This window comes from Enhydra lutris, unplaced genomic scaffold (genome assembly GCF_002288905.1).
Source record: "Enhydra lutris kenyoni isolate GAN:26980312 unplaced genomic scaffold, ASM228890v2 scaffoldscaffold12, whole genome shotgun sequence".
In the NCBI taxonomy this organism is placed as follows: domain Eukaryota; kingdom Metazoa; phylum Chordata; class Mammalia; order Carnivora; family Mustelidae; genus Enhydra; species Enhydra lutris.
In genome coordinates this window covers 60,334,114-60,406,202 of record NW_019154096.1, presented here as the reverse complement: position 1 = coordinate 60,406,202, position 72,089 = coordinate 60,334,114, and positions in this window count along the sequence as shown.

Sequence of the window (72,089 nt, the reverse complement as noted above, 5' to 3'; positions counted from 1 at the left end):
AAACACACTTCTTACATTAGAAACTGATTGTCTTGTTTATGTTGAGTATTTTTCTTACTATATCTTGGCTCTCCAGGAAGTCCTCATGTAATAAACACTCTCATAATGACCAATTTTGTTAGTCTACATCCTTAATATTTTTCAAATTGTGCAATCAACAGATTTTCTGAAAGTATTTGTTATTAGTGGAGAAATGCTTAAATGTTATGATGGAGAGAGTATGGAAACATATTTAGACCAAACATTTGGGAAAGAGTTACAGAGGGTTTCTTGTTTTAGAAGAATTTTGATAAGTCATTTATATGATAAAGGCAGAAACTAAAATTAATTCATAGATGTGAAGGACATGTAAAGAGAATGATTAAAAATTGTGTTTTACTTCCAAACAAAAATATTTTGTGGATTATATTGATCAGAAATGAAATGCATGCAATTAAGGGAGAAAGAAGTTGGTAACTAGAAATAAAGCAATTTGTGTTAGTAAATTTAGGGAAAAAGCTATATAAGGGGAGGGGAAAATGGATGGGAAGAAATCAGAGAAGACAAACAATCAATGAGGGTTGTGAAGGGGGTGGGTAGGGGCATGGGGTAAGTGGGTGATGGACATTAAGGAGGGCACATGATGTGATAAGCACTGGGTGTTATATGCAACTAATGAATTATTGAACACTACACCAAAAACTAATGATGTACCACATATTGGCTAATTGAATTTAAATTTAAAAAGTATATAAAAAGGTAAACTGTATAGTGATCATATAAGGAAGTGACAATATAAGAAAATGACAAAATAAGAAGATTTCATTCTTAACCCTTCTTTGTATCATAAGAGTGGAACAAAACAGAGCTCAGTTGGAACCCATCCAAATAATCTGAAGACCTGATTTGTGGTAAACTATAGATGTCTCACTCTTCTACTCTCACTGACCTTCACATGCAAATATGCAAAGCAGTTGCAAATATCAAAAACATTACTTGAGCTAGTATAAGTCTTGGTCTAGCTAACTCTGCACTGGGAGATGTCTAGAAAGAAATTTGGAAGAGGTGGTTTTTTGAAAAGAACCAGCATAATTGACAAACTTTTACCTAAATAAACCAAAAAAAAAAAAAAAAGAAAAAAAAAAAAAAAAGAAAAGAAAAACCACCAGAACACAAAAAATAAGTCAGTAATAAAGGAGGAGATGTCATTACCAATCCTACAAAAATTAAAAGGTCTAAAAGAAAATTTTATAAACAGACTTCTACCAAAAATGAGACAACTTAAATGAAATGGGCAACTATAAGCAGACACAAATTAAGAAAACAAGAAAAAAAAAAAAAAGATCTGAGTTGACTTACAAGTGAGAAAAGGAATTAGTAACTATAAATCTTTCTACAAAGCAAAACCCCAGTCAGAGGACTTCACTGATTGAACTCTATCAAATATTTAAAGAAAGAATAATATGAATACTTTATAAACTCAGTCAGAAAAAAAAGAGAGAACATGTTTAAATTTATTCTATGAAGTCATTATACCCTGATACTAAAGCCTGATAAAAATATTATAGGAATCAAAAAATTATGGAATGATAATCCTTTTGAACATGAATGTAAAAATCCTAAGCCAAGTAAGTATTAGCAAATCAGGTCCAGTAAAATACAAAAAGACTAATACACTCTGATTAAGTGGAATTTATATCAAGAATATAAGGGAAGGTATGTGCTATGTGAGTGCTGTGTAGTGTGTAAACCTGGCGATTCACAGACCTGTAACCCTGGGGCTAATAATACATTATATGTTAATACAAAATTTAAAAAGAATGCAAGGTTGGCTTAACATTAGAATGTCAGTTTATACAATATACCATATTAATAGAGTGAACAACAGGGGCACCTGGGTGGCTCAGTGGGTTAAGTTTCTGCCTTCAGCTCAGGTCATGATCTCAGGGTTCTGGGATTGAGCCCTGCATTTGGCTCTCTGCTCAGCAGGGAGCCTTCTTCCCCCTCTCTCTCTCTGCCTGCCTCTCTGCCTACTTGTGATCTCTGTCAAATAAATAAATAAATAAAATCTTAAAAAAAAATAGAGTGAACAACAAAAAAATCCTGATTAGTTCAATAAATGTGGGGTAGGCATGAAATGAAAATAAAAACAGGGGCGCCTGGGTAGCTTAGTTGGTTAAGTGTCTGCCTTTGGCTCAGGTCATGATCCTGGGGTCCTGGGATTGAGCCCCAAATCAGGCTCCTTACTCAGCAGGGAATCTGTTTCTTCCTCTCCCTCTCCCCCTCTGCCCCTTGTACACGTGCTCTCTCTCAGATGAATAAACAAAATCTTTAAAAAACAAAAACAGGGGCGCCTAGGTGGCTCAGTGGGTTAAAGCCTCTGCCTTTGGCTCAGGTCATGATCTCAGGGTCCTGGGATCGAGCCCTACATGGGGCTCTCTGCTCAGCAGGGAGACTGCTTCCTCCTCTCTCTTTGCCTGCCTCTCTGCCTACTTGTGATGTCTCTCTGTCAAATAAATAAAATCTTAAAAAAAAATAAAAATAAAAAAATTAAAAAACAAAAACATATTAATGGTGAAATGTCTCAACAAACTAGGTATAAAAGAAAGTTCCTCAATCTGTTAAAAGGTTTATGTTATAAATTCACAGTTAATATACTTAATTATGTTTGACTGAATATTTTCTTCCTAAAATTGAGAATAAGGCGAGAATACCCACTCTTGGTATATATGCTCAACATTTTATTGGAAGAGCTAGCCAGAACAATAAGGCACATAAATGAAAAGATAGATAGATAGATATATCCAGTTGGCAAAGAAAAAAAAAAACTATTTATTTGCAGATGACATGATCCTTTATGTAGAATATTCTACTGAGTCTATCAAAATAAAATCCCTGAAATTCTACTGTCATAACAAAGGAGTCCAAAAAATTTTTAGATACAAGATCAGCATGCACTATTAATCATATTTCTGTATATTAACAATGAACAATTTAAAATGAAATTAAAATAGCAAAATGAGGGTAAGACTAGTACCTTAAATACTACAAAATTTCACATAAAGAGATTCAAGAACACATAAATAAGAGACATTTTATTTTTTATTATTATTTTTAAAAATTTTAAAAGATTTTATTTATTTATTTATTTGTGTGAGAGAGAAAGTACAGAGGGAGAGTGAGAGGGAGAAGCAGTCTCCCTGCTGAGCAGAGAGCTTAACAGAGGGCTTGATCCTAGGACCCTTGGATCATGACCTGAACCAAAGGCAGATGCTTAACCAACTGAACCACCCAAGTGCCCCAAATGAGAGACATTTTATGTTCATACATTAGAAGATTGTCCTTCCCCATATGTATCTGTAGAATATTAGAATTTAGGCCTCTTGATTCTTAATCTAGTGCTTTTCTCCTATACAATTTTGCTATTTTTGACAAAGGCTAAATATGCCAAAGGGATTGTGAAAGTTCAAAATATTTATAACCTTAGTGTAGATTTTAATGTCAAAACAAACAGAATTTCTTAGTATAAGCTTTCATATATCATGTGTAAAGTAATGAAGTATTATCAACCCAATAAAAATCATAATACAGTTTTATTTACTGATCTGTAAAGATGTTCGTGGGTAATTGTTGCTTGACAAATATGATAGAAAAAGTAACATTAAAAAAAAGAAAAAATAACATATATATAAGGTAACATATATACTTCTAAGTACAGAGAAAGTCTAAGGAAATTCAAATTAATTGTAATTATCACTGAGTGGCAGGATTAACTTTGATATTAAGTATGTTTCTTTGAATTCTAGAAGGGTGGTTTGAATTCCTTAAAATGAGTATATATTATTGTAAAAAAAAAAAACCAAAACAGACAATCTGCCTCCAGAGATATACATTCTGATTCTGTGTGTCTTCTTTGACTGTACAAACTATTTTTTATAGAATACTCCATCTGGCCTTTTTCTCTTTCCCTCCATATGTAGTTTCGAACAATTCTGGCCTGGGATTCTTTTCCCTCATTTGTTAGTTCTGCATCTTGTCTTGGTTTCTGAGTAAGTGGAACCCTGGAGTTTTCTTATCTATTACTGCAGTTAATGAACATAAGGTTAGAGGACATTGTCTTAATTTTATAGCACACCAGTTATACAACAGGGACTCAAATTTGGCAGTTTCCTCTCTCTTCAGATAAATTTAAATTTTATGTTCTTGACTGAGCTGCTTTCTGATTTAATGACACCGATTGCCTGTTTAAATTTATGAATGACTGGGGAGTCGTCATGCTTCTCAAGAAACAACCACAGTTGACAGGCTACACGACAAGGGGAATAAGGTCTTACTATGAATGGTAATTTCCATTGTGTATATATTTGGGAATAAAATGTCAACATTAGGAATCATAAAGATGTTTTTAAATTTTAATTTTAGAATAATTTTAGATTTAGAAAAAAATTGCAAAGATAATACAGACTTCTCATAGACTCTATACCTGGTTTCCCCTATTACTCAAATATTAGTATGTTATAACTCACCAGTGCTTTTACAGTATTAGTCACTAAGTTCCATACTTTATAGTTGCTTAGTTTTTTTTTAAAGATTTATTTATTTATTTATTTATTTATTTGAGAGCGCCAGAGCATGCTTGAGCCAGGGGAGGAGTGGCAGGACAGGAACAAAAGACTCCATGCTGAGTGTGGGATCCAGAGGTGGGTCTCACTTGAGATCACAACCTGAGCCGAAACCAGGAGTCTACTGCTTAGTCCGCTGAGCCATCAAGGCACCCTGAGTGCCTTAGTTTTTAATTAATGTTCTTATTGTGTTTCAGGATCCCATCTGGAAAACCACATTACATTTAGTCGTTATGTGTCCTGAGGTTCCTCATGGCTATGACAGTTCCTTTTCTTTATGACAGAAAGCTTTGAGAACGTGTTATTTTAGAGAATGTCCCTCATTGGAGGGTTGTCTGATGTTTTTCTTATGATTAGTTTATGGATATAGATTTTGAGAGGAAGCTACACAGGTAAAATGCCATTCTCATCATATCATATCAAGGATATTCTACAATAGGTCTTAACAGTATCTTATTTTGCATTTCTTTCAGCTGTAGTTCACTGATGTTATTGTTGGTGTGATGATAAGGTATTCAGGAAGGGTACATTCTATAGCCTTGGATTAAAATTCTCATCCTTTTAGTGGATAATGTCCCAGAAAATACTTACCAGTTCAAGTCTCTTTGTCCTTTTAGTTTACCAGTGCCATTCTTAATCATTATTTCATTATTCCATGAACTGTATGTGATTGCTTATCATTTGTTAATCACCATGCTGGGTGTTGAGAAGATAAAAAATATAATTAAAACAAGTTTCCTTGTCCTTAAAGAATGCACATCATATTAAACATACAGAATTATAGAACTTGAGGACCGTTAACCATTTTAGATAACTTTTGGCTTATGTTTTACATACCAGGAAATAAGTTATTACCAGAAATGCCCATGTGGGCACAAAATGGAATTGAGGGGTAAATTATGTATATTTTTTGAATAATGAAATTTGAATCAAAGTAGTTGGCTTAGAAGAAAAGAACACAAAACTCATATAAATGGGATGGTGATAAGTAGAGAAGATAAAACTATTTTAATTTTGGAAAACTTTAGTAATTAATCCATGGCATTTCAGAACAGGAAACAAGTAGAGGAAACAATTTTATGCATTTTGTCACATATACAGGGTTGACAAACTTGAGTCAACTGCGATGGACCTTCGTTTCTTTTTATTCAAATAATACCAACAACCCAGAGCGATTTTACTCCAATTTTGAGCAAACCATCATCTACTTTTGAGCAGAACAAGTATCTCCCTGGGTTGTAAATAATCTTATCCAGGTAGGATCTAACATTTTTCATTTGGCTGAAAATTCTTCACATTTCCTTGGAAACAAAATTACGAATAGCCAGCAGGACCAAAATTTCCATTTTATTCAGGAAATTCCTCCTTTATACCTGTTTGAACCCAATATCGTGTCCAATTAGCATCCTCTTTCTCTTTAAGAAGAATTTCAGTGTGGATGAATTATAGTACCCATCAGCAGATCTTTTTTTCTACATTCTGCAATAATTCGAAAAAGCCTAAATGATCATTGTTCTCCAGCACATTCTAGGAAGAGATTTGGAGTCATAATAGAAAGTATCTCTTTTCCTGCATGCTGTGGTTAGACTTCCCTGCCAAAATAGACATTTTCATATACTCAGAAGCCTACTAAATATGATATTTGCCTTATTGCTTTTCAGTGTAGGGTGTGTTGATGGGACAGGCAGAAATAAAAATAAAGCTCAATTGCATATTTAAATGGATTCCCACTTCTGGCACAGAAAGACTTTAAGTGATCATGGTAGCTGAGCATTATGTAGCTATAGAGATCAAAGTGGCTGAATGCAATACAGTGGACCATTCACACTTTCTAGGTTGCTAAGTGTAGCCACCTCTCCCTGGGTTGGAAACCCTTTCTCCCCACAAGATAATTCCAATAAGGAAGCAGGGTCTACAGATGTTTCTTAGGAGGATAGCCGAGTTCTCAAGAGAAAGGGCTCTGAAATTATGCAGATCTGGGTTTGTGTCCTGTGCCTAGAAATAATTTCTGGGTAATGGTTTGCACCTCTGTTTCCTAATCTGTGTGAAGTAGATTCATTGCTCATAGAGTTGTTTTGAGATAATGAACATAGAATGTCAAATGTCTCTGACATGTAGCAGGAAGTTAATGAGTTGTGCATTTAGGACCATTCTTACGTTTGGGACTACAACCCTCTGTCACTTCTGGCCTTTTTCTTTACTTTTCCCTTTCCTTTTGGTTTGATTCATGTCTGGGCCATCCATAGACTTTCTTTGCTGCGGGTAGCTTCAAAGACTATATGGAGCTCTTTGGAAAAGCTTGTTTACACTGTGTCAGGGTGGCCACCCTGCTTTCTTTTTTATGTGGTGTCTCATTTTAACTGCTTAGCAGAACTTATTGGGTGTTTTCAACTTTCTTGATTTATGTCAGGGTGTGTATGTGTACTTTCACCCAGCAATCATTATTCAAATATTTGTCTTATGCTGATAAGTGGAATGGCAGTATTAGATCTCTCCAGCTCTTCGGTTCATCTGCTCTTTGCTTCTCATCGGAAAAATGCCTCGGACCTTCTTCTTAACCCTCTTTTTGTTTGGAATTCAAGCAGGCTTACATCTGTGATCATCACTATAACTACCAAACTGAGTTTTAGAATAATTTTTTTTTTTTCTGTTTTGGGAAGTACTGGGAGGCTGAATTTAGACATCAGAAGTGAATCTTCTCGGGTAGAAATGAGGGAGCTGTGAGCTTTTTTCTGGAACCTGACTTTATCTCAGAGCATCTCTGTACCTGGAAGCTGTCAATAAAGGGAGAAATGAGGAAACAGAATAATGGACCAGGCCAGTGAGGGGACGCATCTGGGTAAAGGCATTAAATATTGATGGTTCCTGAAAAAGGACGATGAAGGATTGAAATGAGAAGAGCTCTCTGAATCACTAACCCCCCCCCCCCCCCAAAAAAAAAACAAAAACCAAAGAGAAAGAAAGTGCTAAAGGGCAAGAGGGATTATTTAGTGAGAATAACCAGGAGGAAACTGAAAATACTGTGGCTGGTTAGGGGATAGGTGATATATTGGAGTCTTGCAATTAGACAACCTATTTTGGAGTAAAATATAACTGTGTTAGCATATTAGTGTATGGAACCCAGTGTAGATATGTGTTTGCATTTTCTAACTTCTAGACTCAGGAAGGCTGGAGCTGATAGCCTCGCTTTGCTGCTTTCTGCCTGTGTAATCAGCAGAGAAGTTAATCCCAGTGAATCTTGTTTGTTTCATCTGTGAAATGGGGATTATAATAGTTTCTACTTACAGGATTGTGATAAAAGGAAAGAATGCATGGAAATCACTTGGCTTTAGAGTTATAGAGAATTCTTAATTAACTATAGTTATTATCATTATTAATATGTTAATGACCTTTTCTTCCAAATGCTATGGCAGTGATTTACATACATTATTTTATTTAATTCCCATAAAGTAGGTATTATTACCAACTCCCTCCATTTTGTAGAATGGAAAATGCAAGACTTGAAGAAGTTCAGTAATTTGTTTAAGACCAGGCACCTAGTAAACCGCAAAATTGAAACTACATCCCTGGTCTGCATGCCTCCAAATCCTGTTTTTTTTGTTTTGTTTTGTTTTGTTTTGTTTTGTATTATGTCATACTGCATTCAATACAAGTAAATAAGTTTATATTATACTCATAATAACTCCAATTTTTTCAAAATAGAATATGGCATCAACATAAGTGAAGAAGTTAAAAATGTGAGAAAACAATACAGCATTGTAAGGGCTGGACATACTTGAATAGATTAACTGTAATGACAGATCTTTACATGTAGCTATGCCAATGCACAGAGGTATACTCTTCAAAAGTCGTGATCGTTGAAGTATCCGAAATCCACTTCTTTTTCCATTGCCCTTTCCCTTAGGTCAGAACAGTGGAAGGATCCTGAAAACGCTCTGTTGGAATTTTTATATATTTATCTATTCTCATAATATTCATCCCTTGTTTCAACAAATATTTATTAAATGCACAACCTGTTCTAAGTTCTGCAGATAGAAGAGTGATTTAAAAAAAAAAAAAAAGAAAACAAATACAAAAATCCCTCTGCCCTCCTATAGCTTATATTCCAGTGGCAGGAGACAAATAACGAATGGTGAGAACTCAGTAAATATGGGCATGATGTAATGCGTTAGAAGATACTTGAAATGGGAAAAATAAGAGGGATCAGAAACCCTGGGCAGTTGTGCTCAGGATGAGCTCAATTTCTGTAACCTTTTCTCGCCCATTGCTTTCCCTTACATCTTTTTTATATTTAGTGGAACCATCTACAATCAGGCAGTTCTTTCGAATCTTAAATGACACAAAGTCTGGACTGAAGGTTCTCGGGAGTAGGGATTGTCTTCTGTATTCTTCAGTTTTCAGTGTTTAACACAATATTTATGATACGGAAGGCACTAAATATTTGTTTAATAGGAGCTGAATGGGTGACTGGGCTTTTCTGCTCTTACAGGAGTCTTGATGCTCAAGATGATGGCTTATTCTTGCTTTTTTCCTTAATTTTCAATATCCCCCTCAGACACTGGGTGATATGAAAGATTTCTTACTCTCTTTTCTCTAATGTTTACTAATTAATGCAGAGAATTAATTAAATATCTCCAACCTGACATTTCTAATATTTATTGACTACTTATAGATTTCTGTTCCACATGTCTAAACTTTCTTCCTGATCTCTCTTTCCTTTCATTTTAACATACTTTCTTTTAATGTGTATTTTATATCAATATAATTTATTACCAAACTTTGCTCTTCTGTTTTGCTGACTTAAGACTGGAGACTCCTTGAGTCCTTTCCCTCCTTCTTCCCTCCCTTGTTCCTCCCTCTTCCTTCCTCCCTCCCTTCTCTTCCCTTGCCCTTCCTCCCTTCCCTCACTCCTTTCCTGTCTTCCTTCCTCCCTCCCTTCTTTCCTTCATTCCTTCCTTCTTTAGAATAGAACTGAATGACATTGGAGTGACTTTGATGAGATGAGAACCTATGAACAATAACAATGCAACCAAAAGTATGATTTTTTTTGGATTTTGTCAGATCATTAGAATATATATCCTGAAAAGCCATCTGCTCTTTCCTTCAAAAAAGAGTCTTTTCTGATTCCACATCTTGGAGAAGTCTTTCCTGTATGTGAAATAATATTAGAGAAATAAAAGTTAAGATTACTTTGCAATCTTTCTTCCCTTTTTTGGTGCCAAATAAATTTTCTATAATCTTATATTAAAAATGCAGTTTTCAATCTAATACTCTCCTCCCTCCATCATTTCATCCCCATCTATATTACAATTCTCTAACAACATTTATTTTCTAAACCCTTGCTGACTGTCCTCCCAGACACACATTGGTGGGTATGAATGAGATTTACATGGATATGGAAATGACTTTGAGAAGATGTTTTAACATTAAAGTTTTCTTTAAAATATTTTATCTCAGAAAGCGTAGTTACTAAAGATATTTGGAGATTCTCCTTTGGTTTTTATTATGATAGCAATTAGAATAGAATAAGCTGAATATAATGATACACATGATATAATGACTTTAAAGTCCATGAAGATGAACAGTTTTTTAAAGAAAAGTTGTTTTGAATTAATATTAAGCCTTGGGGTTGGGGTAAGAATATCAGTGCTATCCATGTGTAAATATAATTTTCAAATGGAGTGGCATGTGCAAAATTAAGGTCACAATCATAATGAATGCTCACTGTTAGGAAGAACAGAGATAATAAATGATGTTCTTATATCTGCTCTGCTATTGGACATCTGTCTGTTTTAGGGCCCAATCCAACAGAATTTTCTTATTTGACATTCTTTTTTGTATGTCCTTGGCATATGCTTTAGGTGTACTGAACCCTGATGATTGCAGTAACATCTCAGGAATACTGATACGCTGGCTATTGTAAACATGCTATCTGAGGCTTCTTTTACTTTGTCCCTCCAGAGACTGGTAAATCATTTCTAGTGTGAAATGACTAGGTTTGCAGGCACTGAGATAATAGCCATATCTGATTTTACTATCACTGTCTAACACCTCCTCTGTTCTGCTAAGTCTCTAATTATGTGACTCTATTCAATATTTTCATGAGGGACTTCAGCTGACATGGCATTAGTGATCATACTTGCTTTCAAGAAGAGGTTCTTATTTTTTAATAAAAAAAGAAGAAATATTTTGGTAAGCCCAGCGCTAAAGCCTTAGAATTTTGGAGAAGATAAAAATCCTGATTTCCTGTGTTAAAGCCTTACAAATTACTGTGTTTCTGTGTGTGCGTGTATGTAGGTTAATCTTCTTGCCTTCAGTGAAAGTGAGACCACGAATTTCTATCAAATGATCATTAAAAAATCCTTTCAGTTAAATGGGATAAAACAGTACATGGAATAAAAGAATGCAATCAAATAAAACAGAAAATGCAAGAACTTAATGTCTTGAGGCCTTTCCCCCCCTCTGCTTTAAACTGTCTGGTGTATTTCTACATTGAGTATGGACCTCACATTCAAAAAACAGTTAAAAAGGGAGTTTAAGAATGCAGACCCTGGTTCCAGATGGCCTGGGTTTAGATTCTAGCTCTACCCTTTGGTTGCTCTATGACCTTGAATACATCATTTACTTCTCTGTGCTTTTGTTGTTTTAGTTGTAAAAAATGGATAATAATATTATTTTCCTCATAATGTGATAAATTTTGAAAGTAAAATGAGTCAAAATATGAAAAGTTTCTGGAACAGTGCTTGAAACAGAGTGAGTACTCTGTGTTAACTCTAATTATAAGGAATGTTAAGTATAATTATTATAATACCATATTCATCTGCAATTGATATCTGTTTATGAAAACCAAGCATCACCTTCTCATTACTTGGGAATGAGCTCTTAAATTTTCTGTAGGAACTATGACTTTCACAGTGTGTATAGTCTTGTTTGGACTCTGAAGCATGGTGGCTGGACTACCTATAGCTCAGGCAAGAAGGATCCTGGGAGTTTAGACCCATGCCTCAGGATCCCCTAAACTTTGGAGTTCTGTATGGTGCTTAGGACCAATAAATATGGCAGTGTCATTCAGGCATGGTGCCCAGAGATCTACATGGTCTCTGGTCTTTCTTATTTGGAAGCACACTCCAATGATCCATCCCATACAAATTGTTGACTACATGCCCCAAAGAGCTCTGGGACTGCAACTGTGAGATTGTCCCAGGGGTTCATAGTAAGGGTCTGACTCAGGAAAGCAACTTGGTAAGTGGAATGCTCCTGCTGACCATCACAATATTTATTTCACAAGATTTCATGAGATTTGTTTCCAGAATAGTGCTAACACTCTGATTTAGGGTGACACTTACTCATGTAGAACATAAGATGAATTCCAGACTCTGGTTTGTAGATAGTCTACAACTAATCACTGGGCATGAACCACTAGTGCTCTTGCTTGTCTGTGCTATGGTACTGTCTCTGATCAATGTGATCAGAGTATGGCATTGGTGGAAACAAGAGTCCTTTACCCTGTCTGTCCTCCATAATTGCCATCCTGGGTGTTCCACAATATTCCTCTCAGGTTCTGTAGCACAAATTATACAATCTTTTGAGGGTAGCCACAACCATGTGTCTGAGTGCTTTTGAGACTGTTGCTTCTCAATGCCAACAGGTCAATCCAATTGAATTCTTGTTTCTTTCCTTTAATCTTTCAAGTGTAAGATAGAAACCTACTCCAATTGTACTCAAAATAGAATTGGAAGTCTTAGCCTGTGTAATAAGACAAGAAAAATAAATAAAACATAGACAAATTAGAAAGCAAGAAATAAAATGATCCCTGATTGTAGGTAACATAAATTTACAAGAAACCTATTTTTCTAAAGTCTAGAATTAGTAAGTGAGTTTAGTGTAGTCACAGGATAAAGTACAAAAGTCAGTTGGATGTTTTTACATTAGCAATGTACATTTGGAGACCAAAATTAAGTTTGCACTATTTACAATAAACTAAAAGATAATGAAATATTTAGGTTTAAATATAACAAAAAGCACACTGGATCTGTATGTTGAAAACTATGAGACACTGATAAAAATATTCAAAAGAGCTTTCCTAAATAAATGTAAACACAGATGATATTCATGGCTTAGCAAATCATCATAGGAAAAATGTCAAATATTCCAAAAATTATTTATAGATCTAACTTTATACCAATAAAATTTTAGTAGGATTTTACTTTGGTAGATGTAGATGAGCTGTTTCTAAATTTTATGTATGAGGCAAAAGAACTAGGATAGTTAAACAGTTTTGAGAAAGAGTAATGTTACTCAATTTTAAGACTTTCCATAAAGCTATAGCAATCAAGATTGTAGTATTAGCAAAGAGAGACATATAGCTAAAACAAAACAAACTAGAATAAACTAGAATAGAATCCAGAAATAGATCCACATGAATACAGATAATTTTTGACCAAGTTACAAAAACAATTCAATAAATAGGCTTTTCAACAAATGATGCTGGGTCATTTAGATATACATAGATAGTAAACAAAACCAAGAAAAAAAAATCTTGATTTAAACCTTACATGTTCAAAAATAATTTCAAATGGATCCTTGGTTTAAAGATAAAGTGTAGATGGAAAGGAGAAGTGAGTTGGGGGGAGTTGGAGGGGGAGACAAACCATGAGAGACTGTGGACTCTGAGAAACAAACTGAGGATTTTGGAGGGGAGGAGGGGTGGGGAGTTAGGTGAGCCTGGTGGTAGGTAATAAGGAGGGCACATATTGCATGGAGCACTGGCTGTGGTGCATAAACAGTGAATTCTGGAACACTGAAAAGAAATTTTAAAAAATAACAGTAAAAAAAAATAAAAATAAAGCACATGGGGGAAAAAAAAGATGTGCACCTGGGATGAGCACCTGGTGTTGTATGGAAGCGTTGAGTCACCACATTATACAACTGAAACTAATATTACACTGTATGTTATCTAACTGGAGTTAAAATCTTTAAAAAAATAAAGGTAAAATGTAAAACTGTAAAACTTTTAGAAGAAACACAGGAGAACAATGTATATGACTTTGGTGCTGAATTTGTATACATGACTGAATGAATAAAAGAAAATCTGGTAAGTGGGACTCCACTAAAATTTGAAATATTAATTTTGTAAAAAGATACAATTAAGGGAATGATAAAATAGACTATAAACTACGGACAAAAAGAAATATTTTCAAGCCATATATTTTACAATAGATTTTAACTAGAATTTATAAATAACTTTCAAAACTGAAAAATAAGAATACTACTAGCACAAAAATAAACACATATGTCAATGGGACAGAATAGAGACCCCAGAAATAAATCTACATTTATATGACAAAGGAGGAAAGAATATACAATGAGAAAAAGATCATCTTTTCAATAAATAGTACTGGGAAAATTAGATGACTACATGCAAAAGAATGAAACTGGTCTACTTCTAACACCATACACAAAAAATAAATTCAAAATGGATTAAAGATGGGGGTATAGCTCAGGGGTAGAGCATTTGACTGCAAAATGGATTAAAGACCTATATGCGAGACCTGAAACCATAAAAATCCTAGAAGACAGCACAGGCAGTAATTTCTCTGACATCAGCTATAGCAACATTTTTCTAGATATGTATTCTAAGTCAAGGGAAATGAAAGCCAAAGTAAACTATTGGGACTACATCAATATAAAAAGCTTCTGCATAGCAAAGGAAACATTCAACAAAACTAAAAGACAATATACTAAATGGAAGAACATTTGCAAATGATATATCCAATAAAGGGTTAATATCCAAAATATATAAAGAACTATACACCTCAACACCAAATAACTCCAGACAATCCAATTAAAAAAAAAAAGGCGGAGGACATGAATAGACATTTTTCTAAGGAAGTCATACAGATGGCCAACAGACACATGAAAAGATGCTGAACATCACACTTCATCAGGGAATTGCAAATCAAAATCAAAATGAGATGTCACCTCACACCTGTTTAAATGACTAAAATCAAGAAGACAAGAAACAATAAGCGTTGCCTAGGATGTGAAGAAAAAGGAAAACTTGTGTATGGTCAGTGGGAATGTAAACTGGTACAGCCACTATGGAAACCAATATGGAGGTTCCTCAAGAAATTAAAAATAGGAATACCATATGATCCATTAATTCCACTATTGGATATTTACCCAAGAAAATGAAAACACTACCTTGAAAAGATACATGCACCACTATACTTAGTGCAGCAGTATTTACAATAGCCAAATTATGGAAGCAGCCTAAGTGTACATCAGTAGGTGAATGGATAGGGAAAACGTGTGTGAGTGTGTGTGTGTGTGTGTGTGTGTGTGTGTGTGTGTGTAACTAAGTCAAATCACTAAGTTGTGTACCTGAAACTAATGTAACACTGTGTGTCAACTATACTCAGGAAAAAAGAAAAAGCATCAGTTTGAAAAAGTGCTAATGACATGATCATACGCTTCCCCCAAAAGGATATGAAGATGACAAATATGCACATGAAAAGGTATTTAAGGTCATTATGTATCACAAATTAAAATCATGATGAGATACTACCACGTGTCTGATAGAAAGGCTAAATAAAATATTTTGTCCCAAGATCTGACAAGGAAGGCATAGCCACTAGAATTCCTCATGGACTGCTGGTGGGAATAAACATTGGTACGGTCACAATGGAAAGTGGTTTGGCAGTTTCTTATAAAGTTAACCATACTGTACTGTGGGCCCAGCAATCACACTCTTGGGACTATATCTTAAAAAAATCAAAATATATGTTCATATAAAAATCTCTACATGGATATTTATAGCAGCTCTATTAATAACTGACACAAACTGGAAACAGACCAAAGGTCTGATAGGTGAAGGGATAAGCTAACTAAGGTACATCTGTACAATGGAATGCAACTCAGACTCAGCAGTAGAATGGGACAGAACTGCTGTACACACCATTTGCATGAGTGTCAAAGGTACTGTAGCAAGTGAAAGAATGTAGTCTCCAAATGTTACTACTGTATGATAACATGTATATAATATTCCCCAAAATATAAAACTGTAGATTTGGAAAATGTATCAATGGTGTATAAAGTTTGTTTTATTTTCATTTTTATTTTTTATTGTTTTTTGGTGATTGAGTTTTCTGTGCACTGATTATTCTATTATTGTGTTCTTAACATGAACCTTTATGCTGTTGAAATTCATAGAACTGTACTACCAACAAATCAACTTACTTTGTCTAAATTTTAAAAATAAAGTGAAGCCATTGTTAAGTAAATTAAAGACAAGAGGAAACAAAACATTTTTAAGACACATGTTTAATAAAGGACATGTGTCTACAATACGTGAAGACCTCTCAAACTTCTCTAATATGAAAACATTCAATCTAATTTAAAAATAAGATTGAACAATGTTTCATCAAAGAGTACAAATATGCAAAGAAAGAGTACTCAGCATCATTCGTCATTAGGAAAAGGCAAATTTAACCACAATAAGAAACCCTACTCATGTTTTTGAGTGACTTGGGAAAAAAAAAAAAAAAAAGCTAACAATACTACATACTTGTGAGGATAGGGGGAATCTAGACCTCTCATACATTGCTGGTGGGATGTAAAATATTATAGCCACTCTGGAAAACAGGTGTGCAGTTTTATATAAAGTCAAATATTTACTAACCAATATGACCCAGTACTTCTGTTCCTAGGTTTTTATATAAAAAATAAAAACTTATGTTCATACAAAACTTGGACATCAATGTTTATTGCAGCTATATTCATAATCACCCCAAATTTCAATGGGTGAATGGATAAATGAACTCTGGCACACTCTTACAATTGGATACCAGTCAGCTATAAAAAGGAACATGCTACTGGTAGAGTAATGATATGGATGAATCTCAAATGCATTATGCTAAATTGCAGAAACCAGATTTAAAGGGTTGCATTCTGTATGATTGCCTTTCTATAACATTCTGGAAAAAGCAAAAATATAGGGAAAAACATACCAGTGCTTGCCAGGGACAAGGATGTGGAGGGAATGCTTGATTATAAAATGGCACAAGGGAACCTTATAGTATGTTGGAAGGCTCTGTATCATGACTGTCTGCGTGGTTATACTGTGGTGCATACACGCAATCATTAAGTCTCAGAACTATACACTAAAAAGGATATTTTTTTCTAGATATAAATGATGCCTAGATATAAACGGAATTAAAATATAAAGCTGCAGGGGCATCTGGGTGGCACAGTTGGTTAAATGTGTGACTCTTGGTGTCAGCTTGGATCATGGGCTCAGGGTCCTGGGATTGAGCTCTGCCTTGGGCTCTGCACTCAGTGCGGAGTCTGCTTAAGATTCTCTCTCTCCCTCTTCCTCTGCCCCTCCCCTGCTCATGTGTGCTCTCTCTCTCTAAAATAAATAAAATAAATCTTTTTAAAAATATAAGGTTGCAGAGGTTGTATATCAGTGAAACTGGGTGATGAGTGTTTGGGAGTTTGTTATCCTATTTTCTCTATTTTGTATTTTGGGAAAAGTAAAAAGGAAACAAAAATTAAGAAGGCTAACACTTATTGCTGACAGGAATTTGGGTAAAAGGATACTCACACATTACTGATGAACGTGTAGATTGCTACAGAATGTTTTTTGAAAGCAATCTTGTAACAGCTGTTAAAACTTGAAACTACATAAACCTTTTGTCCCAAAAGGCCCACTATTTGAATCTTTCCCATAAAAATAAGAGTTGCCGATTTTTAAAGGTATATGTACAAGGATGTTTATAACTGCATTGTATTATTGGCAAGCAAGTTAGTACAAAGTGAGTGTCTGTAAATGGAGAACTCCAGAAATACTCCCTTGTGATACCTGCGTTATAGCCACCTACTTATCCCAATGGTACAGTGGCTTGCTTAATTATAGGACAGCTGTACTTTGGAATATTATGCAGATACTAAAAAATAACGAATCAGAGTATTAATTTACAAATCAAATGTATGACAGTGTTTCATACCAAGCTCTGAATGACTCCAGCATCTGCATATTTAATCTCTATGTGCTAGTTTGTGTTTTATTTTCCCTCTTTAAAGTTTTTTTTTTCACTTTATGTTCTTCCTGGCCTTCAACTTATCTCTTTTAGGGTCATAAGAGTTAATGAGCTGAATTTAGGGTTTGGGATTAGAATAACTTACTACTGAGGGGCGCCTGGGTGGCTCAGTGGGTTAAGCTGCTGCCTTCGGCTCGGGTCATGATCTCAGGGTCCTGGGATTGAGTCCCGCATTGGGCTCTTTGCTCAGCAGGGAGCCTGCTTCCCTCTCTCCCTCTCCGCCTGCCTCTTTGTCTACTTGTGATCTCTCTCTGTCAAATAAATAAATAAAATCTTTTAAAAAAAAAAAAGAATAACTTACTACTGAGATAGCAGGGCCTTTTTCTGGGAAGAAGTCATTCTCTTTGTTCATTTGGGCAGCACAAGCTCACTGGCACATTGCAACGAGATTTGGGAACAAAGACTTAGGTGGTGCTTCTGCACCCACCTTTGTCCCTGATATCTCCCTAGGTGCCTTCTACCTGTCAACCCAGCCACACAGAAGTTCTGATGCTTAGCCATCTCTCTCTCTCTCTCCATGTACTCTGTGCCATGAGAAACCACTGATTTTAGTATGGAGGATGAAGCCAAGTCCATTGTGAGGAGAGTTGTGCCTCGGGAGAGATCTCTACCGGTAACCCATTCAACTATAGTCTCCTGATTCCATTTCTGTAAAGGAGCAACTAATCTGTGCTGTTGGAAGCCATTGTGCTGGTAACTCTAATAGGCTATCGCTTTGGGAGGGCTTTTTGGGAAGCAGATAATATTATTTTTCTTGATGTTAGGGCTCACTGCATGGATGTATTTAGTTTGTGACAATTCACTAAAGTGTACACTGATTTTGGTGTTTTTTGGTATGTATATACAATACATATGTATGTTATACTTCATATTAAAACAAAACATACTGAAGTGTACTATACTTCAATAAAAGATAAAATATAAATAAAAACAAATAGAGTTATAAATATTAGTTATTTTACAAATGATCATGGAATCTCAATGACTTAATATAATAACATTTTATTTCTTACTCATATTTCTGAGACTGTTGCTTTCAGGGAATACTCTTCAGTAGCTCTTCTCCAAGCACTGACTCAAGGATCCAGGCTTCTTCTATCTTTGGACATGGCTATCCTCAGCATATGGTTCTCTGAGGGAAAGGGACATAGATGAAAGTCATAAATGGGTGGATTTTTAGGGATTGGGCTTTAGAATAGTGTCACATCCTCTAACATTTTATTGGATAAAAATGATCAAATGACATCAACTAGAGGCAGAAAATTTAGTCTTTCATTTTTCCATTAGGGAAATAATACAGTTTGATGACCATATAATATTACTTTGTTTTGCATAGACTCTGTTTTAAAATATATACATATAATACAATCTGTTTGGAAGGAACAAGATTTCCATTTGAAACATAAATGAACATCAAATGATTGAATCATTTGAGGAGACTTCTCAATCTTCAAGCAATACTTGAGAAAGTATTACTTTCTCAATGGAGAAAGCAACACTTTAGTTGTGCCCCAGCAGACAAAGGCAATATTGGACAGGTAGAGGTACAGGAGAAATATTGGTCCTGGGGACCTTTCTTATTATTGACATACCAACACAAAAAGTAGAACAGGAACATCACTACTATGTAGAAATTGTTATAAGTATCCCCCATTTTCTAAAGGACACTTTAGAGTGAAAATTAAATTTAGAAGTTCAGTTGAAAGTTGGAGTTGCTCTACTATACCTAGGGGCCAGCTTAATCATTTTTCCCATCGGGAATCTAATTATCTTTTATTTGACATTGCTTCAGACAAGAGAGTTTACTGATCTTTTATGAGCATTTTGTCATGTATCTCCCTCCATCCAAGATATTTTCTGACAACTTCAGCATGTCCTGTGTTTTTCCAATTTATTTTACATATATTATAGTCTTGCCTTTTTTTACTAGACTCTTCTCTCTGAAAATAGATTGTTTTGTCCCTCAACACTAAGTACAGTGTGGAAGGTATAACTGTAAAAAACTAAGACCTTTTGGTTGTTTGATTCATTGGGTCTTGGAGAATATTTGCCATTATAGTTTTTTTCCCTTACTCTCTCTTCCCAGATTTTTACACAAGAACAACAAAACAGCAGTATCATCAATTTAAATCTTCACATCCTTTTCCTCTTTGGAGCTAATCAGTAAGGGAGCAAGAGGCTAGGTTGCAACAGTCTAGCTGCTGAAGTTTTGTTGTTTCCTCATCTTGTGAGGCAAGATGCAGAGCTGAATTTTATGAAATGATGGATGCCTCCCATCCTGCCTTTTCATACAGCCACAAGTAATCCACAGAATGTTGAATATTTTATGTTCCAATACATTATTCATTTAATGCTCTACCATATTTACAGAACGGGGCTGTATGTGCTCGTATGTATATTCAAGATTGGCTTCAAGCTCTAGTGTTATCACTTTTAAGATAATTTGGTGCAACTGTGCTTATTTCCTGACATCTCCTTTGCCAACTTGGAATCTTAGATGAGCAAAGGAATAGCAGTAAAATGTCACATAACATCCAATACATTTCCAATTGGTGTGCCTCCAAGAAGCATCTCTCAACAAAGAATCCTTAGTCTATGTTAAACTGGCATCTTAAGTTAACTGATGATTCTGTTATAGATCAACTGAATGGGAGAAAAATAGACCAAACTCTTTTTTTAATTTTCTAATATGAAACATAATCTCTCTAAGAAAGTGAGTAATTTGGTTTTCATTTCTGTTTATCTTCAAGTTACTGTTTCATTAGCCATCTTGACAAAAACAGTAACAAATGGGCAATGTTTTCCCTGCTGAGCCACTCCAATACCTTGCTGGAGTCCTTGTCTTGAGTGCTGGGGCCAGGTTCTGAGAATCTATCGTGTTTATCAGGTATTTCTGTAGTTAAGGGCATAATATTCATAATTCATAACTCACAACCCCTTCCATGGTTAGAGCCAAGGACCAGAAAATCCAAGAAAGGGTTTAAGGTGATACATGGGAACATACTTGACTCTCCAAACAAGAAAAAGGTGGGGTGTCCTAACCCAAGTGGGTGGAACCAATGACAAACCTGACAAGTCTTGTGGGAACCTTAAAAGTCAAAGTTCTCTCAGCTTCTGGTTTTCTAACTATTGGAAGTGCCCAGGAAGATTTTCCCTTGAAAACGTACTGTTTTCCTCATCTCTCCTTAAATTAATTTACAAGCTAAGGCCCTTGAAAGGATGCCTCAGATGTTATGAGGCTCTCCAAGACCCTCAGCAGTGCTGAGCCTCAAGGGTTTCAGGTTGCAGGAGTTTTAAGATGCCTCCTCATACCAGCATTGTCCTTGCCAGAAGTCTGTCACTTTTGCTTTCTGGCAGGTTTTCCAAGTTGATGGCAATAATTCCATTAATTTCAGGACATGGATAACTGACAATATTCATTTGTTTTGGATCCATGGCCCTCTCTGGACCAGCCCAGTGTTGGCTAAAGAGTGAGTTGGTTGGCTCCAAAGTCAAGGTCAAGAGTAACACAGACATGAGTGTTAGACAGATGTGGAAGAGAAGGATGAAGACGAGGAGAGCTAAAGTATTTCTGGAGGTTGAAAAACTGAGTTGGAGAATTACATATTTTAGGATCAGGAAAAAAAAACAACAAAAAACAATAAGACAGCTTGGAATTCAGGCTCTTGAGGGATATCAAAATATTGAAATTTACTAAAAAATGTTCTGTCACTAGCAATGGTGAGGATGGTGAGGAGGATGGTGATGCTATATTAACATTTAATGAGTGGTTATCATGCAGAAGACAGTGTTTGGTTTATATGTATTTTCTAATTTAGTCCTATAAACATAGGGCAGGTGTTACTATCATATGCATTTTACATATGAGGAAAACAAAGATCAAGGAGATGTAGTGTCTTGCCTAATGTGATATAGGCAGTTAAGTGCTCAGAGAAAAGTTAAACTCAGTTCTTCTTGATAATAGAGTAAGTGCTTTCATCGTTCCTCATTTGTTTTAAATATTATAGAAGATATTGTTGATGTCCCCCAGATCTCCTATACCAGTTCTGTGGGTAAGTCCTATGTTCCTGTGTTTCTGTGAGCTTCTCCTAAGGGTTGGTAACTGCAAATTGTTTAGAGGTCTATCATCTGTCTTTTGGAACTGCTCTGACTAGGCAAACCAAAAGCCAGAAATGCCTGGCAGTTTTATTCCAGCTGGAGACTTGTGGGGCACTCCTGAAGGAATATGAAAGCCCAGTTTTCCTGCCCTGAGATGGGACGAACTCTGCGATGTAATTGTGCTGCAGAACCCCAGCCTCCATCAGGCTGAAGACTAGTATGATGCTTAAAATTGAATGCTGCTTGGCTTCTTTCCCTTTTCCGCCCTGCTTCTTTCACTCCCCTCCTGGTTTCTCTTGGGAGTACCCCTTTAAGAAATCACATGCAAATCCCATCTTCCGGTCTGCTGCCTGGGAGTGGGAGGCTCAGGTCTGAACTAAGACAATCATGCTTTTGTCCTATTCTAAACTTGACCCCAGAAATAGAGCCAACTTTTATTTATTTTTTTTTTTTTTAAGATTTTTACGGATTTGAGAGACAGCATGAGAGGAGAGAGGTCAGTGGGAGAAGCAGACTCCCCACTGAGCAGGGAGCCTGATGTAGGACTCGATCCACGACCAGAACATGATCCAGGATCATGACCTGAGCCGAAGGCAGTCGCTTAACCAACTGAGCCACCCAGGTGCCCATTATAGAGCCAATTTTAATGAAAGGAAATATAATAATTGAACATAGGTAAGGAAGAAACTTTAAAGATTGTTCTACATGTTGATTTGGCCTCCTAGTTACTCTCATTTCATTCATTGAAGCATTCATTCAATAAAAATATATTTTCTACCATGTACCTTGCACCAATGTTGATGTGTATACACCCCTTCATGGGGATAGGAAGTGTATACACTTAGGGCATTCAGAAGAGATAGAAGTCCCAATAAAATTCAGTCTTTTACAATTGTGTGCATTATTTCAATTTCCATAATATGATTTCTTCTCAATCTGAATTTATTATGGTTTGGAATATTTTTCATGGCTGGGTAGTGTATGAGGCAGGAGGGGCTGAGGATGAGGTTGACTTAGACTAGAAACCTTCACTCACAACAGATTGATGTCTTCCACAGAGTAATGTCTTCCATAGAGCAATGATAAAACCACCTTCTTGCAGCTTTTGGAGATTGGTCTTGGGGAAAAGATGAGTCATAGAAATGAAAGGATTCATAAAAGAAAGTGTTATTAATGTGATTAATTATGAAATGGAGATATTGCCCTCTTCACTCCAAATTTATTTTCCAATTTTGTATGAGAGGTAAAGAGATAAAAATTTGAAAGGGAGGTAAATAAGCTGAGAAATTTAATGTTAGAGGCCCCAAACATATTGTGGGTTATAGCCATTGGTCTCAAGCATCTCTGCCTCTTACTCTCTTCACTGTCTTTTTTTTTTACTTCCCTCATTTTATCTGTTATGTGAGAACTCTCACTAGATTTAGAGAATATTCCACCTGCAATGCAATCTCTCTCTTATCATCTTCAAACCTCAGGGCTATACTTGCCCTTCTTATATACACATTTTAGCTCCTTTTCCCTTTGTTTCTTAGTGACATTGCCTTTTTTTTTTTTTTTTAAGTGACTTTTATGCTTTACCCATCTTTCTGAAATGAACAGTGTTATGTCAGGTTGCATACCCTTGGCCAAAGGCTGTTATAAAATATACAAGACAAACAAGTAAGTACAGGGTATTCCACAGACTGATTCAAAGAGAGAATTTCTGAGTAAGAACATACGTTTTGCTATTAAAATCATCAAGAAAGGAACTCAGAATCATCAACACCAACTTTATTTAAATGTATTATCAAAATAAATTTAGCATTAAAAGAAAACTATTGGGGCGCCTGGGTGGCTCAGTGGGTTGAGCCGCTGCCTTCAGCTCAGGTCATGATCTCGGGGTCCTGGGATCGAGTCCCGCATCGGGCTCTCTGCTCAGCGGGGAGCCTGCTTCCCTCTCTCTCTCTCTGCCTGCCTCTCCATCTACTTGTGATCTCTCTCTTTCAAATAAATAAATAAATAAAATCTTTAAAAAAAAAAAAACTATTGAAGAAAGTCTCAAATTTGAATGCACGTCTGTGTGAGTTAATGAATGCTATCTTCATTAAGAACCCATCTTAAATACATACATTTAGAAATAATATAGAAACCATCTAGCATGGATTTGGAAAATAAAAGGCAGTACAAAAGTTGTTGTGAGAAAAACCTCCAGCTCAAAAGGCCACAGACTCAGATTCACCCGGCTAGATGGAGAACCAGATAAGTTTGCTCAGCCTTTACACGTGGCCAAAAAGCTGAGTTAGTGGGAAATTTGAGTCAGGAGTAAAGTCAGAGGGAAAGTGTTTGTGTCATGGTTTCACAAAGAAAACTGTATAAAGTGTCTGAGTACTTTTGAAACTTAAGTTTTAGGGCTTCTTCATAGACCAGTCGAATCACACTCTTTGGTGTCAGTCAATGTTGCCATGGTACTGTTGACTGGCTGGGTATAGATTATGTGTCACCCAGGTTGCAGAAATGGAGTTGACACCACTGAGCCACATGGATTGAAAGAGTAGGGGAAGGGATGGACTCACAAATGAGAAAGGGACATGTTATCAGAAGTTTGGTATGGAGGATAGATCTTGGGGAGAGAGTGGGACTAGAGACAAGTGGCTGTTGTAATTGTCTAGTCAAGGAACAATGAGAGACTAGACCAAAGGGAGCTAACTTCAGATGAAATGGATATAATAATAGTCAAGAAGTATTTTAGACATGTAATTGAAAAAAAATTATATTTGATTAATTAGATTTAGGAGCATCAAAGAAAGATTCTTTCTAGCTTTAGCTTTCATATGTGAAAGTCCAATATTTGACCTTAGATGGAGCTAGATTCCATTTTTTCATATGATATTGTACAGGTTTTTCTCAACCTACATCTTGGCTTAATTTTCTTTGCTGATTTCCTTCTCAGTATGCTTCCTATCAGGCAGCAAGATGGCATCTAGCAGACCTGTGTTTATAAGATCTTTAAATTTATCATTCCAGTGTAAGAGTTCAAATATTTCTCCCTTGGTATCTCTATCAATGCCAGTAAGGGATTATGATTGGCCTTCATTTTATGGGCTGAATAGTTTCCCTCCAAAATTCATATATTGAAGCCCTAACCCTCAGTATCTTAGAATGTGAGTTTGTTAAAGAGGTAATTAAGATTAAATGAGCTCCAGCATCAGGGAAATACAAATCAAAACTGTAATGAGATACCAATCAAAATGGCTAAAATTAACCAGTCAGGAAACAGCAGGTATTGGTGAATACCATAAGAGACTCTTAATCCGTGGAAACAAACTGAGGGTTTCTGGAGGAGAGGGGGGTGAAATGGATGGTGTTGCTGGGGGATGGACATTGGGGATGGTATGTGCTATGGTGAGTGCTGTGAATTGTGTAAGACTAATGAATCACAGATCTGTACCCCTGAAATAAATAATACATTGTATGTTAATAAAAGAAAAGATTAAATGAGGTCATGTGTGTGGTCCTGTATTAGGGTTCTCCAGAGAAAAATAACCAATAGGATATGTATATAGACAGACAGACTTAAGGTATTAGCTCATGTGATTATGGATGCTTGAGCAGAAAATCTAGTGGGGAAGTCTGTCAGGCTGGAGGCTCAGGGAGGAGTGGCACTTTGGGTTTAAAGGCAGAATGCTGGCAAACCAGGAAGAGCCAGTGTTACAGATGAAGTCTGATGGCAGTCTGCTGGCTGAATTCCCTCTTGCTTGGAGAAGGTCAGGCTTTGTTCTATGTAGGATTTCAACTGATCAGATGAGATGCACCTACATGATGGAGGGTTAGTCTTCTTTACGCAAAGGCATAGATTTAAATGTAAATGTCCTCCAAAAATACCCATACAGAAAAACACAGGATAACATTTGACCAAATATCTGGGCAATGTGACCCAGCCAAACTGACACATATAATCAACTATTACAGGGGTCTAATTAATCTAAGTGGTGTTGTTAGAAGAGAAGTAAATGCAAATACACAAGGAGATACCAGGGATGCACACACACAGAGGAAAGACTGTATAAAGACACAGTCAGAAGATGGCCATTTGTAAGCTGAGAGACCTTAGGAGAAATGAAACCTGTTGCCATCCTGGTTTTGAACTTTTAGCCTCTAAAACTATGAGAAAATAAATTTCTATTGTTTAAGCCACATAGTCTATTGTATTTTGTTATGACAAACCTGGAAAATTAGTACAGTGCTCAACAACAAACCAATCATTGTATAAAGTATAGGGGGATAGGGTACTCTCATTGGACTGGCCGAGTCAGGTGCTCATCCCTGATGCTGGAAAAATAGAGATCATATAATTGACAATTCCAAAAGAATTACAAAGATTAGAAGTGGAAAATTTCTAAAAATTCTACACAGTAATTATTTCTGAACTAATTCCTCTCACTAGGGATATCCTTCACTGGGATTGATCCTAGGGAACCACAGTAAGGGAGGAATAGGGAAGTGTACCAGAAAAATGGAAAGATAAGGGGAGAGACAAAATTCAAGGCTTCTCATTGAAATACACATGCTAGGAGATGCTGAATTTGTGTGTCAAGACAGGGAATAAGAGACATACACTGTGAGTGAAATATAATACCACTGAGGCTTTTAAAAGAGGAGACATATATAGTTGCCCCTCACCAATGGGATGTATTCTAGGTAGGCATACAGATAGATATAGATGCTATAGATATAGATATATGCACACACACTATAGGGCAGCAAAAGTTGTCTTTTAGAAGATGTTTTCTTCTAAAACACTGGCTACCTGCACTAAGATTGGGATTTCTAGGTCCTCAGTTAGAGCCATAAAAACCTCACAGGTTCATTTTGGTTATACTCAAGCTTACTGACCATACTGCTCATCGCTAACTTCTCTGTGTTCACATTCTAAAAAGGGAGGTTTTGTCTGGTTTACTTGCTAACATCCAGTTTGGAGCCCTCCTGTTGGGAAGACTGTCATACATGTCATCTCAGAGGGGGTTTTCCGTTTTGATATCTTGCCAATGTATGGCTGCTCTCAGCTCATGACCAATTCCCTAAGTCCAAACGTTATGTTATCAAAGTTGAAGAGATCATTTTATTTACTCGGAACATGAAGCGTATAACATAGCAAAATATCCAGGAAATAAAGTTAGTGTTACTTTCTGAGGCATCACAATTTCCTCCATCATGAAATCAACCCTGAGTAGCTCAGAATTTATTGTTGATGATTGGTCATTACAGTCGTAATGATGGTGATGATGATGGTGTTGGCGATGATGATGTTAGTGTGATAGTTACTGCTGAATTTGCTCTTTAGGCCAGGCTCTTCCTGGAGTGTTTTATTTACTCATTTAATTCAAAACTACTCTACCAAGAATGTAGGATTATTAACCAATTTGATAGACACGGAAAATGAGCAGAGCTTAAATATGTTGCCTAACTCTTCAAATTTAGTAAGTATCGTGGAAAGCAAAATAGTGCTGTACTCAAAAGTCTAGTTCTAAAAGTGCTCTAGCTGTAGTGAATAGGATCGATGGGCCTTGGTGATTTCTTTGGTGTTTTTCCCAAAAGCACTTCCGGACTTCCCCAGAGACCCTTTATAGTAGGCACACCATTGTGAATCCAAGAAGGGATTACATCCTGCGGAGAGAGGGAATCGGCATGAATCCCAGAGCAGAAGATTGTGATTCTAAATCTCTCCTGCTAACTTAACCATAAGGATGATGATTTTGAGATTTATCTTCTCCAATGAAAGTGCTATTTCTCACTTTTGTAGGAAAAATATGTAAGAACTTTCCCTGGAAATGTATATAAGAACTCTTCCCCACCTTTCTTGCTCAGCCCTCCAGACTGCTCATTTGATGACACTGCATATGTATTTATGAGAATTTATAGGTTTTTTTTTTTTTTAAGATTTTATTTATTTATTTGCGAGACAAAGAGTGAGAGAGAGCATGAGAGAGGAGAAGGTCAGAGGGAGAAGCAGACTCCTCAAAGAGCTGGGAGCCCGATGCGGGACTCGATCCCGGAAGTCTGGGACCATGACCTGAGCCGAAGGCAGTCGCTCAACCAACTGAGCCACCCAGGCGTCCCGGGTTTTTTTTTTTAACTGTGAAATTTTTATTCCTCTGAAACCACAGAAGAGATACATTTGAGAAATAACTCCCTTCAGGTGATGGGTTTTTCCAACATGTATTTCCAAAACTATTGAAATCATGATCTCTATCACTTCTTATTTCATAGCTAAGCTTAATCACCCAATAATAAATTTAATACCTTCACATTATTATAGATTGCCTGTCAGTGTGAGATATGGCTATAATGGTGTCATCCAAGAAATCTGATGAAGATGGAGAAGTTTCTTTCATTATGCTAGCATTGAAAATTTTGGTTGATTGACAAATAGCTTGTTCTCACAGGTGTTAGAAGGAGAAGAGTTTAAGATCTCATGTATTAATAATAACAGGCATTATATATCATTAGATAATTATAAATATTTCTGTGCAGTAGAGCTTGAGTACCCTGTGTGCTGTAGCTCAGTAGATCACTAGACTTGACCATATTCTTGAATATTTGTTGAGCAAACAAATAAGGAAGGGAGGAGGCTTGCACACGGCTCTGAGAGGTTCTTGGTCATTGGGCTTCATCTTTGCTCATTACATTTTTCTTGTTTGTGTAGCTTCTAAGTGTCAGCTCTAGGTCTTGCTGTTCCATCACCACTGTCTGCTGTTTTTGGCCCAGGGTCCTCTCCTTCCTGAACCTCCTGTGGGACTCAAACAGTTAGGGTAAATTCTTTTATCTCCTAGTTCCTGATACAAGCACAGTACCCATGGAGGGTTTCTAAAATTTTTACTCTGTTGTTTATCAGAGGAATTACATGGGAGGTAGAATGTTGACTGGTCCCACCTAGTTACCACATACACCAAAACATGTCTGGGCCTCAGCAGTGAAAAAGACACTTATGGATGGATAACTAAGAGCAAGAAAGCTTGTGGGGCTTGTAGCAAATGAGCTCTTCCCTATACACCAAATTCATTGCTTAAGCACATAAAGAACTTTCTTCTGCTTCCTATTATGTGCCTCTAATAGGCTAGCATGGTTTAGAATCTTGTAGTAAGCTGTCAATCTTTGATGCTAGGTTAAAAGCTATAAAAAGATCAAATGCAATAATCAGTAGGTAAAAATTAGGTAAAAATTAGGTAAAAATTACCTAAAAATAATTTAGGTAAAAATTATACTTTTCTAAGATCTAAGCCTCTTCCATAGTCTCTGTTCCTATTTCAGTGCCAAAGGCAAGTTTAGAAACAAACAGGCAAGAAGTTTATTTAAGATATAGATTAGGAGCATATGGACAGAGAGAGGAGCGGTTCATGGGCAATCTGAGATGGGGTGGTTGGAGACCTGCCAGTCGCTTTCTAGGAGAAATCCTTTACACCATAACCACGCAGACAAATACCAGTTTATTTGCCTTCAGTTGGTGTCTCAAAACTCTCATAAGTTTATCCTGGTAGAAGAGTTAGAGTCAGATCATGAGTACCACTAAGGACATAGCATGAGCTTTTGAGTTCATTTAAGAGTCAGGAGAGGGCACCTGGGTGGCTCGGTTGGTTGAGTGACTGCCTTCGGCTCAGGTCATGATTCCGGACTTCCAGGATCGAGTCCCGCATCGGGTCCCCAGCTCCTTGGGGACCAGCTCTGCTTCTCCCTCTGACCTTCTCCTCTCTCGTGCTCTCTCTCACTCATTCTCTCTCAAGTAAATAAATAAAATCTTAAAAAAAAAAAAAAGAGTCAGGAGAAGCCATTGAAACAGTCTAAGCAGAGAGGTGACAAAATCTGATTTGCACTTAATAACCTTTGTCTGGTTGTTGTGTAGTGAGGGCCAAAAGGGGAAGCAGAGAGCCCAATGGGAACTGTAGCACTGGCCTCGGTGAAGGCTGTCAGTGAACACACCGGAAGGTGGTTTAAATAGAACTCAGACACCCATGTGATTCTGCCTTCCTGTCACTAAGCCAGGCTCTGTAAGATTGGAATATGCTCTTCAGGCTGCAGAAACAGAACACTTTCCTGATCAACTTTTGGGCAATCAGTTGCCTCTGAAAATAATTTTTAGAGAAATCTCTATTTATGTCCTTTAAAGAGAGGGAGAGAATGGAAAAGAATAACTTGGAATGCTTATGGGCAAAAGTAATAGGAAAACGGTAAAAATCTTTCAGCGTAAAAATAATTACCCAAAATCAAAGGCATGGAAGTGCTAGCTGGCACTCATAAATGTGTTTTTCATCATGTAAATCATGTTAAATTTGAAATGTGAGAAATGGTATTTCATCGGGAAGGCTACATGTAATTTTCAACTACATAAATTTATTTGCTCTCAAGCTCTAGGCAAGTGTCACCTCAACCTGTGGTCTAATGTGAAAAGCATTAGCCAGGCCAAGGTGTCCATGGAATACACTGGATAAGTAGCTTCCCCTGTGCCCTGTATGTGTCTTCTTAATAATATTGGACTGACATTACTTAATGATAGATATTATGAAGGTAATTCTCTTTTCTGATTGCTAGAAAATTGGTAGCTGACATCCAGGGAAATGGATTTCTGACATTTCCCACCCCCCTCTAACCCTGCTGAGCTCTAAAGAGTATTGTAAAAAACATCCTTGTTGCTATACTCATTATGGGATATAAACAGACTAAATTCCAGAATTATATTTTTTTCCTGGATTCTTCGTTATTCTTTATTAAAAGACTTTTGGCTCTTTTTTGTTTGTTTGTTTAAAACATATGGAATAAACTCTGAAGCAACTTGAGCAACTTGTGAGAACGTATGTGGTGTTTTGGTGAAGAAGGACCTCCATGATTCCTTTGTACAGGCTTCTTCTGCATATGTCTTTAGGGTATATTCAGTTCATTATGTATATCCATTCATTCACTTATTTAATAATTATCGAACCCCTAATATATGCAGGGGCTATGGGAGACACGGTGCATTTATTACTGACAAAACTGATCTAATTCCTACACACCCGATTTAGGGTGTACAAAGCTGCTGAGATTTTGTCCAGAAGTGCAAAGGCAAACAGCATTGATGTTGTCTCATTGGATTTAGACAGGAGTGGAGTCTTCCAAGGGCCTGGATCCAGAATTCTGTCAATGGGACTTTGGGATCTGTAGTAGATAGTATAATATCCTGTCCAGGATAGTATAGTATCCTGTAGTGGATAGTATAGTCTCCAGAATCTTGCTCCAGGACAGAGACACTTATTTCTCCCCTGCCAGGAGTGTTAATCGCTGAATCTCACCTCTGTGTCCCTCTCCAGAATTGTACTCTGCTGAAGGGAAGTGTCCTCCCAAGGTTACAATTCTCCCCAAGGACCCTAGTAATGAGGATGATGGGGAACATACTGAGTTCTCTTGCCTCAGTTTAAACAACTCTGATGGACTGTCTCAACTCCAAAGATCCCCTTGGGACCAGCAGAGTCCTGTGTTAAACTTATATCACAGTCTACCTCTCTCTCTCCCAAGCTCACTTCCTTACATGTGTTGACTGTAAATGTACTCTTCAATAAACCTCCTTCAGGAAAACCTACATTCCAGAGTCTGCTTCCAGAGAACCCTACCTACGAAGGGGATTTAATAATTTTTTTTTACAAATTCAGCTTATAATTTTGATAGTCTAGGATACACAAACTCTATAGTTGTTAGTCCATTTCCTTAATTTATTCTTTACTCTTTGCAAAACCCCTTTAAGTTAGCGAGGGTACGCCCCATTGACAAATAAGAAATTGAGATTTGAAGATTGATTTGCTCCAGGTCACACAGCCAACAAATGGTGGAGTCAGGATTCAGGCTTACTCCTGTTTAATGGGAGAGCCTGCACCCTCTTGCACCCTGCCACACTACTCCCCCCGTTCTGCCCTTTCGTCACCTTCTGATTTTCCTTGTGGAGTAAGTAAGGTGGATTTCACTACTTTTTCATTCTCAGAACAAAAATTAACTTGCTGATTTCCCAAGTTACTTTTTGGTTTTATTTCTCATCTTCACAGCAAAATTCCAACATGGAATGAAGTTGGGGACAGACATTCAGCTTCGAATGTGTTATGTGGCTATGTTGTGTGTAATGCTTTAGGTCACCCCCCAAAAAAAGAGAATACATGAGAAGACACATAGTAGCACTTAAAAAATAAGCAGACAAAGCAAAAACTGTTAACCAGAGGATAGTAGGGGAGGAATTTTGCAACGGTGAGGAAACAACTCAACAATATGACTATAAGGTAGAATGTCATGAAGGATGACCCAGTCATCTCATGGTGATCGAAATGACATTATAATTGGGATGTGTAATGGGGATAAAATGGCATCCACTTTGAACTGTCATTCTGATGTGCTGGCTATTTAAATGGTATCTGTTCAGAGGTATACAGGGTTCTCTCGGTGGCATTCAAAGCCCCTTCTCTCTCTACCTTCTACCCCTAGAGTAACTGACAAGAGCTTGTCACGTTTCTACATGTACTCTGATCACCTGGAAACAAACAAAAACAGCAAGAGCTCAGCCTCCATAGCAGTGAGCTAGAGGGAGTTTGTGGACTTACTCAGGACACATGATTTGATGCTTGAGGGGCTGCTCTCCCTCCCAGAAAAGAGATCTCACTTTCACTTGGACCTTCTATAGGAGAATATTCTGGCCCAGACTTGTGAAGTCCTGGAGTGCTTCTCTGTGAGGCCTTCTTACTGGTTTCTCTCCACTAAGCACTATGGAGACCAATAGTTGCAAATAAACACTTGTGGAGGATTTATATCTCATGGTCATAAGAAACTGGTGTTAGTATCTAAATGACTTCTTTATAGACCAGTCCTCATGTACTGGACATTGTAGTCCCTGATGTGTCTTTGTTGACAACATCCCTAATTATTAAGGTTTTTCTGGTGCCCATTACCACATCTTCTGATATATTAGTTCTAACAACTTATTTTAGACATAAAAAATCAAATGTAATAAACTTTGATGATCAAAAACCATGATTTCTTCATAAGACCGTGAGAAAAACCACTTTGCTGCTGTAGATCTCAATCTCTTCTATAAAATGGGGATAATTATTCTAGCCTTTCAGAGCTACTGTGACGATGAAATGAGCTAACGTAGGTAAAACACTTAGGATAGTGTCTGTGACATGGTAAGCTACACAATAAATGAAGGGAAATCACATCACTATTGTTCATGTTGGGCTTTGAATAAGAGTTGTCCTCCTAAAGGCATGTCGATACCAGAAAGGAGCTTTCTGGGATGAAATACATTTCCTGAAGCCAGACAGAACACTGGGCAGCATTTCCAGGGCAGCAGAATGCAGCTCCAAACCAAGACATCTCTTCTGAATCCCAATCCATGAGCAATATCATCTGGCTGTCAGATGCCGGGGTCTCTGACTTTTATTTATGACTCTTGCCACACCTTTTGCTGTGGACCTGAGTCAGATTAAAGGACATATTCTTTTTTGCTCTGCATTTGAAGAGGATGTTGATATTTTCCTAGAGACTCATTTCTCCTGATCAATCCATTCCCCACTCCATCACCTTCCCCAGGTAATGCAATGGATGTGAACAGCCAGCCAGGAGAGAAGTTTCAAATAAACAAGATAAAATGCCAAAAAAAAGTATACTTTCTTAAAGCAGAATTTTCCTCTTCCTTTTCCATGCTCTGAATAATGTGTGAAACTTTACAAGTTTTGAGGATAATGTTAGTGTCAGCACTAGGGCAAGGGGACAAACCACAAATGTGTCCATGAGTTAAAAAAAAGTATATATAAATGTCAAAAAGTAAACCTCTGAGATTTAACCAGACTATACCAGATTAATTATTTGGCTTCAAAAATGGGGAAAGAGGTTTGAAATATGTCTTCAGTTATTTCCTATCAGGAAACATGAGGTACATTTTAATGAAGGGCATCCATTCTGCAGTTTATGCCTGGACAATGCTTTTAAAATATAAATGTACAGGGGTGCCTGGGTGGCTCAGTGGGTTAAAGCCTCTGCCTTCGGCTCGGGTCATGATCCCAGGGTCCTGGGATCCCGCCCCACATGGGGCTCTCTGCTCAGCAGGGAGCCTGCTTCCTCCTCTCTCTCTCTCTGCCTGCTTCTCTGCCTACTTGTGATCTCTGTCTGTCAAATAAATAAATAAAATCTTAAAACAAACAAACAAACAAAGATGTAATGCTGAATAGATTCTTTTTAGAAGGGGAATGAGTGTTCCAGGAAGGTGGATGGGGGGAATGTGGGTGAAATTGAGAGTTACCTATATGGTTACAAATGGCACATAGAAATGTTTTGTTTGTTTTTTCATTAATAGAAAAAGAAATAAACTTGTGAAACAGACTTAAGCATTTCCCTATATTGTTGGGGAAATCAGTACATTTCTCTTTCAAAAAGAGGGCACAGTTGTGTCCATCTTTTCCATCTCTCTTTTCCAGCCTTCGGGATTTTGCTTCATGAAGCTTTCTCCAAGAACCCAAGTCAGCAAGTATTTTTTTCTTTCAACTCTAGAGCACTCATCTTCATTGAATATAAACATTTCACCCATAGACCCCTGATCTGAAACATCTTTATAGCATCCTGAAATACTGAGCAGAATTTCTTATAACTAATAATCACATTATAGCTATCATCTATGTGCCAGATACTGTGTACTTTTCACTTCACAAATTCTCCAATTTAATTCTCACAATTATCCTATGATGTATGCAGTATTATCACTAACCTCATTTTACGGATATAGAATCTCAAGCCTGGTTCAGAGAACTGTTTGCCTCAAATCACTGAACCAGAGAGTAGTAGAGCTAGGATTAAAAATCAGTGAATGCAGTGCAATTAAATACCTCCCTATGTTGGATGGATGCATTGACAGACTGTGTTGCTGATTCAGGGTTGCTGCAATTTCTTTGAATTTCTTCCATTTTGACATTGTGTTTTATTTCTCCTTCCCTCCAATTTGAGTGGACTCTGTGACTGATTTGACTGACAGAATACAGTGGAATTGATCCTATGCCAGCTGATGGGCCCAAAGTCTTAAGAAATCAGGACTTTATTCTTCTTGTCCCTTAAAATATACCATCTTGGAATTCTCAGGCACCACATAAGAAGTCTGATGTGTTGTTGGAGAGATGACCCGAAGAAGCCCCAAGACTATGAGAAATGCTTAGCTCTCAGACTAAGCCCCAAGAGGAAGATGTTCCTAATTGAGCCCAGCCTTGCAAGGAGTTTAAGGCACCAGACATTTGAGTAAAACTATTTGGACCCCCATACTACCCAAGTAGCTCACTGAGTACCATTGAATGACCTCAGTCAGTGTTGCATAGAGTAGAAGAACCATCTAGTTTAATAGTCCATAAATTCATGAGATATATTATGATATGGTTGTTGCTTTAAGCTATTGAACTTGAGGATGGTTTCTTATGCAACAATTGATAACTAAGCAAGCTTCTTATATCTGCAAACTGATTAGGAACCTGAAAATGATTTCCTTGAGCACCTTCTCCTGGCAGTCTTACCTGAGGTGTTAAGGAAGAATGAAAAAAAAAGAAGAAGATCATTTCTGACTTTTATAATCTTATTTTCTCTGCCTGTTTTTAGTGTGTGTTATTGGTAGTTGTAAAGAGGAAGGTACAGTATTTCAAAATCTCTTGGAGCATGGATAACTGACAATGAGTATAATCCTTCAGTTAAATATGAGGTTTCTGCCCTCTTCCCTAAAGATTAAGCACTAATCTTAGATTAGGGTTTGAGAACCAGAGGGATTTTAAAAGTCATTTAGATTAATCATTTATTTTTATAAATAAAGAAACAGAAGACTTGAAAATTAAATCACTTTCTTTAGTATAGTGCTGGGAATAGAACCATAGGTCAGTGGATTATGCTATTTTTATATATATGTATGTGTGATATAGATAGACATAGATATATGATATATAGATATAAGCATGGCAATATTGATCTATATATTAGTTGTCATAAATTGATATAACACAATTACATATTATGCTGCAAAGTGAATTAATACATTGAGATTCTCAATCAAAGAATGTAATTAGTGTTTCTCAAGTTTGGCTCTACATTAAAATCATGGTGATTATTAAAAAAATAAATCACTGTTTAGGACCTAGACCTATACATTATAATTTGTTTGTGGTGGCTGCAGGAGTTTTTTTTTTTTTTTTTTTTGGTAACAATCCTGGTAACTAATAATAACTGATTTATTATTAGTAACTAGTGATTTGTACAATTTACTAATAAACTTATATAGTATTAATGATACTTTTTCACTCTTCAGTGACCATGTGTAATTTCTATGATTTCTGGTTTAAATAATTTGTATATCTTTATTATTTTTAAAATAATTTTTCTATTTTTTGAACTATATTCGCATAACATGTACTCATTTATAACATGTACTTAACATGCACTTAACACAAACTTTTCTTTTTAAATCTTAATCTCTTGAAAAAGAATTATATTTTCTGCCATCCTTCTCTCAGCCTTTAAGGGACGATCCAAATGTAAAATAGGACTACTAGCTGGCTTTTGTAATATCAATTCACACTAAGTTGATAACTCATCCAAGCAGGAGTCATTTGTCAAACATATATATATATATATATATATATATATATATATATATATATATATATACTTAAATAAATTAGCTTTTTGTGAAGAATGTGCTGGATTTATTAGCCCCCCCCCCCAAAAAAAAACAAAAACCAAAGAGAAAGAAAGTGCTAAAGGGCAAGAGGGATTATTTAGTGAGAATAACCAGGAGGAAACTGAAAATACTGTGGCTGGTTAGGGGATAGGTGATATATTGGAGTCTTGCAATTAGACAACCTATTTTGGAGTAAAATATAACTGTGTTAGCATATTAGTGTATGGAACCCAGTGTAGATATGTGTTTGCATTTTCTAACTTCTAGACTCAGGAAGGCTGGAGCTGATAGCCTCGCTTTGCTGCTTTCTGCCTGTGTAATCAGCAGAGAAGTTAATCCCAGTGAATCTTGTTTGTTTCATCTGTGAAATGGGGATTATAATAGTTTCTACTTACAGGATTGTGATAAAAGGAAAGAATGCATGGAAATCACTTGGCTTTAGAGTTATAGAGAATTCTTAATTAACTATAGTTATTATCATTATTAATATGTTAATGACCTTTTCTTCCAAATGCTATGGCAGTGATTTACATACATTATTTTATTTAATTCCCATAAAGTAGGTATTATTACCAACTCCCTCCATTTTGTAGAATGGAAAATGCAAGACTTGAAGAAGTTCAGTAATTTGTTTAAGACCAGGCACCTAGTAAACCGCAAAATTGAAACTACATCCCTGGTCTGCATGCCTCCAAATCCTGTTTTTTTTGTTTTGTTTTGTTTTGTTTTGTTTTGTATTATGTCATACTGCATTCAATACAAGTAAATAAGTTTATATTATACTCATAATAACTCCAATTTTTTCAAAATAGAATATGGCATCAACATAAGTGAAGAAGTTAAAAATGTGAGAAAACAATACAGCATTGTAAGGGCTGGACATACTTGAATAGATTAACTGTAATGACAGATCTTTACATGTAGCTATGCCAATGCACAGAGGTATACTCTTCAAAAGTCGTGATCGTTGAAGTATCCGAAATCCACTTCTTTTTCCATTGCCCTTTCCCTTAGGTCAGAACAGTGGAAGGATCCTGAAAACGCTCTGTTGGAATTTTTATATATTTATCTATTCTCATAATATTCATCCCTTGTTTCAACAAATATTTATTAAATGCACAACCTGTTCTAAGTTCTGCAGATAGAAGAGTGATTTAAAAAAAAAAAAAAAGAAAACAAATACAAAAATCCCTCTGCCCTCCTATAGCTTATATTCCAGTGGCAGGAGACAAATAACGAATGGTGAGAACTCAGTAAATATGGGCATGATGTAATGCGTTAGAAGATACTTGAAATGGGAAAAATAAGAGGGATCAGAAACCCTGGGCAGTTGTGCTCAGGATGAGCTCAATTTCTGTAACCTTTTCTCGCCCATTGCTTTCCCTTACATCTTTTTTATATTTAGTGGAACCATCTACAATCAGGCAGTTCTTTCGAATCTTAAATGACACAAAGTCTGGACTGAAGGTTCTCGGGAGTAGGGATTGTCTTCTGTATTCTTCAGTTTTCAGTGTTTAACACAATATTTATGATACGGAAGGCACTAAATATTTGTTTAATAGGAGCTGAATGGGTGACTGGGCTTTTCTGCTCTTACAGGAGTCTTGATGCTCAAGATGATGGCTTATTCTTGCTTTTTTCCTTAATTTTCAATATCCCCCTCAGACACTGGGTGATATGAAAGATTTCTTACTCTCTTTTCTCTAATGTTTACTAATTAATGCAGAGAATTAATTAAATATCTCCAACCTGACATTTCTAATATTTATTGACTACTTATAGATTTCTGTTCCACATGTCTAAACTTTCTTCCTGATCTCTCTTTCCTTTCATTTTAACATACTTTCTTTTAATGTGTATTTTATATCAATATAATTTATTACCAAACTTTGCTCTTCTGTTTTGCTGACTTAAGACTGGAGACTCCTTGAGTCCTTTCCCTCCTTCTTCCCTCCCTTGTTCCTCCCTCTTCCTTCCTCCCTCCCTTCTCTTCCCTTGCCCTTCCTCCCTTCCCTCACTCCTTTCCTGTCTTCCTTCCTCCCTCCCTTCTTTCCTTCATTCCTTCCTTCTTTAGAATAGAACTGAATGACATTGGAGTGACTTTGATGAGATGAGAACCTATGAACAATAACAATGCAACCAAAAGTATGATTTTTTTTGGATTTTGTCAGATCATTAGAATATATATCCTGAAAAGCCATCTGCTCTTTCCTTCAAAAAAGAGTCTTTTCTGATTCCACATCTTGGAGAAGTCTTTCCTGTATGTGAAATAATATTAGAGAAATAAAAGTTAAGATTACTTTGCAATCTTTCTTCCCTTTTTTGGTGCCAAATAAATTTTCTATAATCTTATATTAAAAATGCAGTTTTCAATCTAATACTCTCCTCCCTCCATCATTTCATCCCCATCTATATTACAATTCTCTAACAACATTTATTTTCTAAACCCTTGCTGACTGTCCTCCCAGACACACATTGGTGGGTATGAATGAGATTTACATGGATATGGAAATGACTTTGAGAAGATGTTTTAACATTAAAGTTTTCTTTAAAATATTTTATCTCAGAAAGCGTAGTTACTAAAGATATTTGGAGATTCTCCTTTGGTTTTTATTATGATAGCAATTAGAATAGAATAAGCTGAATATAATGATACACATGATATAATGACTTTAAAGTCCATGAAGATGAACAGTTTTTTAAAGAAAAGTTGTTTTGAATTAATATTAAGCCTTGGGGTTGGGGTAAGAATATCAGTGCTATCCATGTGTAAATATAATTTTCAAATGGAGTGGCATGTGCAAAATTAAGGTCACAATCATAATGAATGCTCACTGATAGGAAGAACAGAGATAATAAATGATGTTCTTATATCTGCTCTGCTATTGGACATCTGTCTGTTTTAGGGCCCAATCCAACAGAATTTTCTTATTTGACATTCTTTTTTGTATGTCCTTGGCATATGCTTTAGGTGTACTGAACCCTGATGATTGCAGTAACATCTCAGGAATACTGATACGCTGGCTATTGTAAACATGCTATCTGAGGCTTCTTTTACTTTGTCCCTCCAGAGACTGGTAAATCATTTCTAGTGTGAAATGACTAGGTTTGCAGGCACTGAGATAATAGCCATATCTGATTTTACTATCACTGTCTAACACCTCCTCTGTTCTGCTAAGTCTCTAATTATGTGACTCTATTCAATATTTTCATGAGGGACTTCAGCTGACATGGCATTAGTGATCATACTTGCTTTCAAGAAGAGGTTCTTATTTTTTAATAAAAAAAGAAGAAATATTTTGGTAAGCCCAGCGCTAAAGCCTTAGAATTTTGGAGAAGATAAAAATCCTGATTTCCTGTGTTAAAGCCTTACAAATTACTGTGTTTCTGTGTGTGCGTGTATGTAGGTTAATCTTCTTGCCTTCAGTGAAAGTGAGACCACGAATTTCTATCAAATGATCATTAAAAAATCCTTTCAGTTAAATGGGATAAAACAGTACATGGAATAAAAGAATGCAATCAAATAAAACAGAAAATGCAAGAACTTAATGTCTTGAGGCCTTTCCCCCCCTCTGCTTTAAACTGTCTGGTGTATTTCTACATTGAGTATGGACCTCACATTCAAAAAACAGTTAAAAAGGGAGTTTAAGAATGCAGACCCTGGTTCCAGATGGCCTGGGTTTAGATTCTAGCTCTACCCTTTGGTTGCTCTATGACCTTGAATACATCATTTACTTCTCTGTGCTTTTGTTGTTTTAGTTGTAAAAAATGGATAATAATATTATTTTCCTCATAATGTGATAAATTTTGAAAGTAAAATGAGTCAAAATATGAAAAGTTTCTGGAACAGTGCTTGAAACAGAGTGAGTACTCTGTGTTAACTCTAATTATAAGGAATGTTAAGTATAATTATTATAATACCATATTCATCTGCAATTGATATCTGTTTATGAAAACCAAGCATCACCTTCTCATTACTTGGGAATGAGCTCTTAAATTTTCTGTAGGAACTATGACTTTCACAGTGTGTATAGTCTTGTTTGGACTCTGAAGCATGGTGGCAGGACTACCTATAGCTCAGGCAAGAAGGATCCTGGGAGTTTAGACCCATGCCTCAGGATCCCCTAAACTTTGGAGTTCTGTATGGTGCTTAGGACCAATAAATATGGCAGTGTCATTCAGGCATGGTGCCCAGAGATCTACATGGTCTCTGGTCTTTCTTATTTGGAAGCACACTCCAATGATCCATCCCATACAAATTGTTGACTACATGCCCCAAAGAGCTCTGGGACTGCAACTGTGAGATTGTCCCAGGGGTTCATAGTAAGGGTCTGACTCAGGAAAGCAACTTGGTAAGTGGAATGCTCCTGCTGACCATCACAATATTTATTTCACAAGATTTCATGAGATTTGTTTCCAGAATAGTGCTAACACTCTGATTTAGGGTGACACTTACTCATGTAGAACATAAGATGAATTCCAGACTCTGGTTTGTAGATAGTCTACAACTAATCACTGGGCATGAACCACTAGTGCTCTTGCTTGTCTGTGCTATGGTACTGTCTCTGATCAATGTGATCAGAGTATGGCATTGGTGGAAACAAGAGTCCTTTACCCTGTCTGTCCTCCATAATTGCCATCCTGGGTGTTCCACAATATTCCTCTCAGGTTCTGTAGCACAAATTATACAATCTTTTGAGGGTAGCCACAACCATGTGTCTGAGTGCTTTTGAGACTGTTGCTTCTCAATGCCAACAGGTCAATCCAATTGAATTCTTGTTTCTTTCCTTTAATCTTTCAAGTGTAAGATAGAAACCTACTCCAATTGTACTCAAAATAGAATTGGAAGTCTTAGCCTGTGTAATAAGACAAGAAAAATAAATAAAACATAGACAAATTAGAAAGCAAGAAATAAAATGATCCCTGATTGTAGGTAACATAAATTTACAAGAAACCTATTTTTCTAAAGTCTAGAATTAGTAAGTGAGTTTAGTGTAGTCACAGGATAAAGTACAAAAGTCAGTTGGATGTTTTTACATTAGCAATGTACATTTGGAGACCAAAATTAAGTTTGCACTATTTACAATAAACTAAAAGATAATGAAATATTTAGGTTTAAATATAACAAAAAGCACACTGGATCTGTATGTTGAAAACTATGAGACACTGATAAAAATATTCAAAAGAGCTTTCCTAAATAAATGTAAACACAGATGATATTCATGGCTTAGCAAATCATCATAGGAAAAATGTCAAATATTCCAAAAATTATTTATAGATCTAACTTTATACCAATAAAATTTTAGTAGGATTTTACTTTGGTAGATGTAGATGAGCTGTTTCTAAATTTTATGTATGAGGCAAAAGAACTAGGATAGTTAAACAGTTTTGAGAAAGAGTAATGTTACTCAATTTTAAGACTTTCCATAAAGCTATAGCAATCAAGATTGTAGTATTAGCAAAGAGAGACATATAGCTAAAACAAAACAAACTAGAATAAACTAGAATAGAATCCAGAAATAGATCCACATGAATACAGATAATTTTTGACCAAGTTACAAAAACAATTCAATAAATAGGCTTTTCAACAAATGATGCTGGGTCATTTAGATATACATAGATAGTAAACAAAACCAAGAAAAAAAAATCTTGATTTAAACCTTACATGTTCAAAAATAATTTCAAATGGATCCTTGGTTTAAAGATAAAGTGTAGATGGAAAGGAGAAGTGAGTTGGGGGGAGTTGGAGGGGGAGACAAACCATGAGAGACTGTGGACTCTGAGAAACAAACTGAGGATTTTGGAGGGGAGGAGGGGTGGGGAGTTAGGTGAGCCTGGTGGTAGGTAATAAGGAGGGCACATATTGCATGGAGCACTGGCTGTGGTGCATAAACAGTGAATTCTGGAACACTGAAAAGAAATTTTAAAAAATAACAGTAAAAAAAAATAAAAATAAAGCACATGGGGGAAAAAAAAGATGTGCACCTGGGATGAGCACCTGGTGTTGTATGGAAGCGTTGAGTCACCACATTATACAACTGAAACTAATATTACACTGTATGTTATCTAACTGGAGTTAAAATCTTTAAAAAAATAAAGGTAAAATGTAAAACTGTAAAACTTTTAGAAGAAACACAGGAGAACAATGTATATGACTTTGGTGCTGAATTTGTATACATGACTGAATGAATAAAAGAAAATCTGGTAAGTGGGACTCCACTAAAATTTGAAATATTAATTTTGTAAAAAGATACAATTAAGGGAATGATAAAATAGACTATAAACTACGGACAAAAAGAAATATTTTCAAGCCATATATTTTACAATAGATTTTAACTAGAATTTATAAATAACTTTCAAAACTGAAAAATAAGAATACTACTAGCACAAAAATAAACACATATGTCAATGGGACAGAATAGAGACCCCAGAAATAAATCTACATTTATATGACAAAGGAGGAAAGAATATACAATGAGAAAAAGATCATCTTTTCAATAAATAGTACTGGGAAAATTAGATGACTACATGCAAAAGAATGAAACTGGTCTACTTCTAACACCATACACAAAAAATAAATTCAAAATGGATTAAAGATGGGGGTATAGCTCAGGGGTAGAGCATTTGACTGCAAAATGGATTAAAGACCTATATGCGAGACCTGAAACCATAAAAATCCTAGAAGACAGCACAGGCAGTAATTTCTCTGACATCAGCTATAGCAACATTTTTCTAGATATGTATTCTAAGTCAAGGGAAATGAAAGCCAAAGTAAACTATTGGGACTACATCAATATAAAAAGCTTCTGCATAGCAAAGGAAACATTCAACAAAACTAAAAGACAATATACTAAATGGAAGAACATTTGCAAATGATATATCCAATAAAGGGTTAATATCCAAAATATATAAAGAACTATACACCTCAACACCAAATAACTCCAGACAATCCAATTAAAAAAAAAAAGGCGGAGGACATGAATAGACATTTTTCTAAGGAAGTCATACAGATGGCCAACAGACACATGAAAAGATGCTGAACATCACACTTCATCAGGGAATTGCAAATCAAAATCAAAATGAGATGTCACCTCACACCTGTTTAAATGACTAAAATCAAGAAGACAAGAAACAATAAGCGTTGCCTAGGATGTGAAGAAAAAGGAAAACTTGTGTATGGTCAGTGGGAATGTAAACTGGTACAGCCACTATGGAAACCAATATGGAGGTTCCTCAAGAAATTAAAAATAGGAATACCATATGATCCATTAATTCCACTATTGGATATTTACCCAAGAAAATGAAAACACTACCTTGAAAAGATACATGCACCACTATACTTAGTGCAGCAGTATTTACAATAGCCAAATTATGGAAGCAGCCTAAGTGTACATCAGTAGGTGAATGGATAGGGAAAACGTGTGTGAGTGTGTGTGTGTGTGTGTGTGTGTGTGTGTGTGTGTGTAACTAAGTCAAATCACTAAGTTGTGTACCTGAAACTAATGTAACACTGTGTGTCAACTATACTCAGGAAAAAAGAAAAAGCATCAGTTTGAAAAAGTGCTAATGACATGATCATACGCTTCCCCCAAAAGGATATGAAGATGACAAATATGCACATGAAAAGGTATTTAAGGTCATTATGTATCACAAATTAAAATCATGATGAGATACTACCACGTGTCTGATAGAAAGGCTAAATAAAATATTTTGTCCCAAGATCTGACAAGGAAGGCATAGCCACTAGAATTCCTCATGGACTGCTGGTGGGAATAAACATTGGTACGGTCACAATGGAAAGTGGTTTGGCAGTTTCTTATAAAGTTAACCATACTGTACTGTGGGCCCAGCAATCACACTCTTGGGACTATATCTTAAAAAAATCAAAATATATGTTCATATAAAAATCTCTACATGGATATTTATAGCAGCTCTATTAATAACTGACACAAACTGGAAACAGACCAAAGGTCTGATAGGTGAAGGGATAAGCTAACTAAGGTACATCTGTACAATGGAATGCAACTCAGACTCAGCAGTAGAATGGGACAGAACTGCTGTACACACCATTTGCATGAGTGTCAAAGGTACTGTAGCAAGTGAAAGAATGTAGTCTCCAAATGTTACTACTGTATGATAACATGTATATAATATTCCCCAAAATATAAAACTGTAGATTTGGAAAATGTATCAATGGTGTATAAAGTTTGTTTTATTTTCATTTTTATTTTTTATTGTTTTTTGGTGATTGAGTTTTCTGTGCACTGATTATTCTATTATTGTGTTCTTAACATGAACCTTTATGCTGTTGAAATTCATAGAACTGTACTACCAACAAATCAACTTACTTTGTCTAAATTTTAAAAATAAAGTGAAGCCATTGTTAAGTAAATTAAAGACAAGAGGAAACAAAACATTTTTAAGACACATGTTTAATAAAGGACATGTGTCTACAATACGTGAAGACCTCTCAAACTTCTCTAATATGAAAACATTCAATCTAATTTAAAAATAAGATTGAACAATGTTTCATCAAAGAGTACAAATATGCAAAGAAAGAGTACTCAGCATCATTCGTCATTAGGAAAAGGCAAATTTAACCACAATAAGAAACCCTACTCATGTTTTTGAGTGACTTGGGAAAAAAAAAAAAAAAAGCTAACAATACTACATACTTGTGAGGATAGGGGGAATCTAGACCTCTCATACATTGCTGGTGGGATGTAAAATATTATAGCCACTCTGGAAAACAGGTGTGCAGTTTTATATAAAGTCAAATATTTACTAACCAATATGACCCAGTACTTCTGTTCCTAGGTTTTTATATAAAAAATAAAAACTTATGTTCATACAAAACTTGGACATCAATGTTTATTGCAGCTATATTCATAATCACCCCAAATTTCAATGGGTGAATGGATAAATGAACTCTGGCACACTCTTACAATTGGATACCAGTCAGCTATAAAAAGGAACATGCTACTGGTAGAGTAATGATATGGATGAATCTCAAATGCATTATGCTAAATTGCAGAAACCAGATTTAAAGGGTTGCATTCTGTATGATTGCCTTTCTATAACATTCTGGAAAAAGCAAAAATATAGGGAAAAACATACCAGTGCTTGCCAGGGACAAGGATGTGGAGGGAATGCTTGATTATAAAATGGCACAAGGGAACCTTATAGTATGTTGGAAGGCTCTGTATCATGACTGTCTGCGTGGTTATACTGTGGTGCATACACGCAATCATTAAGTCTCAGAACTATACACTAAAAAGGATATTTTTTTCTAGATATAAATGATGCCTAGATATAAACGGAATTAAAATATAAAGCTGCAGGGGCATCTGGGTGGCACAGTTGGTTAAATGTGTGACTCTTGGTGTCAGCTTGGATCATGGGCTCAGGGTCCTGGGATTGAGCTCTGCCTTGGGCTCTGCACTCAGTGCGGAGTCTGCTTAAGATTCTCTCTCTCCCTCTTCCTCTGCCCCTCCCCTGCTCATGTGTGCTCTCTCTCTCTAAAATAAATAAAATAAATCTTTTTAAAAATATAAGGTTGCAGAGGTTGTATATCAGTGAAACTGGGTGATGAGTGTTTGGGAGTTTGTTATCCTATTTTCTCTATTTTGTATTTTGGGAAAAGTAAAAAGGAAACAAAAATTAAGAAGGCTAACACTTATTGCTGACAGGAATTTGGGTAAAAGGATACTCACACATTACTGATGAACGTGTAGATTGCTACAGAATGTTTTTTGAAAGCAATCTTGTAACAGCTGTTAAAACTTGAAACTACATAAACCTTTTGTCCCAAAAGGCCCACTATTTGAATCTTTCCCATAAAAATAAGAGTTGCCGATTTTTAAAGGTATATGTACAAGGATGTTTATAACTGCATTGTATTATTGGCAAGCAAGTTAGTACAAAGTGAGTGTCTGTAAATGGAGAACTCCAGAAATACTCCCTTGTGATACCTGCGTTATAGCCACCTACTTATCCCAATGGTACAGTGGCTTGCTTAATTATAGGACAGCTGTACTTTGGAATATTATGCAGATACTAAAAAATAACGAATCAGAGTATTAATTTACAAATCAAATGTATGACAGTGTTTCATACCAAGCTCTGAATGACTCCAGCATCTGCATATTTAATCTCTATGTGCTAGTTTGTGTTTTATTTTCCCTCTTTAAAGTTTTTTTTTTCACTTTATGTTCTTCCTGGCCTTCAACTTATCTCTTTTAGGGTCATAAGAGTTAATGAGCTGAATTTAGGGTTTGGGATTAGAATAACTTACTACTGAGGGGCGCCTGGGTGGCTCAGTGGGTTAAGCTGCTGCCTTCGGCTCGGGTCATGATCTCAGGGTCCTGGGATTGAGTCCCGCATTGGGCTCTTTGCTCAGCAGGGAGCCTGCTTCCCTCTCTCCCTCTCCGCCTGCCTCTTTGTCTACTTGTGATCTCTCTCTGTCAAATAAATAAATAAAATCTTTTAAAAAAAAAAAAGAATAACTTACTACTGAGATAGCAGGGCCTTTTTCTGGGAAGAAGTCATTCTCTTTGTTCATTTGGGCAGCACAAGCTCACTGGCACATTGCAACGAGATTTGGGAACAAAGACTTAGGTGGTGCTTCTGCACCCACCTTTGTCCCTGATATCTCCCTAGGTGCCTTCTACCTGTCAACCCAGCCACACAGAAGTTCTGATGCTTAGCCATCTCTCTCTCTCTCTCCATGTACTCTGTGCCATGAGAAACCACTGATTTTAGTATGGAGGATGAAGCCAAGTCCATTGTGAGGAGAGTTGTGCCTCGGGAGAGATCTCTACCGGTAACCCATTCAACTATAGTCTCCTGATTCCATTTCTGTAAAGGAGCAACTAATCTGTGCTGTTGGAAGCCATTGTGCTGGTAACTCTAATAGGCTATCGCTTTGGGAGGGCTTTTTGGGAAGCAGATAATATTATTTTTCTTGATGTTAGGGCTCACTGCATGGATGTATTTAGTTTGTGACAATTCACTAAAGTGTACACTGATTTTGGTGTTTTTTGGTATGTATATACAATACATATGTATGTTATACTTCATATTAAAACAAAACATACTGAAGTGTACTATACTTCAATAAAAGATAAAATATAAATAAAAACAAATAGAGTTATAAATATTAGTTATTTTACAAATGATCATGGAATCTCAATGACTTAATATAATAACATTTTATTTCTTACTCATATTTCTGAGACTGTTGCTTTCAGGGAATACTCTTCAGTAGCTCTTCTCCAAGCACTGACTCAAGGATCCAGGCTTCTTCTATCTTTGGACATGGCTATCCTCAGCATATGGTTCTCTGAGGGAAAGGGACATAGATGAAAGTCATAAATGGGTGGATTTTTAGGGATTGGGCTTTAGAATAGTGTCACATCCTCTAACATTTTATTGGATAAAAATGATCAAATGACATCAACTAGAGGCAGAAAATTTAGTCTTTCATTTTTCCATTAGGGAAATAATACAGTTTGATGACCATATAATATTACTTTGTTTTGCATAGACTCTGTTTTAAAATATATACATATAATACAATCTGTTTGGAAGGAACAAGATTTCCATTTGAAACATAAATGAACATCAAATGATTGAATCATTTGAGGAGACTTCTCAATCTTCAAGCAATACTTGAGAAAGTATTACTTTCTCAATGGAGAAAGCAACACTTTAGTTGTGCCCCAGCAGACAAAGGCAATATTGGACAGGTAGAGGTACAGGAGAAATATTGGTCCTGGGGACCTTTCTTATTATTGACATACCAACACAAAAAGTAGAACAGGAACATCACTACTATGTAGAAATTGTTATAAGTATCCCCCATTTTCTAAAGGACACTTTAGAGTGAAAATTAAATTTAGAAGTTCAGTTGAAAGTTGGAGTTGCTCTACTATACCTAGGGGCCAGCTTAATCATTTTTCCCATCGGGAATCTAATTATCTTTTATTTGACATTGCTTCAGACAAGAGAGTTTACTGATCTTTTATGAGCATTTTGTCATGTATCTCCCTCCATCCAAGATATTTTCTGACAACTTCAGCATGTCCTGTGTTTTTCCAATTTATTTTACATATATTATAGTCTTGCCTTTTTTTACTAGACTCTTCTCTCTGAAAATAGATTGTTTTGTCCCTCAACACTAAGTACAGTGTGGAAGGTATAACTGTAAAAAACTAAGACCTTTTGGTTGTTTGATTCATTGGGTCTTGGAGAATATTTGCCATTATAGTTTTTTTCCCTTACTCTCTCTTCCCAGATTTTTACACAAGAACAACAAAACAGCAGTATCATCAATTTAAATCTTCACATCCTTTTCCTCTTTGGAGCTAATCAGTAAGGGAGCAAGAGGCTAGGTTGCAACAGTCTAGCTGCTGAAGTTTTGTTGTTTCCTCATCTTGTGAGGCAAGATGCAGAGCTGAATTTTATGAAATGATGGATGCCTCCCATCCTGCCTTTTCATACAGCCACAAGTAATCCACAGAATGTTGAATATTTTATGTTCCAATACATTATTCATTTAATGCTCTACCATATTTACAGAACGGGGCTGTATGTGCTCGTATGTATATTCAAGATTGGCTTCAAGCTCTAGTGTTATCACTTTTAAGATAATTTGGTGCAACTGTGCTTATTTCCTGACATCTCCTTTGCCAACTTGGAATCTTAGATGAGCAAAGGAATAGCAGTAAAATGTCACATAACATCCAATACATTTCCAATTGGTGTGCCTCCAAGAAGCATCTCTCAACAAAGAATCCTTAGTCTATGTTAAACTGGCATCTTAAGTTAACTGATGATTCTGTTATAGATCAACTGAATGGGAGAAAAATAGACCAAACTCTTTTTTTAATTTTCTAATATGAAACATAATCTCTCTAAGAAAGTGAGTAATTTGGTTTTCATTTCTGTTTATCTTCAAGTTACTGTTTCATTAGCCATCTTGACAAAAACAGTAACAAATGGGCAATGTTTTCCCTGCTGAGCCACTCCAATACCTTGCTGGAGTCCTTGTCTTGAGTGCTGGGGCCAGGTTCTGAGAATCTATCGTGTTTATCAGGTATTTCTGTAGTTAAGGGCATAATATTCATAATTCATAACTCACAACCCCTTCCATGGTTAGAGCCAAGGACCAGAAAATCCAAGAAAGGGTTTAAGGTGATACATGGGAACATACTTGACTCTCCAAACAAGAAAAAGGTGGGGTGTCCTAACCCAAGTGGGTGGAACCAATGACAAACCTGACAAGTCTTGTGGGAACCTTAAAAGTCAAAGTTCTCTCAGCTTCTGGTTTTCTAACTATTGGAAGTGCCCAGGAAGATTTTCCCTTGAAAACGTACTGTTTTCCTCATCTCTCCTTAAATTAATTTACAAGCTAAGGCCCTTGAAAGGATGCCTCAGATGTTATGAGGCTCTCCAAGACCCTCAGCAGTGCTGAGCCTCAAGGGTTTCAGGTTGCAGGAGTTTTAAGATGCCTCCTCATACCAGCATTGTCCTTGCCAGAAGTCTGTCACTTTTGCTTTCTGGCAGGTTTTCCAAGTTGATGGCAATAATTCCATTAATTTCAGGACATGGATAACTGACAATATTCATTTGTTTTGGATCCATGGCCCTCTCTGGACCAGCCCAGTGTTGGCTAAAGAGTGAGTTGGTTGGCTCCAAAGTCAAGGTCAAGAGTAACACAGACATGAGTGTTAGACAGATGTGGAAGAGAAGGATGAAGACGAGGAGAGCTAAAGTATTTCTGGAGGTTGAAAAACTGAGTTGGAGAATTACATATTTTAGGATCAGGAAAAAAAAACAACAAAAAACAATAAGACAGCTTGGAATTCAGGCTCTTGAGGGATATCAAAATATTGAAATTTACTAAAAAATGTTCTGTCACTAGCAATGGTGAGGATGGTGAGGAGGATGGTGATGCTATATTAACATTTAATGAGTGGTTATCATGCAGAAGACAGTGTTTGGTTTATATGTATTTTCTAATTTAGTCCTATAAACATAGGGCAGGTGTTACTATCATATGCATTTTACATATGAGGAAAACAAAGATCAAGGAGATGTAGTGTCTTGCCTAATGTGATATAGGCAGTTAAGTGCTCAGAGAAAAGTTAAACTCAGTTCTTCTTGATAATAGAGTAAGTGCTTTCATCGTTCCTCATTTGTTTTAAATATTATAGAAGATATTGTTGATGTCCCCCAGATCTCCTATACCAGTTCTGTGGGTAAGTCCTATGTTCCTGTGTTTCTGTGAGCTTCTCCTAAGGGTTGGTAACTGCAAATTGTTTAGAGGTCTATCATCTGTCTTTTGGAACTGCTCTGACTAGGCAAACCAAAAGCCAGAAATGCCTGGCAGTTTTATTCCAGCTGGAGACTTGTGGGGCACTCCTGAAGGAATATGAAAGCCCAGTTTTCCTGCCCTGAGATGGGACGAACTCTGCGATGTAATTGTGCTGCAGAACCCCAGCCTCCATCAGGCTGAAGACTAGTATGATGCTTAAAATTGAATGCTGCTTGGCTTCTTTCCCTTTTCCGCCCTGCTTCTTTCACTCCCCTCCTGGTTTCTCTTGGGAGTACCCCTTTAAGAAATCACATGCAAATCCCATCTTCCGGTCTGCTGCCTGGGAGTGGGAGGCTCAGGTCTGAACTAAGACAATCATGCTTTTGTCCTATTCTAAACTTGACCCCAGAAATAGAGCCAACTTTTATTTATTTTTTTTTTTTTTAAGATTTTTACGGATTTGAGAGACAGCATGAGAGGAGAGAGGTCAGTGGGAGAAGCAGACTCCCCACTGAGCAGGGAGCCTGATGTAGGACTCGATCCACGACCAGAACATGATCCAGGATCATGACCTGAGCCGAAGGCAGTCGCTTAACCAACTGAGCCACCCAGGTGCCCATTATAGAGCCAATTTTAATGAAAGGAAATATAATAATTGAACATAGGTAAGGAAGAAACTTTAAAGATTGTTCTACATGTTGATTTGGCCTCCTAGTTACTCTCATTTCATTCATTGAAGCATTCATTCAATAAAAATATATTTTCTACCATGTACCTTGCACCAATGTTGATGTGTATACACCCCTTCATGGGGATAGGAAGTGTATACACTTAGGGCATTCAGAAGAGATAGAAGTCCCAATAAAATTCAGTCTTTTACAATTGTGTGCATTATTTCAATTTCCATAATATGATTTCTTCTCAATCTGAATTTATTATGGTTTGGAATATTTTTCATGGCTGGGTAGTGTATGAGGCAGGAGGGGCTGAGGATGAGGTTGACTTAGACTAGAAACCTTCACTCACAACAGATTGATGTCTTCCACAGAGTAATGTCTTCCATAGAGCAATGATAAAACCACCTTCTTGCAGCTTTTGGAGATTGGTCTTGGGGAAAAGATGAGTCATAGAAATGAAAGGATTCATAAAAGAAAGTGTTATTAATGTGATTAATTATGAAATGGAGATATTGCCCTCTTCACTCCAAATTTATTTTCCAATTTTGTATGAGAGGTAAAGAGATAAAAATTTGAAAGGGAGGTAAATAAGCTGAGAAATTTAATGTTAGAGGCCCCAAACATATTGTGGGTTATAGCCATTGGTCTCAAGCATCTCTGCCTCTTACTCTCTTCACTGTCTTTTTTTTTTACTTCCCTCATTTTATCTGTTATGTGAGAACTCTCACTAGATTTAGAGAATATTCCACCTGCAATGCAATCTCTCTCTTATCATCTTCAAACCTCAGGGCTATACTTGCCCTTCTTATATACACATTTTAGCTCCTTTTCCCTTTGTTTCTTAGTGACATTGCCTTTTTTTTTTTTTTTTAAGTGACTTTTATGCTTTACCCATCTTTCTGAAATGAACAGTGTTATGTCAGGTTGCATACCCTTGGCCAAAGGCTGTTATAAAATATACAAGACAAACAAGTAAGTACAGGGTATTCCACAGACTGATTCAAAGAGAGAATTTCTGAGTAAGAACATACGTTTTGCTATTAAAATCATCAAGAAAGGAACTCAGAATCATCAACACCAACTTTATTTAAATGTATTATCAAAATAAATTTAGCATTAAAAGAAAACTATTGGGGCGCCTGGGTGGCTCAGTGGGTTGAGCCGCTGCCTTCAGCTCAGGTCATGATCTCGGGGTCCTGGGATCGAGTCCCGCATCGGGCTCTCTGCTCAGCGGGGAGCCTGCTTCCCTCTCTCTCTCTCTGCCTGCCTCTCCATCTACTTGTGATCTCTCTCTTTCAAATAAATAAATAAATAAAATCTTTAAAAAAAAAAAAACTATTGAAGAAAGTCTCAAATTTGAATGCACGTCTGTGTGAGTTAATGAATGCTATCTTCATTAAGAACCCATCTTAAATACATACATTTAGAAATAATATAGAAACCATCTAGCATGGATTTGGAAAATAAAAGGCAGTACAAAAGTTGTTGTGAGAAAAACCTCCAGCTCAAAAGGCCACAGACTCAGATTCACCCGGCTAGATGGAGAACCAGATAAGTTTGCTCAGCCTTTACACGTGGCCAAAAAGCTGAGTTAGTGGGAAATTTGAGTCAGGAGTAAAGTCAGAGGGAAAGTGTTTGTGTCATGGTTTCACAAAGAAAACTGTATAAAGTGTCTGAGTACTTTTGAAACTTAAGTTTTAGGGCTTCTTCATAGACCAGTCGAATCACACTCTTTGGTGTCAGTCAATGTTGCCATGGTACTGTTGACTGGCTGGGTATAGATTATGTGTCACCCAGGTTGCAGAAATGGAGTTGACACCACTGAGCCACATGGATTGAAAGAGTAGGGGAAGGGATGGACTCACAAATGAGAAAGGGACATGTTATCAGAAGTTTGGTATGGAGGATAGATCTTGGGGAGAGAGTGGGACTAGAGACAAGTGGCTGTTGTAATTGTCTAGTCAAGGAACAATGAGAGACTAGACCAAAGGGAGCTAACTTCAGATGAAATGGATATAATAATAGTCAAGAAGTATTTTAGACATGTAATTGAAAAAAAATTATATTTGATTAATTAGATTTAGGAGCATCAAAGAAAGATTCTTTCTAGCTTTAGCTTTCATATGTGAAAGTCCAATATTTGACCTTAGATGGAGCTAGATTCCATTTTTTCATATGATATTGTACAGGTTTTTCTCAACCTACATCTTGGCTTAATTTTCTTTGCTGATTTCCTTCTCAGTATGCTTCCTATCAGGCAGCAAGATGGCATCTAGCAGACCTGTGTTTATAAGATCTTTAAATTTATCATTCCAGTGTAAGAGTTCAAATATTTCTCCCTTGGTATCTCTATCAATGCCAGTAAGGGATTATGATTGGCCTTCATTTTATGGGCTGAATAGTTTCCCTCCAAAATTCATATATTGAAGCCCTAACCCTCAGTATCTTAGAATGTGAGTTTGTTAAAGAGGTAATTAAGATTAAATGAGCTCCAGCATCAGGGAAATACAAATCAAAACTGTAATGAGATACCAATCAAAATGGCTAAAATTAACCAGTCAGGAAACAGCAGGTATTGGTGAATACCATAAGAGACTCTTAATCCGTGGAAACAAACTGAGGGTTTCTGGAGGAGAGGGGGGTGAAATGGATGGTGTTGCTGGGGGATGGACATTGGGGATGGTATGTGCTATGGTGAGTGCTGTGAATTGTGTAAGACTAATGAATCACAGATCTGTACCCCTGAAATAAATAATACATTGTATGTTAATAAAAGAAAAGATTAAATGAGGTCATGTGTGTGGTCCTGTATTAGGGTTCTCCAGAGAAAAATAACCAATAGGATATGTATATAGACAGACAGACTTAAGGTATTAGCTCATGTGATTATGGATGCTTGAGCAGAAAATCTAGTGGGGAAGTCTGTCAGGCTGGAGGCTCAGGGAGGAGTGGCACTTTGGGTTTAAAGGCAGAATGCTGGCAAACCAGGAAGAGCCAGTGTTACAGATGAAGTCTGATGGCAGTCTGCTGGCTGAATTCCCTCTTGCTTGGAGAAGGTCAGGCTTTGTTCTATGTAGGATTTCAACTGATCAGATGAGATGCACCTACATGATGGAGGGTTAGTCTTCTTTACGCAAAGGCATAGATTTAAATGTAAATGTCCTCCAAAAATACCCATACAGAAAAACACAGGATAACATTTGACCAAATATCTGGGCAATGTGACCCAGCCAAACTGACACATATAATCAACTATTACAGGGGTCTAATTAATCTAAGTGGTGTTGTTAGAAGAGAAGTAAATGCAAATACACAAGGAGATACCAGGGATGCACACACACAGAGGAAAGACTGTATAAAGACACAGTCAGAAGATGGCCATTTGTAAGCTGAGAGACCTTAGGAGAAATGAAACCTGTTGCCATCCTGGTTTTGAACTTTTAGCCTCTAAAACTATGAGAAAATAAATTTCTATTGTTTAAGCCACATAGTCTATTGTATTTTGTTATGACAAACCTGGAAAATTAGTACAGTGCTCAACAACAAACCAATCATTGTATAAAGTATAGGGGGATAGGGTACTCTCATTGGACTGGCCGAGTCAGGTGCTCATCCCTGATGCTGGAAAAATAGAGATCATATAATTGACAATTCCAAAAGAATTACAAAGATTAGAAGTGGAAAATTTCTAAAAATTCTACACAGTAATTATTTCTGAACTAATTCCTCTCACTAGGGATATCCTTCACTGGGATTGATCCTAGGGAACCACAGTAAGGGAGGAATAGGGAAGTGTACCAGAAAAATGGAAAGATAAGGGGAGAGACAAAATTCAAGGCTTCTCATTGAAATACACATGCTAGGAGATGCTGAATTTGTGTGTCAAGACAGGGAATAAGAGACATACACTGTGAGTGAAATATAATACCACTGAGGCTTTTAAAAGAGGAGACATATATAGTTGCCCCTCACCAATGGGATGTATTCTAGGTAGGCATACAGATAGATATAGATGCTATAGATATAGATATATGCACACACACTATAGGGCAGCAAAAGTTGTCTTTTAGAAGATGTTTTCTTCTAAAACACTGGCTACCTGCACTAAGATTGGGATTTCTAGGTCCTCAGTTAGAGCCATAAAAACCTCACAGGTTCATTTTGGTTATACTCAAGCTTACTGACCATACTGCTCATCGCTAACTTCTCTGTGTTCACATTCTAAAAAGGGAGGTTTTGTCTGGTTTACTTGCTAACATCCAGTTTGGAGCCCTCCTGTTGGGAAGACTGTCATACATGTCATCTCAGAGGGGGTTTTCCGTTTTGATATCTTGCCAATGTATGGCTGCTCTCAGCTCATGACCAATTCCCTAAGTCCAAACGTTATGTTATCAAAGTTGAAGAGATCATTTTATTTACTCGGAACATGAAGCGTATAACATAGCAAAATATCCAGGAAATAAAGTTAGTGTTACTTTCTGAGGCATCACAATTTCCTCCATCATGAAATCAACCCTGAGTAGCTCAGAATTTATTGTTGATGATTGGTCATTACAGTCGTAATGATGGTGATGATGATGGTGTTGGCGATGATGATGTTAGTGTGATAGTTACTGCTGAATTTGCTCTTTAGGCCAGGCTCTTCCTGGAGTGTTTTATTTACTCATTTAATTCAAAACTACTCTACCAAGAATGTAGGATTATTAACCAATTTGATAGACACGGAAAATGAGCAGAGCTTAAATATGTTGCCTAACTCTTCAAATTTAGTAAGTATCGTGGAAAGCAAAATAGTGCTGTACTCAAAAGTCTAGTTCTAAAAGTGCTCTAGCTGTAGTGAATAGGATCGATGGGCCTTGGTGATTTCTTTGGTGTTTTTCCCAAAAGCACTTCCGGACTTCCCCAGAGACCCTTTATAGTAGGCACACCATTGTGAATCCAAGAAGGGATTACATCCTGCGGAGAGAGGGAATCGGCATGAATCCCAGAGCAGAAGATTGTGATTCTAAATCTCTCCTGCTAACTTAACCATAAGGATGATGATTTTGAGATTTATCTTCTCCAATGAAAGTGCTATTTCTCACTTTTGTAGGAAAAATATGTAAGAACTTTCCCTGGAAATGTATATAAGAACTCTTCCCCACCTTTCTTGCTCAGCCCTCCAGACTGCTCATTTGATGACACTGCATATGTATTTATGAGAATTTATAGGTTTTTTTTTTTTTTAAGATTTTATTTATTTATTTGCGAGACAAAGAGTGAGAGAGAGCATGAGAGAGGAGAAGGTCAGAGGGAGAAGCAGACTCCTCAAAGAGCTGGGAGCCCGATGCGGGACTCGATCCCGGAAGTCTGGGACCATGACCTGAGCCGAAGGCAGTCGCTCAACCAACTGAGCCACCCAGGCGTCCCGGGTTTTTTTTTTTAACTGTGAAATTTTTATTCCTCTGAAACCACAGAAGAGATACATTTGAGAAATAACTCCCTTCAGGTGATGGGTTTTTCCAACATGTATTTCCAAAACTATTGAAATCATGATCTCTATCACTTCTTATTTCATAGCTAAGCTTAATCACCCAATAATAAATTTAATACCTTCACATTATTATAGATTGCCTGTCAGTGTGAGATATGGCTATAATGGTGTCATCCAAGAAATCTGATGAAGATGGAGAAGTTTCTTTCATTATGCTAGCATTGAAAATTTTGGTTGATTGACAAATAGCTTGTTCTCACAGGTGTTAGAAGGAGAAGAGTTTAAGATCTCATGTATTAATAATAACAGGCATTATATATCATTAGATAATTATAAATATTTCTGTGCAGTAGAGCTTGAGTACCCTGTGTGCTGTAGCTCAGTAGATCACTAGACTTGACCATATTCTTGAATATTTGTTGAGCAAACAAATAAGGAAGGGAGGAGGCTTGCACACGGCTCTGAGAGGTTCTTGGTCATTGGGCTTCATCTTTGCTCATTACATTTTTCTTGTTTGTGTAGCTTCTAAGTGTCAGCTCTAGGTCTTGCTGTTCCATCACCACTGTCTGCTGTTTTTGGCCCAGGGTCCTCTCCTTCCTGAACCTCCTGTGGGACTCAAACAGTTAGGGTAAATTCTTTTATCTCCTAGTTCCTGATACAAGCACAGTACCCATGGAGGGTTTCTAAAATTTTTACTCTGTTGTTTATCAGAGGAATTACATGGGAGGTAGAATGTTGACTGGTCCCACCTAGTTACCACATACACCAAAACATGTCTGGGCCTCAGCAGTGAAAAAGACACTTATGGATGGATAACTAAGAGCAAGAAAGCTTGTGGGGCTTGTAGCAAATGAGCTCTTCCCTATACACCAAATTCATTGCTTAAGCACATAAAGAACTTTCTTCTGCTTCCTATTATGTGCCTCTAATAGGCTAGCATGGTTTAGAATCTTGTAGTAAGCTGTCAATCTTTGATGCTAGGTTAAAAGCTATAAAAAGATCAAATGCAATAATCAGTAGGTAAAAATTAGGTAAAAATTAGGTAAAAATTACCTAAAAATAATTTAGGTAAAAATTATACTTTTCTAAGATCTAAGCCTCTTCCATAGTCTCTGTTCCTATTTCAGTGCCAAAGGCAAGTTTAGAAACAAACAGGCAAGAAGTTTATTTAAGATATAGATTAGGAGCATATGGACAGAGAGAGGAGCGGTTCATGGGCAATCTGAGATGGGGTGGTTGGAGACCTGCCAGTCGCTTTCTAGGAGAAATCCTTTACACCATAACCACGCAGACAAATACCAGTTTATTTGCCTTCAGTTGGTGTCTCAAAACTCTCATAAGTTTATCCTGGTAGAAGAGTTAGAGTCAGATCATGAGTACCACTAAGGACATAGCATGAGCTTTTGAGTTCATTTAAGAGTCAGGAGAGGGCACCTGGGTGGCTCGGTTGGTTGAGTGACTGCCTTCGGCTCAGGTCATGATTCCGGACTTCCAGGATCGAGTCCCGCATCGGGTCCCCAGCTCCTTGGGGACCAGCTCTGCTTCTCCCTCTGACCTTCTCCTCTCTCGTGCTCTCTCTCACTCATTCTCTCTCAAGTAAATAAATAAAATCTTAAAAAAAAAAAAAAGAGTCAGGAGAAGCCATTGAAACAGTCTAAGCAGAGAGGTGACAAAATCTGATTTGCACTTAATAACCTTTGTCTGGTTGTTGTGTAGTGAGGGCCAAAAGGGGAAGCAGAGAGCCCAATGGGAACTGTAGCACTGGCCTCGGTGAAGGCTGTCAGTGAACACACCGGAAGGTGGTTTAAATAGAACTCAGACACCCATGTGATTCTGCCTTCCTGTCACTAAGCCAGGCTCTGTAAGATTGGAATATGCTCTTCAGGCTGCAGAAACAGAACACTTTCCTGATCAACTTTTGGGCAATCAGTTGCCTCTGAAAATAATTTTTAGAGAAATCTCTATTTATGTCCTTTAAAGAGAGGGAGAGAATGGAAAAGAATAACTTGGAATGCTTATGGGCAAAAGTAATAGGAAAACGGTAAAAATCTTTCAGCGTAAAAATAATTACCCAAAATCAAAGGCATGGAAGTGCTAGCTGGCACTCATAAATGTGTTTTTCATCATGTAAATCATGTTAAATTTGAAATGTGAGAAATGGTATTTCATCGGGAAGGCTACATGTAATTTTCAACTACATAAATTTATTTGCTCTCAAGCTCTAGGCAAGTGTCACCTCAACCTGTGGTCTAATGTGAAAAGCATTAGCCAGGCCAAGGTGTCCATGGAATACACTGGATAAGTAGCTTCCCCTGTGCCCTGTATGTGTCTTCTTAATAATATTGGACTGACATTACTTAATGATAGATATTATGAAGGTAATTCTCTTTTCTGATTGCTAGAAAATTGGTAGCTGACATCCAGGGAAATGGATTTCTGACATTTCCCACCCCCCTCTAACCCTGCTGAGCTCTAAAGAGTATTGTAAAAAACATCCTTGTTGCTATACTCATTATGGGATATAAACAGACTAAATTCCAGAATTATATTTTTTTCCTGGATTCTTCGTTATTCTTTATTAAAAGACTTTTGGCTCTTTTTTGTTTGTTTGTTTAAAACATATGGAATAAACTCTGAAGCAACTTGAGCAACTTGTGAGAACGTATGTGGTGTTTTGGTGAAGAAGGACCTCCATGATTCCTTTGTACAGGCTTCTTCTGCATATGTCTTTAGGGTATATTCAGTTCATTATGTATATCCATTCATTCACTTATTTAATAATTATCGAACCCCTAATATATGCAGGGGCTATGGGAGACACGGTGCATTTATTACTGACAAAACTGATCTAATTCCTACACACCCGATTTAGGGTGTACAAAGCTGCTGAGATTTTGTCCAGAAGTGCAAAGGCAAACAGCATTGATGTTGTCTCATTGGATTTAGACAGGAGTGGAGTCTTCCAAGGGCCTGGATCCAGAATTCTGTCAATGGGACTTTGGGATCTGTAGTAGATAGTATAATATCCTGTCCAGGATAGTATAGTATCCTGTAGTGGATAGTATAGTCTCCAGAATCTTGCTCCAGGACAGAGACACTTATTTCTCCCCTGCCAGGAGTGTTAATCGCTGAATCTCACCTCTGTGTCCCTCTCCAGAATTGTACTCTGCTGAAGGGAAGTGTCCTCCCAAGGTTACAATTCTCCCCAAGGACCCTAGTAATGAGGATGATGGGGAACATACTGAGTTCTCTTGCCTCAGTTTAAACAACTCTGATGGACTGTCTCAACTCCAAAGATCCCCTTGGGACCAGCAGAGTCCTGTGTTAAACTTATATCACAGTCTACCTCTCTCTCTCCCAAGCTCACTTCCTTACATGTGTTGACTGTAAATGTACTCTTCAATAAACCTCCTTCAGGAAAACCTACATTCCAGAGTCTGCTTCCAGAGAACCCTACCTACGAAGGGGATTTAATAATTTTTTTTTACAAATTCAGCTTATAATTTTGATAGTCTAGGATACACAAACTCTATAGTTGTTAGTCCATTTCCTTAATTTATTCTTTACTCTTTGCAAAACCCCTTTAAGTTAGCGAGGGTACGCCCCATTGACAAATAAGAAATTGAGATTTGAAGATTGATTTGCTCCAGGTCACACAGCCAACAAATGGTGGAGTCAGGATTCAGGCTTACTCCTGTTTAATGGGAGAGCCTGCACCCTCTTGCACCCTGCCACACTACTCCCCCCGTTCTGCCCTTTCGTCACCTTCTGATTTTCCTTGTGGAGTAAGTAAGGTGGATTTCACTACTTTTTCATTCTCAGAACAAAAATTAACTTGCTGATTTCCCAAGTTACTTTTTGGTTTTATTTCTCATCTTCACAGCAAAATTCCAACATGGAATGAAGTTGGGGACAGACATTCAGCTTCGAATGTGTTATGTGGCTATGTTGTGTGTAATGCTTTAGGTCACCCCCCAAAAAAAGAGAATACATGAGAAGACACATAGTAGCACTTAAAAAATAAGCAGACAAAGCAAAAACTGTTAACCAGAGGATAGTAGGGGAGGAATTTTGCAACGGTGAGGAAACAACTCAACAATATGACTATAAGGTAGAATGTCATGAAGGATGACCCAGTCATCTCATGGTGATCGAAATGACATTATAATTGGGATGTGTAATGGGGATAAAATGGCATCCACTTTGAACTGTCATTCTGATGTGCTGGCTATTTAAATGGTATCTGTTCAGAGGTATACAGGGTTCTCTCGGTGGCATTCAAAGCCCCTTCTCTCTCTACCTTCTACCCCTAGAGTAACTGACAAGAGCTTGTCACGTTTCTACATGTACTCTGATCACCTGGAAACAAACAAAAACAGCAAGAGCTCAGCCTCCATAGCAGTGAGCTAGAGGGAGTTTGTGGACTTACTCAGGACACATGATTTGATGCTTGAGGGGCTGCTCTCCCTCCCAGAAAAGAGATCTCACTTTCACTTGGACCTTCTATAGGAGAATATTCTGGCCCAGACTTGTGAAGTCCTGGAGTGCTTCTCTGTGAGGCCTTCTTACTGGTTTCTCTCCACTAAGCACTATGGAGACCAATAGTTGCAAATAAACACTTGTGGAGGATTTATATCTCATGGTCATAAGAAACTGGTGTTAGTATCTAAATGACTTCTTTATAGACCAGTCCTCATGTACTGGACATTGTAGTCCCTGATGTGTCTTTGTTGACAACATCCCTAATTATTAAGGTTTTTCTGGTGCCCATTACCACATCTTCTGATATATTAGTTCTAACAACTTATTTTAGACATAAAAAATCAAATGTAATAAACTTTGATGATCAAAAACCATGATTTCTTCATAAGACCGTGAGAAAAACCACTTTGCTGCTGTAGATCTCAATCTCTTCTATAAAATGGGGATAATTATTCTAGCCTTTCAGAGCTACTGTGACGATGAAATGAGCTAACGTAGGTAAAACACTTAGGATAGTGTCTGTGACATGGTAAGCTACACAATAAATGAAGGGAAATCACATCACTATTGTTCATGTTGGGCTTTGAATAAGAGTTGTCCTCCTAAAGGCATGTCGATACCAGAAAGGAGCTTTCTGGGATGAAATACATTTCCTGAAGCCAGACAGAACACTGGGCAGCATTTCCAGGGCAGCAGAATGCAGCTCCAAACCAAGACATCTCTTCTGAATCCCAATCCATGAGCAATATCATCTGGCTGTCAGATGCCGGGGTCTCTGACTTTTATTTATGACTCTTGCCACACCTTTTGCTGTGGACCTGAGTCAGATTAAAGGACATATTCTTTTTTGCTCTGCATTTGAAGAGGATGTTGATATTTTCCTAGAGACTCATTTCTCCTGATCAATCCATTCCCCACTCCATCACCTTCCCCAGGTAATGCAATGGATGTGAACAGCCAGCCAGGAGAGAAGTTTCAAATAAACAAGATAAAATGCCAAAAAAAAGTATACTTTCTTAAAGCAGAATTTTCCTCTTCCTTTTCCATGCTCTGAATAATGTGTGAAACTTTACAAGTTTTGAGGATAATGTTAGTGTCAGCACTAGGGCAAGGGGACAAACCACAAATGTGTCCATGAGTTAAAAAAAAGTATATATAAATGTCAAAAAGTAAACCTCTGAGATTTAACCAGACTATACCAGATTAATTATTTGGCTTCAAAAATGGGGAAAGAGGTTTGAAATATGTCTTCAGTTATTTCCTATCAGGAAACATGAGGTACATTTTAATGAAGGGCATCCATTCTGCAGTTTATGCCTGGACAATGCTTTTAAAATATAAATGTACAGGGGTGCCTGGGTGGCTCAGTGGGTTAAAGCCTCTGCCTTCGGCTCGGGTCATGATCCCAGGGTCCTGGGATCCCGCCCCACATGGGGCTCTCTGCTCAGCAGGGAGCCTGCTTCCTCCTCTCTCTCTCTCTGCCTGCTTCTCTGCCTACTTGTGATCTCTGTCTGTCAAATAAATAAATAAAATCTTAAAACAAACAAACAAACAAAGATGTAATGCTGAATAGATTCTTTTTAGAAGGGGAATGAGTGTTCCAGGAAGGTGGATGGGGGGAATGTGGGTGAAATTGAGAGTTACCTATATGGTTACAAATGGCACATAGAAATGTTTTGTTTGTTTTTTCATTAATAGAAAAAGAAATAAACTTGTGAAACAGACTTAAGCATTTCCCTATATTGTTGGGGAAATCAGTACATTTCTCTTTCAAAAAGAGGGCACAGTTGTGTCCATCTTTTCCATCTCTCTTTTCCAGCCTTCGGGATTTTGCTTCATGAAGCTTTCTCCAAGAACCCAAGTCAGCAAGTATTTTTTTCTTTCAACTCTAGAGCACTCATCTTCATTGAATATAAACATTTCACCCATAGACCCCTGATCTGAAACATCTTTATAGCATCCTGAAATACTGAGCAGAATTTCTTATAACTAATAATCACATTATAGCTATCATCTATGTGCCAGATACTGTGTACTTTTCACTTCACAAATTCTCCAATTTAATTCTCACAATTATCCTATGATGTATGCAGTATTATCACTAACCTCATTTTACGGATATAGAATCTCAAGCCTGGTTCAGAGAACTGTTTGCCTCAAATCACTGAACCAGAGAGTAGTAGAGCTAGGATTAAAAATCAGTGAATGCAGTGCAATTAAATACCTCCCTATGTTGGATGGATGCATTGACAGACTGTGTTGCTGATTCAGGGTTGCTGCAATTTCTTTGAATTTCTTCCATTTTGACATTGTGTTTTATTTCTCCTTCCCTCCAATTTGAGTGGACTCTGTGACTGATTTGACTGACAGAATACAGTGGAATTGATCCTATGCCAGCTGATGGGCCCAAAGTCTTAAGAAATCAGGACTTTATTCTTCTTGTCCCTTAAAATATACCATCTTGGAATTCTCAGGCACCACATAAGAAGTCTGATGTGTTGTTGGAGAGATGACCCGAAGAAGCCCCAAGACTATGAGAAATGCTTAGCTCTCAGACTAAGCCCCAAGAGGAAGATGTTCCTAATTGAGCCCAGCCTTGCAAGGAGTTTAAGGCACCAGACATTTGAGTAAAACTATTTGGACCCCCATACTACCCAAGTAGCTCACTGAGTACCATTGAATGACCTCAGTCAGTGTTGCATAGAGTAGAAGAACCATCTAGTTTAATAGTCCATAAATTCATGAGATATATTATGATATGGTTGTTGCTTTAAGCTATTGAACTTGAGGATGGTTTCTTATGCAACAATTGATAACTAAGCAAGCTTCTTATATCTGCAAACTGATTAGGAACCTGAAAATGATTTCCTTGAGCACCTTCTCCTGGCAGTCTTACCTGAGGTGTTAAGGAAGAATGAAAAAAAAAGAAGAAGATCATTTCTGACTTTTATAATCTTATTTTCTCTGCCTGTTTTTAGTGTGTGTTATTGGTAGTTGTAAAGAGGAAGGTACAGTATTTCAAAATCTCTTGGAGCATGGATAACTGACAATGAGTATAATCCTTCAGTTAAATATGAGGTTTCTGCCCTCTTCCCTAAAGATTAAGCACTAATCTTAGATTAGGGTTTGAGAACCAGAGGGATTTTAAAAGTCATTTAGATTAATCATTTATTTTTATAAATAAAGAAACAGAAGACTTGAAAATTAAATCACTTTCTTTAGTATAGTGCTGGGAATAGAACCATAGGTCAGTGGATTATGCTATTTTTATATATATGTATGTGTGATATAGATAGACATAGATATATGATATATAGATATAAGCATGGCAATATTGATCTATATATTAGTTGTCATAAATTGATATAACACAATTACATATTATGCTGCAAAGTGAATTAATACATTGAGATTCTCAATCAAAGAATGTAATTAGTGTTTCTCAAGTTTGGCTCTACATTAAAATCATGGTGATTATTAAAAAAATAAATCACTGTTTAGGACCTAGACCTATACATTATAATTTGTTTGTGGTGGCTGCAGGAGTTTTTTTTTTTTTTTTTTTTGGTAACAATCCTGGTAACTAATAATAACTGATTTATTATTAGTAACTAGTGATTTGTACAATTTACTAATAAACTTATATAGTATTAATGATACTTTTTCACTCTTCAGTGACCATGTGTAATTTCTATGATTTCTGGTTTAAATAATTTGTATATCTTTATTATTTTTAAAATAATTTTTCTATTTTTTGAACTATATTCGCATAACATGTACTCATTTATAACATGTACTTAACATGCACTTAACACAAACTTTTCTTTTTAAATCTTAATCTCTTGAAAAAGAATTATATTTTCTGCCATCCTTCTCTCAGCCTTTAAGGGACGATCCAAATGTAAAATAGGACTACTAGCTGGCTTTTGTAATATCAATTCACACTAAGTTGATAACTCATCCAAGCAGGAGTCATTTGTCAAACATATATATATATATATATATATATATATATATATATATATATATATATATATACTTAAATAAATTAGCTTTTTGTGAAGAATGTGCTGGATTTATTAGCCTAGAGGTTGTTAATAATTTATCATACCCTCATTTGCTTGAAATATAATTCACAAACAACCCATAGTTGAATTAAATAAAAGCATCTGAATCTAGGACTAATGCATTGGAAGAAATATAATTAGAGCTCATTGCCGTATTATAAAACTATTATGGTAATCCCAAATGCCCAATGTTTGCTGGCAAATTTCAAAATGGCATGATGCATACCATTTAATAACATTTTTATTTACAAATATAAGTTTTGAAAAATGGTAGAACCATTGGGGAAAACTGTCTAAAAGTCACATGGATTTTCTATATTATTACTTACAATTGCTTCTGAATTTACAGGTATCTCAAAATATTTTAAAAGAATGACTGATAACCTCCATTGCTACACACATTGCCCTCACTTTGGGTCTTTTTGGTTCTGTGAAATGAATTAAAAAAAAAAATGAACTCTCACATGTATTGATTTCAAAGAATCTTTGGTTTTCCTTTGATACCAACTGAATTCCAACATATTAGGAACCATTACATCTTCATAGGATGTCTCTGAAATGCTCTGGTACTCAAGGGAAAATACAGTACGTATTATAAAACCGAGGGGCAAAAAAAAAAAATTGATTGGATATAGTGGATGGTTTCGGTGATGTCTCTGCGTTAGGGCCAGTAGGTTGGTTTTTGCTCATGTGGTCCAGAAAATTAAAAAAAAAAAAATGCAGTATAATCTGGTGGTTAAATTTGTAGTTTCTGGAGTCAGTCTTGACTTTTCGTCTCTGTGACCATGGACACATTCCATAACTTCCCTTTGCTTCCAGTGTTTCATTTTAGAATAGAATCAATAATAGTGCTTACTTCCTAGGATTCCTGGGAGGATTGAACCACAGAATATACAGAATATACACGCCTGACATTCAGTGAACTTTTAGTAATTGGGAGCTGGGTGTGAGAGATGCTGTGGTTATGATCCCACTGCTTCAAAAATTTTGGTCAAGACAATTAGCTAAAATTACAGAGGTTTTCTACCTTTAAATTCTGAGTTCATCAATTGTCTCAGCCCTCCAGAACATAGGGTTACCTGCCTGCCATAAGTCTCTTATAACTGTGCCTATTTTGTGGTTGGCATCCCTGAATACCTGTCAAGACACAACTTTCTTAAATCTAGCTTACCACCATTGATTCAGTCTTTGCTTCTTTTCTTATATCTAGATTTTCTTTGCCCTATACCTGGTATTCTACTGAAAATAAAGTATTCCCCTGGATCTCGGACACTCTACCCTGAGCTCCTTATAATCCTATTCTCTGGGTTATGTCCCTTCATCACTAGTCACAGGTTGGCATATTGATGCAAACAGAACAGTTATTCAGATCCATAGCCCTTCTGCCCACTCGATCGAGCACTATGATGTCACTACTGAATTAGATATTTATAAATATCAAAGTCTGTCTGAAACTATTCTGAGGTTGCTAAATCTTTGCACACTATTGGGAAATGTTAGCTACATGCAAGAATTAGCCTTTCAGCCTGGTCAGTTTTTCCAGCTTAGTCAAAATTTTCTTACTCTTACTTTGTACCATGTTCTTACTTCGGTTTACAATGCAGCGTGAGCTGAAACTAAGACCAAATGAGTTAATAAGAATTTTGAATTCTCTTTTATCTATCAAAATGTTTTTGGGTGATAAAAGAGCAGAGAGAGGCATCCATAGACCCAGCTTTTCTTGGGGGTTGAGGGGCGCAGTTGCTTTTTTTTTTTTTTATCCCTTTGCTCTGTGTCTAAGAATCCAAGAATCGCACTAACAATGAAGGTTTGAAGTGTTAGAGTTCAATTGTATTGTTTTTTAAAGTTTCAGAATTTCAACAACAATAACAACAAACTTAATTTGATATCTACTTTATTTTATAATATACAAAGGGTATGTGTAAGATTTCATGACAAATCTGTCATCAAAATAAATTTAGATGCATTAAAACACACTGACAAAACTTCAAAGCTACCCTTATCTAAGAAATCAGAATCTCTTTTTAAAAACTGGGTTTATAGTTTGACAGTGGCTCCAAAGAAAATAAAATACTTAGATTATACTTAAACATACATAATCTATATGATAAAATTTACAAAATGTTGATGAGAGAAATCAAGGACATCTAAATAGACAGATACAGAATGTTCATGGATTGGAAACTCAGCGTAGTAATGGTGCCAGTTGTCCTCAAATTACTGTATGAGTTTAGTGCGACTCCTATCAAAATTTCAGCAAGATTTTGCAGATAGAAACATAAAACAACTTGGATGAATCACTAGGGATTAACCTGAATGGAAAACAAACAACAAACAATTCCAAAAGCTTATATGCTATATAATTCCATTTATATGACATTTTTTGAAATAACAACAGTTTAGAGCTAGAGAACAGATTACTTTGGATTCCAAATGGTTAAGGATGGAATCCTGTACAATTGTAGGAGATTGGTGTGATTTTAAAAAGGCCACATGAGAGATTCTTGAGGTTATGTTACTGTTTATTGTCTTAACTTGATGGGGGACACAAAAACCTGTGCTTATAATAAAATCATGTAAACTGAGCACACATACAAATGACTACAAATTAAACTGGCCAATATAAACAAGAAAGGTGGATTGTATCAAGATCAGTATAGTGAAAAAAAAAAGATAATATAGTGGTGGTGATATTATCATCTAGTTTTGCCAAATGTTACCAATTGAGGGAAAATGGGTGAAATAGATTCCTAGCACTGCAGTAACAAAGTACCATCAGCTCAGTGGCTTAAAAGAATAGAAATTTGTTCTCTTGGGGTTAGGGAGAGGGTGGTGGGGTTATGGACATTGGGGACGGTATGTGTTATGGTGAGTGCTGTGAAGTGTGTAAGCCTGACGATTCACAGACCTGTACCCCTGAAACAAATACTATATGTTAATAAAAATAATTTAAAAGAAGAAATTTTTTCTCTTACTGTTCTGGTGGCTATAAGTTTCAAATCATGGTGGTGGGACCATACTTTCCCCCAAAGCTTTGATGGGAAGGACACTTCTTTGCTTCTTCTAACTTCTAGTAGCTTTAGACATTCCTTGGTTTATGGCAGTATTTTTTTTATTAATTATTTTTATTAACATGTAATGTATTATTTGCCCCAGGGGTACAGGTCTGTGAATGGTCAGGCGTACACACTTCACAACACTCACCATAGCACATACCCTCCCCAGTGTCCATAACCCAACCACCCTCTCCATACCCTCCCTACCCCCAGCAACCCTCAGTTTGTTTTGTAAGATTAAGAGTCTCTTTGGTTTGTCTCCCTCCCGATCCTATCTTTTTTCATTTTATCCCTCCCTACCCCCCAACCCCCCGACTCTGCCTCTAATTCCTCATATCAGGGAAACCACATGATAATTGTCTTTCTCTGATTAACTTATTTTGCTCAGCATAATAACCTCTAGTTCCATCCATGTCATTGCAAATGGCAAGATGTCATTTCTTTTGATGACTGCATAGTGTTCCATTGTATATATATATACCACAGCTTTTTTATCCACTCATCTGTTGATGGACATTTAGGTTCTTTCCATAGTTTGGCTATGGTGGACATTGCTGCTATAAATATTCGGGTGCATGTGCCCCTTCGGATCACTACATTTGTATCTTTAGGGTAAATACCCAATAGTGTAATTGCTGGGTTGTAGGGTAGCTCTATTTTCAACTTTTTGAGGAACCTCCATTCTGTTTTCTGGAGTGGTTGTACCAGTTTGCATTCCCACGAACAGTGTAGGAGGGTTCCCCTTTCTTCACATCCTCGCCAACATCTGTCGTTTCCTGACTTGTTAATTTTAGCCATTCTGACTGGTGTGAGGTGGTATCTCATTGTGGTTTTATTTGTTATTTCCCTAATGCCGAGTGATGTGGAGTATTTTCTGTGTGTCTTTTGGCCATCTGGATATCTTCTTTGCAGAAATGTCTGTTCATGTCCTCTGCCCATTTCTTGATTGGATTATTTGTTCTTTGGGTGTTGAGTTTGATAAGTTCTTTATAGATTTTGTATACTAGTCCTTTATCTGATATGTCATTTGCAGATGTCTTCTCCCATTCTGTCAGTTGTCTTTTGGTTTTGTTGACCGTTTCCTTTGCTGTGCAAAAGCTTTTGATCTTGATGAAATCCCAATAGTTCATTTTTGCCCTTGCTTCCCTTGCCTTTGGCAATATTTCTAGGAAGAAGGTGCTGCAGCTGAGGTTGAAGAGGTTGCTGCCTGTGTTCTCCTCAAGGATTTTGATGGATTCCTGTCTCACATTGAGGTCTTTCATCCATTTTGAGTCTTATTTTTGTGTGTGGTGTAAGGAAATGGTCCAGTATCATTTTTCTGCATGTGGTTGTCCAATTTTCCCAACACCATTTGTTGAAGAGACCATCTTTTTTCCATTGGACATTCTTTCCTGCTTTGTCAAAGATTAGTTGACCATAGGGTTGAGGGTTTATTTCTGGGCTCTCTATTCTGTTCCATTGATCTATGTGTCTGTTTTGTGCCAGTACTATACTCTCTTGATGATGACAGCTTTGTAATTGAGCTTGAAGTCTGGAATTGTGATGCCACCAACTTTGGTTTTCTTTTTCAAAATTCCTCTGGCTATTTGGGGTCTTTTCTGGGTCTGTATAAGTTTTAGGATTATTTGTTCCATTTCTTTGAAAAAAATGGATGGTATTTTGATAGGGATTGAATTCAATATGTAGATTGCTTTAGGTAGCATAGACATTTTCACAAGATTTGTTGTTCTAGTACATGAGCATGGAATGTTTTTCCATTTCTTTGTGTCTTCCTCACTTTCTTTCATGAGTACTTTATAGTTTTCTGAGTACAGATTCTTTGGCTCTTTGGTTAGTTTTATTCCTAGGTAGCTTATTCTTTTGGGTGCAATTGTAAATGGGATCGACTCCTTAATTTCTCTTTCTTCTCTCCTGCTGTTGGTGTATAGAAATGCAACTGCTCTCTGTGCATTGATTTTACATCCTGACACTTTACTGAATTCCTGTAAAGTTCTAGCAATTTTGGAGTGGAGTCTTTTGGATTTTCCACATAAAGTATCAGTATCATATCATCTGCAAAGAGTGATAGTTTGACTTCTTTGCCAATTTGGATGCCTTTAATTTCTTTTTATTTTCTGATTGCTGAGGCTAGGACTTCTAGTACTATGTTGAATAACAGTGATGATAGTGGACATCCCTGCTGTGTTCCTGATCTTAGTGAAAAAGCTCTCATTTTTTCCCCATTGAGAATGATATTCACTGTTGGTTTTTCATAGATGGCTTTGATGATATTGAGGAATGTATTCTCTATGCCTACACTTTGAAGAGTTTTGATCAAGAAAGGATGCTGTACTTTGTCAAATGCTTTTTCAGCATCTATTGAGAGTATCATTTGGTTCTTGTTCTTTCTTTTATTAATGTATTGTATCACATTGTTTAAGTTGCGGATGTTGAACCAACCTTACAGCCAGGAATGAATCCCACTTGGTTGTGGTAAATTATCCTTTTAATGTACTGTTGGATCCTACTAGCTAGTATTTTGGTGAGAATTTCGCATGTGTGTTCATCAAGGATATTGGTCTGTAATTCTCTCTTTTGATTCGGTCTTTGTCTGGTTTTGGAATCAAGGTAATGCTGGCCTCATAAAATGAGTTTGGAAGTTTTCCTTCCATTTCTGTTTTTTGGAACAGTTTCAGTAGAATAGTCATTCTTCTTTAAATGTTTGGTAGAATTCCCCTGGGAAGCCATCTGGCCCTGGGCTCTTGTTTATTGGGAGATTTTTGATGACTGCTTCAAGCTCCTTACTGGTTATGGGTCTGTTCAGGTTTTCTACTTCCTTCTGGTTCAGTTGTGGTAGTTGATATGTCTCTAGGCGTGCATCCATTTCTTCCAGATTGTCAAATTTGCTGGTGTAGAGTTGCTCATAATATGTTCTTATAATTATTTGTATTTCTTTGATGTTGGTTGTGATCTCTTCTCTGTCATTCATGATTTTATTTATTTGGGTCCTTTCTCTTTTCTTTTTGATAAGTCTGGCCAGGGGCTTATCAATCTTATTAATTCTTTCAAAGAACCAGCTCCTAGTTTCATTGATTTCTTCTACTGTCCTTTTGGTTTCTATTTCATTGATTTCTGTTCTGATCTTTATGATTTCTCTTCTCCTGCTGGGTTCAGGCTTTCTTTGCTGTTCTTTCTTCAACTCCTTTAGGTGTAGGGTTAGGTTGTGTACTTGAGACATTTCTTGTTTCTTGAGAAAAGCTTGTAGCTCTATATACTTTCCTCTCAGGACCGCCTTTGCTGTGTCCTGCAGATTTTGAACAGTTGTGTTTTCATTATCATTTGTTTCCATGAATTTTTTCAGTTCTTCTTTAATTTCCTGGTTGACCCATTCATTTAGTAAGATGCTCTTTAGCCTCCATGCATTTGAGTTCTTTCCAACTTTCCTCTTGTGATTGAATTCTGGCCTCAGAGCATTGTGGTCTGAAACTATGCAGGGAATGATCCCAGTCTTTTGGTACTGGTTGAGACCTGATTTGTGACCCAGGATGTG